The 56790-nt window shown below is 33.0% G+C and overlaps 3 protein-coding genes across 5 annotated transcripts; 2 read left to right on the forward strand and 1 right to left on the reverse strand.

The window, feature by feature from the left end:
• The first annotated feature begins 11012 nt into the window (after window positions 1-11012).
• LOC127700791 (ribonuclease P protein subunit p29-like) lies at window positions 11013-26037 on the forward strand. Its single transcript, XM_052204445.1, has 6 exons — window positions 11013-11118; window positions 17332-17404; window positions 18880-19106; window positions 21844-21912; window positions 24295-24470; window positions 25860-26037. The coding sequence occupies exons 2-6, from the start codon at window positions 17342-17344 to the stop codon at window positions 25994-25996; spliced, it is 672 nt and encodes a 223-aa protein (XP_052060405.1). The 5' UTR covers window positions 11013-11118; window positions 17332-17341; the 3' UTR covers window positions 25997-26037.
• Window positions 26038-36867: 10830 nt separating this feature from the next.
• Window positions 36868-41073, reverse strand: LOC127701015 (uncharacterized). 3 transcript variants are annotated; one of them, XM_052204775.1, is made up of 3 exons: window positions 40827-41066; window positions 37527-39724; window positions 36868-37090 (listed from the first exon to the last, which is right to left on the reverse strand). In XM_052204775.1, the coding sequence occupies exons 1-3, from the start codon at window positions 40888-40890 to the stop codon at window positions 37052-37054; spliced, it is 2301 nt and encodes a 766-aa protein (XP_052060735.1). In that variant the 5' UTR covers window positions 40891-41066; the 3' UTR covers window positions 36868-37051. The 3 variants fall into 3 exon arrangements, with proteins under 3 accessions (XP_052060735.1, XP_052060736.1, XP_052060734.1); XM_052204776.1 differs by lacking the exon at window positions 36868-37090 and having other exon boundaries at window positions 37393-37850; window positions 38115-39724; window positions 40827-41073; XM_052204774.1 differs by lacking the exon at window positions 36868-37090 and having other exon boundaries at window positions 37395-39724.
• A 5117-nt stretch (window positions 41074-46190) lies between these two features.
• On the forward strand, window positions 46191-50703 carry LOC127701886 (uncharacterized). The gene is made up of 4 exons (XM_052205859.1): window positions 46191-46370; window positions 47055-47132; window positions 47680-47815; window positions 49374-50703. The coding sequence occupies exons 1-4, from the start codon at window positions 46191-46193 to the stop codon at window positions 49598-49600; spliced, it is 621 nt and encodes a 206-aa protein (XP_052061819.1). The 3' UTR covers window positions 49601-50703.
• The last annotated feature ends 6087 nt before the right edge of the window (window positions 50704-56790 follow it).

Below are 56790 nucleotides of genomic sequence, written 5' to 3' on the forward strand. Positions count from 1 at the left end.
TCAAGTTTAAATATGAAAAATCTATCAAATATGCAATCAAACGTCAGTGTTAAGATGGTTTTTGACTAAAACGAAAGTGGCCGAAATGTTCAGTCTCAAAATTTATATATGTAATGCGTTTTCATCAAATACAATATTTTTATGCCCCATTTATGTGCATTATGTTTTCTGGTCTGTGCGTCTGTTCGTCTGTCAAAAGTTTTTGGTTAAAGTTTTTGGTCAAGGTAGTTTTTGATGAAGTTGATGTCTTATCAACTTGAAACTTACTACACTTGTTCCTTATGATATGATCTTTCTAATTTTTAGAGTTTTAACCACAAATTCACGGTCCACTGAACAGAGAACGTGATAGTGCGATTGGGGCATCAGTGTACTATGAACACATTCTTGTTTGATATTAAGACTGAACACTAGTGCCGTCACGTCCATTGAAGGCAACTAGAAACTCTAAAGAGCCTGTGTCGCTCACCTTGGTCTATGTTGATATTAAACAAAGGACACTCTCCAACATTGAATTTGTAGACGAGAATAGACTTCATGACAAAAATCTCTGTTTTGTTGATCATGTATTTCTAATCTTTAAGTCTGTTTGGTTTCTATCTATCTTCTTTAGTTTTTGCTCAAAACACAAAAGAAGATTACAGTAATCTTTATTTAAGGGCAATCACTCCTATCAGTTTTAGAGATATAAGCCAAAATCTGCATTTTAGCCCAATTTTCTTTTTTAGCCATGTCGGCCATGTTGGTTATTAGGCTGGGACATCAGACACATTTTTTTAAACTTAGTAGATACCCAAATGATGATTGTGGCCAAGTTTGCTTGAATTTGTCTTAGTACTTTCAGAGGTGAAGATTTTGTAAAAGATGACAAAAATTTACATAAAAATTGTTAAAAATTGACTTTAAAGGGCAATAAAACTCAATTTTTCCAATATAAATAAATGGTTGCTAGGCACTTTTTCACTTTAAATGAATGATTGTTTAAAACTTATGTGATGACAACTCCCCTAGCCGTTTTAGGTAAGGTCTATGTACTATTTTATATAGTCCTGAAACAAATCATGTATGGTTACTAGGTACTTTTTATATAAATAAGGGTGGTTGCTAAGCACTTTTGACATAACCTTGACTTTTTATTGTTTATATGTTAAAATAATAATGGCTATAAACGTCCTGACCATTTTCCACATGTAAGGTATGCTACTTTCTTTTATATTTCCTTTTAAATTCAATTTAATATATACACAAGGTCAAAGGCCAAGGTCATCAATGACCTTTGACCTTTGGTCAAATTCATGGTAATTTAATTGCCAATAGATTGCACATATAATCATTCAATAGTTATTACTTTTTGTGGATTATTTTAATAACATGGTCAAATTTCAGAAGTAAAAAGGCAAAAAAAAGACAGATTTTTGTTTCCATAGCAACCATCCTAGAACCCAATATCCCAAACATTTTGTTATAATTTTTTGACTATAAACATTGATACTTTTAATTTATAACCACAGCTTAAATGCATGTGGATGCAAAAAGGTATATTTTGTTCATGCAAAATGTGTATAATTTGTCTACTCAAATACTATGAAAAATGACCTCTGCTCATGTGGTTGTGACAATTTTCAGCAAAAATATTTTTTTATATATGACATTAGGCCATAAAAAAGAATATGTTTGTTTGCCCTAACCCTACCTACCCAGAAAATAGCTGCCTACTCAAAATCTTTTATTGTCCTGATGTGAAAAAGTTTTTTTTTTTTATCAGATAGGCATGATATAATAAACAATTGACACTTCAATTTCTCTTTGTCAAAAAAAAAAGAAAATGTCTGCCTACCAACCCACTGTCTCTTCCTTCGAGTAGGGTTTGGGCAAACCAAAATATTTTTAAAGTGTGGCCTTGCTGTTTTGTTTGTTAAGTTTCATGTATTTGAAAAATATTTACAAATATCACCAAATAAAACCTGGTTCTGATTTTGAATAACTTCAAAGTAGTTGTTTTGTCGATGCCAAATTCCTCAAAATATACGGGAAAACTCATTTACTTGGTACCCATGGCAACCGTCGCCTAGCAACAATTTGGTCAGCATTTAACTTACTTTTTTACATGATTACATGTTTTGGCTAAGTTTCATGAAAATCGGTGACTATGCGTGCCGACCTCCCTATATAAAATGGTTGGTGGTTACAGAGAATTGCTCTTAATTAGAGCTTTTTAAGGATTATGTACCCTTTTGTTGTTTCAATGCTAAACAGGGAAATTTTAAAGAAAATCCAGCCGTTCCCTTGTACTCTAATGTTTGACCATTCTATGCTTGATAGATAGAGCATTATTGCATGCAGTGCTAGCAATGATTTCCTTAGGACAAGTTTATAAATAAAAATATTGGTTAGGACAAATATAAATATGGACCAATTCAAGTACACCTTCTAGGGTGCACTCGACTTTAGTGACTCAGCACATGCAAGGTTTTTTTTAGAATGTAAAGGTTGTTTAGGCCTTTTTGTAAATAACAAACGCTAGCACATCATGGACAAACAAGTGAGTAATCTATCAGTTGCGCTTGATTATCCCTATTTTCTATTTAATGCAATGAAACAATAAATAAAATATAGCTTTGAAAGGAGTTTCCCCTTGGTACATGTATATGTGAAAAATGGCTAATCTCTAATATTCATTTTCTTTGCTGTTTTGATATTTTTGCACTTTGAAAATTTCAATTTTTTTTTTCACACCTTTAAATTTTGGTTGTTGCAGATGCTGTTCTGATTGCAGAGGTATGTGGAATGGAAAGAAAGAGATGCATGTACATACAGAGACTGTTTGAATTTAAGGTGTAAGTACATATACATGTATGATATAATTATTAGAAATGACGTATCAGCTTATCAGTGAATGTACAAACATTTATAAGAGTTCTATATTTCAGTTAAAAAAAAACATTTTTTTTTGTCATTTGAGTATATAAGCAAGGCAAATGGACTTGTTTGTTAATAGTACATTAGTCATCTAACATACTTCTAGAAAATATAATTTTGTTGGACTGTTTTCCTCTGTTGTATACACAATTGAATGAATCAGCAGTAACAATAAGACAATTTTATCTTCAGAGGTGGATTTAGAAAGGGCGCAGCGGGCTGCCAACCATTTTGTTGGAAAAATTTGGTTGATTATATAGAGAATCACTGAAACATGACTTGGTCCCCTCTTATGAAAATTTATGGATCTGCCACTGATCTTTATATAATTACATGCCAATTTTGTTTATTCTTTATTTATATTATCAAAATATCTATATGACTCTTCTCTTTTTCAGGTAAAAATGAGCTACATGTACCAGAAAAGATGTTGAAAATACCAGGTCTGGACCTTTGTGGCTGCTTGCAATTAATTCTGATATACCAGGAAACAAGATGTAGCTGCACAGCAGACATGGCAGATCTTTAAATTACTAATAGGCATCAACTCAACATTTTCAAGCTGCATATAAAAGGAAAAGCATTCCTTTTCATAGAATCCAAGAATTTTTTTAACCAAATCAAGTGGTTATTAGACCTGTTGTCATGAAAATACTAACATATATACTAGTATTTACAGTCACATGTAATATCCCAAATATAAGAACTCTTTGGTATGTGTGACTATCTTTCTTCCCATGTCATGTTACATGTATGCTCAGAATATTTTAATGTCACAAGGATATGAAATGGATAAATAATATATTGTCAACCATTTAAATAAAACAGACAGGCTCACATATAAATTAACTGTCTATGTGAAAGTTCAAGTTGACTAAAATTATCTAGAATTAAAAAAAAAACATATATCCAAAAGTACAGAATTGCCTTTATCAGAAATTTTGTATGTTTAATAGAATGATACTTGTAGCTTCTATTTTCTTGGATCTGTATCAATATAAAATAGGGAGATGTGTTATGATCGCCAATGCGACAACTTTCCACCAGAGACCAAAGTAAGTGTTAGAAAATACAGGTAACAGAAACTGTTATGTATGGCATTGTGTAGCAATCTATGAAAGAGACAAAGATTACAAAGTGTAAAATAATTCCGACAAGATTGTAGTAGTGTCATTTTTACGCCTATTAAATAACAGTAAAAATATCTTTATAACGTTCTTCAAATTAATTTATTATAAACGTTTTACTCTTGAATTTCGATAAAAGAATATTATAATTTAAATCCAAATCTACACTTTACTTTTTATATTTAGTTCATGAATATTCAAAAGGTTCTTAGTTAAAATTGCGTATCTGATTGGTCATTGTGATTTCGCGGTCAATTTATATTTTGTATTGACCAGGTAGATTTGAACGGGCACTTGAAATGACAGCCACATGATATTGTGTGTCCCGAGTTATATTAGCTGTATATTATTATTTTCATTCATTGTGGACACAACATATATCTGATTAATGTAAGTTATTTTCTTTATTATATAAGTTATATTTTCACATGTAAATGATAAAGTTAGCAAAGTTTCTATTGTATGACTTCGTTCTCCTCGTAAAGTTTGATTATTACATTAGTATGATAGATGTACCCGAGAATATTTTATTTAGCTTCGTGCTACATATATTTTATTATCTACCGTTAATTTGTCACGATAGAATATAGAACAAGATAATTTGCGCAGCTATTTGATTATTGACACAGATAATTGATATTTCATAAATGGCGGCATATTAAACAAAATAAGGAAAAGTGTTAATGTTGATATTTATTAGTACACTTATATTATACAATGTAATGATAGAAGTATAACTATGAAATGAACTTGAGTTATTTTGTCATATTGTATATTTTAATATTTTACGAGTCCGAATGTTTATGATTACATTTTGGTTTTAGGACTCCATTGATGTAGTTATATACAGAGTATTACTTGTGAACTGTGCCTACTCCTTACCAGTAAACTCACTCCACAAGTGGTAAGAGTCAATCTATTTTAATTATGTAATGTTGTAAACAGAACGTTATGGATTATTTCCCTTTAAATATGCGGTTTTAAGCATATTTAAGATATTGGCTTAATTAGTCTTTATAAAAATAGTATTTGCAACTTAATGATTGTTGTAATGTAATAGTATGTAAAGAACAAATAATATATTATGTTCCGATTAGTTTATTGTTATATGTGCAGTTTTAACTTTAGTTTTGTACCGTACACATAGTTTACCAGTAAACATTATATAGTACACTATTTATGATCAAGGGTTACATTCTTGTGTAGTATATCACAATGAGAAATAAAAGTACACGTGACATCAATTTACTGAATGTATTTATTATTGAATTAGTAGTATAGTACACAGTAATTAAGAGCATTGTATTTTACTATTACAATATCTGATAATGTGTAATTTAAGATACTTGTGTTTTATAAAATAGAACTGTTATTTATAATTGTGATATTGTTATTTTCAGAGTTTATTTTCTATTACTGGTATTAAATCATCCGAACCCTATAGAACAGAGTTTGTTATTTACTTAATCCAAGATACGACCCTGTTACAAAATAGACAGAAAGACAGAATGACATGGAAGTCATTTTCTTCAACAGAGGGGAGAATGTAGTAGTGTCATTTTTACGCCTATTAAATAACAGTAAAAATATCTTTATAACGTTCTTCAAATTAATTTATTATAAACGTTTTACTCTTGAATTTCGATAAAAAAATATTATAATTTAAATCCAAATCTACACTTTACTTTTTATATTTAGTTCATGAATATTCAAAAGGTTCTTAGTTAAAATTGCGTATCTGATTGGTCATTGTGATTTCGCGGTCAATTTATATTTTGTATTGACCAGGTAGATTTGAACGGGAACTTGAAATGACAGCCACATGATATTGTGTGTCCCGAGTTATATTAGCTGTATATTATTATTTTCATTCATTGTGGACACAACATATATCTGATTAATGTAAGTTATTTTCTTTATTATATAAGTTATATTTTCACATGTAAATGATAAAGTTAGCAAAGTTTCTATTGTATGACTTCGTTTTCCTCGTAAAGTTTGATTATTACATTAGTATGATAGATGTACCCGAGAATATTTTATTTAGCTTCGTGCTACATATATTTTATTATCTACCGTTAATTTGTCACGATAGAATATAGAACAAGATAATTTGCGCAGCTATTTGATTATTGACACAGATAATTGATATTTCATAAATGGCGGCATATTAAACAAAATAAGGAAAAGTGTTAATGTTGATATTTATTAGTACACTTATATTATACAATGTAATGATAGAAGTATAACTATGAAATGAACTTGAGTTATTTTGTCATATTGTATATTTTAATATTTTACGAGTCCGAATGTTTATGATTACATTTTGGTTTTAGGACTCCATTGATGTAGTTATATACAGAGTATTACTTGTGAACTGTGCCTACTCCTTACCAGTAAAACTCACTCCACAAGTGGTAAGAGTCAATCTATTTTAATTATGTAATGTTGTAAACAGAACGTTATGGATTATTTCCCTTTAAATATGCGGTTTTAAGCATATTTAAGATATTGGCTTAATTAGTCTTTATAAAAATAGTATTTGCAACTTAATGATTGTTGTAATGTAATAGTATGTAAAGAACAAATAATATATTATGTTCCGATTAGTTTATTGTTATATGTGCAGTTTTAACTTTAGTTTTGTACCGTACACATAGTTTACCAGTAAACATTATATAGTACACTATTTATGATCAAGGGTTACATTCTTGTGTAGTATATCACAATGAGAAATAAAAGTACACGTGACATCAATTTACTGAATGTATTTATTATTGAATTAGTAGTATAGTACACAGTAATTAAGAGCATTGTATTTTACTATTACAATATCTGATAATGTGTAATTTAAGATACTTGTGTTTTATAAAATAGAACTGTTATTTATAATTGTGATATTGTTATTTTCAGAGTTTATTTTCTATTACTGGTATTAAATCATCCGAACCCTATAGAACAGAGTTTGTTATTTACTTAATCCAAGATACGACCCTGTTACAAGATAACCAACCATCAAGGCTTCCTCTTAAACCAGCCAACTCACTGAAACTAAACATAACAGCCAATTACAGTTATATTCACAATAGGTACTATTTTGGGTCAACAGAGAATTCAAAATAGCCACCAAACGCAATGAAAATTAGAATGAGAACTCAATAGGATATTGACTTGGATTATTTTCAACTAGTTTTAATACAAATGGTCCCAGTTTTCAAGAACAAATAAAATGGAATCAAATAATCCAGGAATATTCAGTCTGTCCAACACTTTTGAAAATTTGTTTTCTGTGCTTTTAATCACAATATGTTATGTTCAAGCAGAGACATACTACATGAAAAAGTAGTTAGCTGGATGTTTTGAGGGATTGAATTCTGTTCTTGGAACAAAAACATAAAAAAAGAATGACACGAAATATAGTAAAGTGGGGAATCCAGTTTTTCAAACTATCATAAAGTACATACAGTTTGATTTTGAGTTTTTGACTTATTGTTTTAAGTGTTAATAGTGCTCCTTATGCCGCAGTCACACTAGGCCACGATCGCACTACGATCTCTGAAAAATGCAAATTTTGACGATCGTAGTGCGATCGTGAAGATCGCTGTAAGGTCGTGGTGAGGTCTTCATGATCGTGATGAGCGTGGCCAACTTTGAACATGTTCAAAACAATCGTGGTGCGGTCGTGCCGAAATCAGGTCGTAGTAGAAGCGTAGCGAGAGCGCAGTAAGTTCGTGGTAAGATCGCAAAGGTCGCTGTACCATCGTAGCGAGAGCGAAGCGTAAGCGCGAATCTAGTCCGAGAGATTGCGCTACGATCTCACAGCGACGTTATTACGACCTCACTACGACCATCACGTTCTCCCCGCGACCAAACAACGCTTCTACTACGACTATACCACGTTTATACTACGCTGATCAAAACCATAATACCATTGGCTGATCCAGACGTGGGTTCCGGGGGTTGGAATCCCCCTTTTTTTGGACGATCAATGCATTTGAATAGGGACATATGGTTGGAACCCCCCCCCTTTAAAATGGCTGGATCCGCCCCTGAGTACGATTCTAACACGCTCATCAGAGCCGGATTTAGAGGGTTTACCAGGGGGCCCGGCCCCCCTTTTGTGGGAAAAATTTGGTTTCCTGTTATATAGGCAATCACTGAAGCATGACTGGAGCGGGCCCCCTCTTAGGCAGTCAGTGGGCCCTCCTTATGAACATTTCTGGGTCCGCCACTGCTCATGCCGTCCTCATCACGACCGTCTAACGACCCGACTATGTTCATACTTCGACCATGATTTCGAGTTATAGCCATGCTCATTGTCATTGTCACATAAAATATATAAAAGCTCTCCATGTTTTGTTTGTCTGTATGTAATTTGGACCTCATGACCCTAATATCCAACAGCTCAACCATGCTTTACACATCTGTATCATTTCCCGTGGGTATCATTCCCACTTTTGTTCAATAAAATATCGTCAGTTGATCTGGATAGATCATCAATACGTTGTGATTCAGGTTGGATTGCTTGATCTGACATCTGTACTGGATCAGGATTCGTACCAGAGGCCCCTCTGACTACATTTCCCCCCACCACCACGCCCACGAGTTCTGGTAGATATGGATCATGATGTTGACGTTATTGCTGAGGGCGTAGTTAGATCGCGCCGATATGAACGTGGTAAGATCGTAGAATGATCGTGGTAAGAGCGTGCTATAATCGCAGAAGAAGCGTGGTAATATCGTGTTGCAATCGGATAAATCGTGATATGGTCGTTATGAGAACGTGATAAGCGTAGTAAGATCGAAATAATCGTAGTGAGTTCGTAGAATAAGCGTGGTGAGAACGTGGTATAATCGTAGCAAGATCGTTGTAGAAGCGTAACGAGGACGTAGTAGCATCGCGAAAACAACGAAAATCTACATTTCAAGCCGCTCTTATCGCGACCTCACCACGATCTGAATTTATTTTAGATCGCGGTGAGCGTGATGCGATCGTGGTCTAATGTGATTTCGGCATGGCATGCATCTGCCTGCTGAGATTACACAATTGAATTCCACGCTAAGAAAACCTACAAATAATTCTACTGCTTATTTCCTCAAATTGAAAAAAAAACACCTAAACACAATGAAACCCATGAAATCATCGGCAGATCCAGGGAGTATTCCTGAAGTCGGAATCCCCTTTCAAAATGACTGGATCCTCGCCTGGATTAAAATATCACAGGTTGTGGTCAAAGGGTGGATCTATCCTGTTTATTAAATAAATGAAAGGATAATAGATAGTACAGTCTGTTTTTTGTTAGATGTATTTCTATTTGATTCCATCTGATTTTTATGGTTTGTTCTTATATTGGAATATTCTACCAAAGCCCTGCTAACATGTTTAACCCCTCATTCTGTATGAGCCTGTCCCAAGTCAGGAGCCTGTAATTCAGTGGTTTTCTTTGGTTGCTGTGTTACATATTTGTTTTTCGTTCATTATTTTGTACATAAATTAGACCGTTAGTTTTCTCGTTTTGCATTTGTCATTTCGGGGCCTTTTATAGCTGACTATATATGTATTTACGGCTTTGCTCCTTGTTGAATGCCGTACGGTGACCTATAGTTCTTAATTTCTGTGTCATTTTGTCTCTTGTGGAGAGTTGTCTCATTGGCAATCATTCCACATCTTCTTTTTGTCAAGACTGCGACTTTTGTCGCAAAAGCGAGACATAGCGATCCTACATTGCGGCGTCCACAAATATTCACTCTGTGGTTACAGTTTTTAAAATTTTAATAACTTTCTAAAACTGTCATCGATTTTTACCAAACTTCGAAGGAAGCTTGTTTATGATCATAAGATAGTATCCAGAAGTAATTAAATTTTGTAAAAAAAATCCTGTTTATCCGTATTTACTTATTAATGGACTTAATTTTTCTGCCAGTTAACATTACATTCACTGTGTGTTAAAAGTTTTTAAAACTTGGATAGAAGCTTGTTTATAATCAAAAGCTAGTATCAAGAAGGAAATTTTATAAAAATTTATTTTCTGTTTTTCCGTATAATACTTATGTATACATGGACTTAGTTTTCTTCCAGTTAACTTTACATACAGTCTGCAGTTAAAGTTTTTAAAACATTTATTAGATTCAAACCATCCTGGATTTTAACCACACTTCAGTTGGACAGAATAAAAAGATAGTACCTAGAGGAAAAAAATCAATAATTTTCCCCATTTTTGTTGAGCCTGCTACTATAACACTATTACAACAAAAGTAGGCGAGACACTGGGTTCCGCGGAACCCTTAATGATTTTTTTCTATAAACTCTTTAATATATTTTAATGATATAAGTCACAATAATGTTTTTTTATGTACATATTATATGATTTCACATTGACAAATACAGAGTGGTCCTAAAAATAAAGAAAACTGGAATAAAATATTCTGTTGTCTAAGGTGCTGTCATAAGCACATACTATAACAAGCCGCTTTTGTTGTAAATAGATAAATAGTGCATCCTTTTATTAATAGAAGAAAAGTCAATAAAAGATGAACACGAAAAAAAATAAATAATCATCACTGACTCAAGAGTAACAGAAGTTAAGAACTATCGAACAGTTGAAATACAACGACCTGGTGACACGTTCAAAGGAGCATTGCAGTTAGAATGCAAATTACCTGTCATCAATTCGTTAATATTGTAGATCTACAAAAATATGTGCACAACAGAAACATATAAATTTAAGGTCTTTTTTTTTTAAATGTTGTCATTTTATAATCATATATGCCTATTATGATCCCTATTTAAACATGTGCATGGCTGTAATTAATACGCGTTAGTTAGTAAACAAAACTGTATTGACCTTTTAATTTTAGAATAATAGAGTTCAAATATATCAATATTCATGTTATAACTTATTGTCATTTTGACGTAAATGTTTTTAAACCAATGGCAAGATACGATTTATTTTTCAATAACCTCTGATATTTACTCAATTGATATGGTAAAGTTCCAACAGGTTCGAATAAGATCTTCCCAGCATATTATCATTGGTTTCCCTCCCCCTTACTTATATTCCCCTGCAAACAGGTACGGTATATTTTACTGTTTTACTATCATATGTTACCTTCACGTCCTTGGGCCGTAAAATTACGTATTTTTTTTTATAACTACAATGGTTCTCCGTATCAAATTAACCAAATAGGGTGAACGCCCCACTGATGTTTCTAATTTACACTAAGTTTTAGCTTTCTAAACACTTTGGAGTGCATCACTATAATAATTTTAAGTAAGATGTGGTTTATGTGGTCGCTTAGTATGGGAAAGTCGTTATTTGTCCCTTTTGTGCATAACTTAGATGTACTGTATTGTGGTATACTGTACAATGTTGTTTGTCCATGAATAATTCCTACAAAAACTCAAATTTGCCTTAACCAATTCCATACCTGCCAACTTTTGAAAATCAACACAATGGTTACATTTTTTGTGGTGTTTTTTTTGTGTGTGCTGTTTTTTTACTCTAGAAAAAGTGTTATATCTGTTTTTTTATGGAATACTGATGATAAGCTAATAAACCATTTCTTCTTTTATTTGCAAAATTCTTGTACTTAATAAAGAGAACATCTGTATAATCAGAGACATATAATACGTTATATGTCTCTGGTATAATTTATATTTTTTTAATATGTATCCTTTTCTTTTGTTCTTGAACATTAATAATGCGTTAACTTTCAATACTGTTCTAGATCCCAACCCTCCCCCTAACCTGGGACAGTGGTGTAACAGTACACCATAAGAACGAACTATAAAAATCAGTTGAAAGAGGCTTAACTCATCAGATAGATAAAAATACAAAAACTACAAATACAAGTGGACGTGGCCGGGTACTTGTACATCCAAACAACAAAAAGACACTAAGTACAGATCTGAGAGTACTCGCAGTTACTGACAGCTAGTTCAAAGCCACTAACAACTAATAAAAAAAAATCATGCATCTAAGACTAAATTATCAATCTGTAGTATTCTGTACACATCCAACATCCAATGGATTTAGTGTAAAGACGTCATAAACTGTCAGAGTAAAACATGACCTTGTGCAATGCCAAGATACAGGTATCGACAGACTAAATGTAGATCCATGAATGTGTATATGTATATAACAATAAAATTTAGTTTGCTTTTAATTTACTGATAACAAAATCAATATTAGTACCAATAAAAACAATATTTAATGATCTAACTACAGTGTTGAATTGGTAACCTTTTAGAATAAGTTTATTTAAAGGATCGATAAAGTTTACCAGGATCGTTTCTAAATTATTGGGCACAGTAAACAATATTGCCGTAAAAATGAGGATGTGCAATCCCATTTGAAATAAGTTTTCTACAGGTACAACCAAACTTCAAAACCAAATCTTTATATCTGTGGAAGAATTTAGTAAAGGTTTTAAGTAATTTGTGGTAACGAAATCCCTGGCTTAATAATTTACCAGTAATACATAGATTACGTTCGTTAAAATCAAAGACATCACAACAGACACTGGCATAGCGAACGAGTTGTGAAATATAAACACTGTAAGATGGTGCCAAAGGAACATCACCATCCAAAGAGGGAATATTAACAATAGGAAACGAAAAATCGTCCCTTTTGTTGTAAATTTTAGTGTGGAGTTTCCCGTGTAAAACTGAAATATCTAAATCTAGGAAAGGACAGTTGTTACTGTTTAAATTTGATTTATTTAAAGTCAGTTCCTTTGGATAAATTTCGGCAGTATATTGAGAAAATTCTTGATTATTTAAAGAAAAAATATCATCAAGATAACGGTAAGTGTTGTTGAATTTATCAATTAAATGCAATTTAGACGGGTCTTTACTGAGTTTGATCATAAACTTACTGTGATTCATAACAGTACAAAAACAAGTCTGCTATTAAAGGGTATCAATTAGTGCCCATAGGAATACCTACAACCTGTCGATAAACTTTGCTGCCGAAACGTACATAAATATTAACAAGGAGAAAATTAACAGCTTCAATCATCTCGCCACACGGTCACACCTCCAGTAAGTATATTTTTTTTTTTTTTTTTTCAGTAGTCAGTCTTCTACAATCCCTGTACATCACCACCTGACTATGGTGTTAAGGGTTTTGATATAGGAAACAAAAAAATTAATAATTGACTACATTTTTTTTTCTACTGTGAATATATATTATATGAATATCAACATTATAATAAAAAGGGGAAAAGAAACCAATCACACACACATACACCCACTCTTGCACTTGCATTAACATAACATATATCAACTTGTGTATTGCAAAGAAAAATGTTATCTTTGTAAAGTATATCTAGCATATTTACCTTTCTCATTAGAGAAGAAGGCTTTAAATGAGTTGCAGCAAATATATTTGTATTCAGATTTACCAAACGACCATTTAATTAAATAGTAAAATTTTTGTTTGATAAGATTGTGTGGAAGTGTAGTGTAAAGAGTAGAAAAGTCAAAACTGTCAACAGAATCAAAAGGACCATCAAAAGCATGTAATTTATCTAAAACATCCGAAGAATTTTTTACACTCCAAAAATAGTTATTTCCACTATTTTCATATATTTTATTACAAAATTTATGATAAGCTCTTTGATAGTAGTTAAGGAACTTGTTAAAAGCACTGAAAGATTAGTTGTAGAACACTTACTAGAGGCCGAGATGAAACGATATTTTACTGGTTTTATGTGTAGTTTAGGTAACCAATACATAGTAGGGACCTTCAAATGTTCAGAAGAAGCCTGTTTAATTTTGAAAATTTATGAATTGTCATTCCACAGTTTTGAGACTTATGGTAATATTCTACATGGCATAGTCTAGATCTAGATTGTTTGGATTAACTCCAAACTTTAAATTGTTGATGGCAAAAGCGAATTTAGATTTTCTTTGGATTTTGAAAAAATTATGGTTTGTTGTTCCATAAAGTTGTAGGACTTTTAACAGTAATCATGGTAATTTTTGACGTAATAGTTATTTACACATGGATATCCTCATACATGTTTTCTTACACAGCAATGCTATTAACTTGTTAGTAAATGCCTCATTTGCTCGTAAGCCATGGAAGACAATCGTCTATGGGAGGCAAAACCCAGACAGCAAAACTGGATCCTGCAGGTAGTAGGTTTCTCGCATGGCTTATCATCAGGCAGAGTAAAAAAAAGCTGATTAGGGAAACCCCTGGCCTTAAATGCCGACCGGCATGAAGAGGATAGGTGAGGTGAGGTGAGATGTTCCCAGTCTATATCTCTTTCTAGCCAATAGAATCATTTCCCTCATCAACAAGCAACCAATGAGACCGATATTTGTTATGTCATAATTTTAAGATGGTGTGAATATCTTATGAAACTAATAGCTTCACATCATGATGCAAAGCAACAAGATAATATGAGGCAGGTGTTACCAAAAACAATCTTTCCTTTGTGATGTCAATCTCCTCAAAGGGTCACTGGAAAATAGAAATGCTGTCACTTAGGTCTTCTTCCAACTGGCAGTAAAACCCTTGCTAAATAGCGTGTTCGTTTGGTGTGTAGGATGTACATGTCAAGGTCAGAATGGGGACATTGAATCTGATGCATGGTGTAAACAGTGTTCCACACTCTTTGCACAATTAGAACCCTTGCAACAAAACTCTGAGGTGGCCTGTTGCAAGGCAAAATTTTGGTCCCTATCCAATATACCCTTATTTTCCAGTGGCAGTTCAAATATCCTCAACTTTTATCCCAGACATCCTCTATTACAGGACCTAGTTATTGTATATATTTATTGGTACTTTTGTTCTTGTCCTGAACATGCATGAAATATTTGCCATTGGATGTTAAGTAACCAACAATCAAATTTTTTCTGGGAACAGGCAACAGTTGGAAGATCGTGTATGAAATAACAAGGTTATCAAATTCTTTGCATAATTTCTGTTGGAAGAGTAAGCTGAAATTAGGAATCCCCCCTCCCTCCCCAACACAACCACCACCACCACCACCAAAGATTTGTTTTCATTTAAACAAATATGATATTTGACCTCTTTCACAGGTAACACCTGCCTCATATTACATATTGGTAATCAGATATATGACATTGCAGCAAATTGTATGCTCATTTATGATGTAATCAGATAAAAAATTGTAGGAAATGATATTCCTCTTTATTTTGGTAAAGGGGGGCCTTGATGGCCAAAGGTCCAAGTAGTCGTACTACTGTATCACTAGCCTGTCAACACGGAGGTTGTGAGTTCGAATCCTGCAAGTGACTCCAATCTTAATTGACTTGGATTGTCAGTTTTCCTACCGAAGGTCGTGGTTCTCTCCAGGTGCTCCGGCTTCCTCCACCAATAAAAACTGAACGCCATGAAATAGCACAATAGTGTTGAAATTGGCGTTAAACTCCAGATAATCAATCAATCAATATTATGGTAAATGAAAAATTATATGAGAAAAACAAGAATAGCTTTCTGTGTGAATGTGAATGTCTGGACACTAAAATTGAAAGATTTTAGATTTATCAATAAGCGTATTGATTTTCATATTGATTAACATATTTTTCTTTTTTCTGATTGTCTTGCTGTTATTGAAGACTTTGTCCTCATATTATCATTGTAAATGCAAATGGATAGGTTTCAATAATTTAAGAGGGGACTTTTCAACAATTTGATCTGATTTCATGCATGGTAAAGATTGATAAATGAAGGAAATCCCATTACCAATGATTACATTTAACATGTTTAATTACTTTTTTGTGTATATACTTTAGACATTGTTAGAGGTCAGATATGATATTTATTTCCAATTTAAATTCATACATGTTTCCTCAACCAAATTTATTTGATAGGAAATGAAATTAGTTTTTAGGGAAAAGTTGTGATTTTTTAAACAAGAATGAGGATACGCTGATGTGTCAATCTTTGTTGTTTTCAAATATGGATCAATTATATTAAATTATGAATAACAATTGAATACAGGCATGACAGGGTTTCCAAAACAGTCATAACATCCAGAGATGACAGCATAAACAAATTATACAACTTTTATAACGAATAACGAGAATTTTATAAGACTGTCATACAAGTGAGAGGTTTAGCTAGCTATAAAACCAGGTTTAATCCACCATTTTCTTTATTAGGAAATGCCTGTTCCAAGTCAGGAATATAACAGTTGTTTTCCATTCGTTTGATGTGTTTGAGCTGTTGATTTTGCCATGTTTGCCATTTGATAAAGTACTTTCTGTTTTGAATTTTCCTTGGAGTTCAGTATTTTTATATGACCGCAAACAAATTTTGGGGTCATATATTGCTATCATGTCGTCGTCGTCGTCCGAAGACAATAACTTAAGTTTTAGTGTTTGGATCTCTTTGAAATTTTACCAAAAGGTTCAATACCACTAAACAAAGATTAGGATTGTTTTTGGGGTGATGGTCCCAACCATTTAGGAATTAGGGGCTAAAAAGGGGCCCAAAACAAGCATTTTTCTAGTTTCAGGACAATAACTTGTGTATAACTATATTGATTGCTCTGAAATTGTACCACAAGGTTCAATACCACAAGTCGAAGGTTGGGATTCATTTTTGGGGGTAATTGTCCAAACTGGTCAGGAATTAGGGGCCAAAAAGGGTCTAAAACAAGCATTTTTCTAGTTTTCAGACAATAACTTGTGTTTAAGTGTATTGATGTCTCTTAAAATGTACCACATTTTACAAAAAGAACATTTTTGGAAAGGGGAGGGGGGACATTTTTTTATCCTCAAGATTTAAGAAATTAACAAGATAATTTCTTCAAATATTTATTTTTGGAAAAAGGAGGGGTGGGGGGGGGGGGGATTTTTTTCTCCAAGATTTAAGAAATTGTCAATTTTCCAAAGAAAAATTGGGGGTAACAATTGCTAATTCTTTGTGTATAGTCTGAAAACAGATTTACTATGTATTGCGCAACAGCACAGTGTATTGCACATAAGCAAGAAATCTTCAATTGAATATAAATTCAAATCATATAACCAATTTTAATTTCTTTGACTACATTTATTCTGTGTCAGAAACCTATAATATGTCAAATATTTAATTACAATCCAAATTCACGCCTGCATCAAGCTTGAATATTGTGTCCATTTTTGCCCCAACTATTCAGGGTTGGACCTCTGCGGTCGTATCCAGCTGCGCTTGGCAAAGCAGTTTATTGTTTTTTATTTTTATTTTTTATAATATTTTTAGCATGAGTTTCACATTTTTGCCACAGAATTTTTCATATAGCTTACAATTTTGATTATTCTTTGCAGATGAGCATAGATGGCCCTCTACAGGGATCTACCAACACATGTCTTTGAGAATGCTGCAGCTATTGGATTAAAAGTATGGATAATGTACTTTTATGTTTTTGATTGTTGAGTGATTAATGAGATATGATATGATATAATACTGACATGACTGATAAATGACACAGGACAAATGAATATATTTTCTACAACACCACCCTGCTGATTATGATATTCATCCACTCACGATAGTTAAAAAATGATTTTTATTTACAATACATGTAGGTTATTAGGATAGATATTCTACTTTACTATTTTAATATTGGTAGATAATAGATATACCCCCTCACAAGCAAAGTTTGGAGGGAAATATAGGAATAACCATGTCTGTCAGTCTGTCCATCATCCTGCTTTGTGTCAGGTGCATAACTTTTGTTCCGTAAAACTTAGGTTGACTAAACTTGGTGTGCAGTTGCATAATGGGCTTGAGGTGTGTCATATACCAAAGTCTTGTCACTCTGAACTTTGACCCCTATGATAGTCAAACCTTGTCTGATTTGTGTCCTGCTTATAATTTTTGTACCATAGACCTTAGGTTGACCAAACTTAGCATGCTGATAAATCATTGGATGAAATGTGTCATATATCAAAGTCAGGTCATTCTGACCTTTGACCCCTATAATAGTTAACATTGTCTGATTAATGTTTGGTGCATAAATTTTGTACTGTAACACTGAGATGGACAAAACTTTGTTCCTGGGAAAGTATAATTCTTTTAGATTGACCAGTCAGTAACTATGTGTCAATCTAACGCAGAGGCAATGATTATATAAAATGAATAGCTGAAAACCCAAAAATTTAAACATCATTGCCTCAATACTAAATTTCACAGTATCAACTAAAATGCATGTACTTGGGGTATTAGTCCCGCTATGCAGACAGTTCTAGTTTGTTGAAAACAGACCAATTTCCATTTGTTTATAGAACTTGAAATATGAGGCCATGTGTTGACAAGAAAGGTCTTTAAATGTAATGTTTATTTTAACAAATTACTTCTCTTACTTGAATGTTTTAGTTTGTTAAAGCCTCCACTGAAATGCTTTATGAGAAAAAGGTAGACATAAAGAAAGGCTCTCTAAACTTGAAACATTTTTCATCTTTGAAATCAGAAATAATGCATGGTACATGTATATGAGGCCTAGTAGGGTCTTTACAGCATTTTTGTCTTTTACATGAAGGAATATTTTCACAAATTGATCTTAAATATACACCGAAAGAAGCGAAAAAATAAACCCAAATTCATTTATTGATGGGGTGTAAACCAGAGTGTTATAACTCCAAGTCACCAACTTGAATTTCAATTATTTAGTGTTTTCCAAGTTAATTACCCTGTGTGTAGTGCACATAGACAAATATTTTGTGTGTTATTAAAATTGCAAATACATGTAGCCAAACATTTAAAAGACATGTACATGGGAAAAAGTATATTGTATCTCTTGTAGCATATACCAAAACTATGGGTAGTAATAATGCTAAATAACTGTATTCTAATTTTTTTCTTCATATTTTTAGAGTAAAAGTGCAGTTGAAAATGATTTTGTTTCTGCATTTCTTCAAAGACATTTGCCAGCTAATCGCTTGCGGAAAGGGGAGGATAAAGAACTCAAATACAAAACTCAGAATTTGGACAAAGTAAAGAAAAAGAAACCAGAAGTTATAAACAAGAAAAGAAGAAAAGGATTAACTTCTAGAGAAAGAAAGAAATTAAAGCTCTTTGATATCAAGAAAGAACACCAAAGGTACAAGAACAACTTGCAACCAAGTTTTGAAAAACTGTTACTAAAAATAGAATTAAGATAAAATATGTTATAGGTCACCATCCACACTTTTATCAAACATGCCCCCCTTTGTTCTAAAAAAAAAATTTGATGGAAAGATAAAAATGGTACACTTATAAAACTCATTTTAGAACATGATGGTTAATAATTATAGACTGCTACAAACTGTATCAAGAACAACTCCAGCATTTGCAAAAAAAAAAAACTAAATACATTGTAACAAGAATTTCAACAAAGAAATTTTGAAAAATCAATTGAAAGACTGCATACAATCTTTAGAGAAATGAACCTTCAAATGACTCTGATATCAATTTATAAATTTTTAAATTTTATCTTGCTTACATTTACTTTTTGTATTGAAGGAAAACTAAAACTAAATGCCAAAAGCCTTGTTTGAGATGTGTTCATTGATTATAGATTTAGATAGGCAGCAGCCTTTATATCTAAAACACAAAATGCTACAAAATTGTCTGATACACATACAAAGATGTTGATGAGAGAAAAAATAAGTTATTTGGGCTTTTGTTTACATTTAATTCTACAAGAAACTACATTGTATGTTAAATTGCCAATTTTATGTCAAATACAGTTTAACCTGCCCTAATGGTCACCTTATAATTAAATCAGTGATCACCTTCAATTTAACACTCAAGATGAATGCTGTCCAATTTTCTCTTATTTTTTAAACACTTTAGATCTGTTTTTTAGCTTATATGGCCCTTTATTTTTTAACTGTCGTCATCTCATGGCGTCCTTTGTCATCCATAGTCAGTGTATCATATGTTTTTTTTTTTAAAGATCTTCTCTGAAATTACCCAACCAATTTACTGGTAAAACAAATTTCACATGATTCACCCCTAAAATGGGTAGACTATATTTTGAAAATGATATTTTGGTCCACCAACCAACATTGTTACAACAGCTAAAAGTAGAACAAAGAGAGTAAAGCGCAAGTACTTGTCTTATATCTTTAAAACCTTGAACAGGTAAAGATGTTTAGAATTTAGAATTTTGAGAATAATGTAAGCAAGCGTAGATGATTTATATGATAAGTTTCAAAGGGGCAGATAAGTTTTATCCTTATTTGAATCATTATCAGATTCTCAATTGTCAGACAGATGAAATGCTGAAAGTGTTGGTTAACTTTCAAAACCTATCAAATTTGCAAAATTAAGGATGTTTGCTACTGTCGTGACTGTTGTTTTTTACTTTTGTTAGATATTCAGAATACTCTTGTTTTATCCATGTACAGTCAGGGGCGTTACTTAAACAAGTTATTTTTTTAAGTTACTTATATAAGTAATTTTTGTTTTTAAAAATAATAAAATTACTTAATAGAGTTATTTTAAATTTCAATAGAAGCATAGACTAAATGTAGTTTTCATGAATTTTTACATCATTTTATATCATAAAATAAAGAATTTATTAGATTTGAGAGGAGTATAGAGATAAAGGGTTACTTTAAATATAATGACAAAAATATTACTTGAATAAGTTATTTTATACATTTTTGAAAAAAATAGTAATAACACTTATTGAAGGAACATATGTAATTGATTTTGGTTACAAGTTATAAATAACTTCAAGTCTTAATTAATTCACAAGTATCTATCTATTTATATCAGTCTACCTTCAAGATTTTGGAGGAAAATGATAATTTAATAGTCCCATGAGACCAATCTTTGACACAGAAGCGTCAGTATGAAAGATAAGTGCGTCAGAAAGTTAATTAGTGTTTCAGAAGGATTAGATTTTATATTTCATGGGAAAAATAACCAGATGACTGTGAAAATTTGTTAAAGCTACTAAAATCTGTATAATTGGACACCTATAAAAATAATATTCAGAAAAGTTACTTATATAAGTAATATTTAAAATAGCCTCGTTTTCAACATTACTTGTATAGGTAATTTTAATTGTTACTTATTTAAGTAATGCCCCTGACTGATGTAGTGCCAATAAAAATTTTGCCTGCTAACACCTACCTTTCTATTCATAATTTTATTACAAAACAAATTAAATTAGTAATTTTTTCATAGTTTTTGAAAGAAATAAAGTGCAACTTGTTCACTGTTAAATTCATGAAAAATCTAGAGAGAATAATTTCCCTCCAAATTTTCAATTGATTTTTATCTCAAAAACAAGAACAAGGACTGGTCATTTTTTTCTACTTTTTAATTTCAGTTATTTATAAACTATCAACTTATAACAGTCTTTTAAAAAGCTTGTTATTTTGAAACAGCAGAGCGAACATCCTTAAATGCTTAATTTATATAATTCAAGAAAACATTCCCTGTAGTTACTTTTTGTTTATAATATTTCTTTTTTACAAGTTATATAGTCCTGAAATTACAGTAAATACAATGAAATGACAGAATTATTGAAAATCTTCATCAACTCACACATGCTATAAAATGATAATGGACACAGCTCTAGCCTAAAAACATATCTTAGAGGAGGTATTGTAATATTTATTTAGGAAGGATCTTTTGAGAAATTCCTAAAATTATGCTAATATCGGCAAATCTCCACAAATCCTTCATATTATGCCCTGAACAGCTTACAATGTATGTTTATATGTTCTGGAAGTCTATGTTTAAATATTTAAAGCAATACCTCCTCCTTTTTGTACAATGTATTTTTATTGTACATATGTATATATATTTACCAGGTTTTATCTTTTATTTTATTTTTACAGTTATGAAAAATATATTCCAATGCACAAAATATGGAGAGATTACATACATGATGTCTTAAATATTAAAAGGTATGTAAAAATCCTGGAATAAAGTTGCAGATGAATAAAGTGGATCTCTACTCTAATAAGGTCTACTCCATTTGTTGTAAACTATTTAACTACAAGTTCTCTAAAAGTTAACTTTTTGATATACACTGTCCTATTGATTGTTATGAAACTGTGACTGGTAGTTTATTGACTTCAGCTATATGATGGCTGAATGGTAAACATAGTATACATGTACAGGTACTTCATCTAGTCTCTGCTGTGTTGGAGGTACCTTGTCTGGGTCACTTTCAAGAAAGACAAGATGCATTTGATGTACTGAGTGTGATATAGAGTGATAGTTATTTTTGATTAGTTTACTTTTAGAAATTCAGTTTTCTCCACAAGAAAGAAAGTAACTGCTGCTTTAGAGGCAGAAAATGTAAAATTTGAAATTAGGAGATGTATGATTGCCAATGAGACAACTATCCACCAAAGTTCAAACGAAGTGGATGTAAGCAATTATAGGCCACGTACAGCCTTCAACAATAAGAAAAAACCCATACTGTACAGTCGGCTATAAAAGGCCGAGAATGTAGAGAAAGTGACATTAAACCTCATACAACCAATTAAACAATAAGCACATTTCAGTAATTAGTCATCTTTTTGAAGTTTTTTCTGTGATTTGCCAAACAGTCAATTCAACAAAAGTGTTAAAAAGACAGGGGGCAATAGCGGCCATATTTAGAAGAACTTTTCATTAAAATTATTCCATTTGTATAAACAGAAATAGATGTTTGGTAAATATTATTAATATTACTAAAAATCAATAGATATCTAACGGTCAACATACACTCTTCATTATATAGTTGTCTTTACTGTATGCCAAGGTCAAAATGTTAGTGGGCCTATTTTAAAGTTAAGTTTATAAACCACTAAAACATGTAGCTTAGAATCCAATATGTTACAATAAAAGTAGTTATGAGGTCATAGAATGGCCGTTTATGGTCATTATAAATTCAAAGAACTTGCTCAATGTTTGTTTGTATAAATCACATTTCTTTTATAAATATTTACTTGTATGTACTTACATGACTTACATGCAAATGAAATTTTTCAATAACAAATATGTAACTGCATTTTAGACATTTCCAGAAAAAAATTGTACAATTTCTTCAATTCTTGGCACATATATTGATAATTCATGTACCATATTAAAGGACCATACAGTTTAAACATTTCATAAACTTATCATTTATAATATTTATTATAAATCACATTTTTTTTTATTCAAAAATATTTTATTCCAAGTGGCGTTCTTTAGGGCTATTCCATTAAAATGTATGTGGGAGAGTAGGAAGGGAAGTTTAATTATTGAATGTGGGTCATGGGTCTTTTAATATGCCCGTTTACTGGACGTATTATGGTATACCGTTGTCCGTCCATCTGTCCGACCTTCCGTCGTCAACATGTCGGACATTAACTCAAAAACGCTTTAACCAATTTGCATAAAACTTTGGTGAATTGTTTATATCTATTGACGTGAGCTCCCTTTAGTTTTTTATAAATTTTAGATTTTACAATTCCGAGTTATGGGGTTTTATTCATTAAAAAAAGGGGGATTTTCCAGTTTTCGGACAATAACTCAAGAATGCTTTCACCAACTTGCAAGAAATTGTGGTGAATTGTTTATATCTATTGACATGAGCTCCCTTTTGGATTTTTATATATTTTAGATTTTACGTTTCCAAGTTACAGGGTTTTATTCATAAAAAAAGGGGAATTTTCCAGTTTTCGGACAAAAAATTAAAAATGCTTTCAGCAGTTCTTATGAAACTTTGGTGAATTGTTTATATCTATTGATGTAAGCTCTGTTTAGATATTTATAAATTTTTAATTTATCATTTCTGAGTTATGGGGTTTTATTCATTAAAAAAGGGGGGATTTTCCAGTTTTCGGACAAAAACTTCAGCAGCTCTTGTATTGATATTTTGAAAGTCCCTTCCTACCCTCCCACATACATTTTAATGGAATAGCCCTTAGGGTGCATCCTCCTTAAAGTCCATTTTAAATTGGTGTTATTATTTTTATTTTTTTTTATAAAATTGCTTGGAATTGTAAAGAAATATTTGAAAAACGTTAACATACTATACATATAAATATATATAAAATTGAAAGAAAAAAAATCCAAGGATAGGAGGAGAAAAGAATCATAATATAGATTTATTTTGCCAAATAAATCATGAAAATAAGTATGTCCAGATAAAAATCAGTGCTTTGAAAATTAAAAATTGAACACTTGACTATTCTAGTTTAAAAAAAAGGGAAGTTAATAAAATGCTGACCTTTTATAAAAAGTGGATCATACTGAGGAAGTTGAACATTGATTTTGTTAGTCTTAATCATGATTCTTTACTTATATTTTAGTGTAAATAAGGATAATATACATGCTGCACAAGAAAGATTATTGAAGGCAGATTTCCATGGTAGCTGTTTGACAGTTCAAAGGTCGAAATGCCCTTCTTATGTGGGTGTTAATGGCATAGTGCTTCAGGAAACTAGAAACACATTTAAAATAATTACACAAGAGGATCAAGTTAAGTGTAAGTACTGTTAACAGTTGTGTATTCTTCCTTTATTTATTGTCCCGCATGTGGCAGGTGTGTTCAACTCCAATCTTAATTGACAAGGATTGCCAGTTTTATAGCCAAAGGTCGTTGGTTCTCTCCTGGCACTCTGGCTTACTCAACCAATGAAAACTGGCCACCACAAAATAGTCAACAGTGCTGAAAAAGAGGGGCGAAAGATACCAAAGGGATATTCAAACTCATAAGTTGAAAATAAACTGACAACGCCATGGCTAAAAAAGAAAAAGTCAAAAAGACGAACAATAGTACACAAAACACAACATAGAAAACTGAAGACTGAGCAACACCAACCCCACCAAAAATGGGGGGTGATTTCAGGTGCTCCGGAAGGGTAATCAGATCCTGCTTCACATGTGGCACCCATCGTGTTGCTCATGTTAGTACAAACCCAGTAATAAGTCTAATTCAGTAGGTCACATTTGGGAAATGGGGATGGGATTGTAGTTACGACATAAGGAACATATCCGCTATCATCTGTGAAACCTTTATTCCGTAACGGTCAACCAACTCATGATGGTGTCCATAAAATTTACGAAGGGATGATTTTAACTTCACCACTTGGAACTCTTGGTTTAATAGCTTCCTTGTGAGCAGCAACCCTCTATCAAGGAAAAGTGTCGTCAAATGCCACTAAATCAATCAATATGTTTATTGTCTATATCTTATTTATGTTTGGATAAGTTACCTAAACTTGAATATTTTATTGATTAATCTTTTTTTTTTGGGGGGGGGGGGGGGGGGGGGGGTCATTTCCAGTAAATATTTCATGCATTCTCAGGACAATGAATTTGATATAGTCATGCATGGCCAAAAAGATGAATAAAAGAAGATATGGAGTACATGTCAATGAGAAAACCTAATAACAAAACCAAACCGTAAAACCAAGAAAAGATATCTATAGGTCAAGATACAGTCAAAAATAACTGACAATATCCTATTTCAAGCTCTAAATCCACTTCAGTCAAGACAGCTGTAAACGATCTCAACACAGGCATCAAAAGGATTTGCCATTTACAACAAAAACCTTTATGGGCAAAACACATCATTGATGACACAAACATCTACATGAAACAGTATACAAATAGCATATAAAATACTAGCTTTCACTGAAAGCAGGCAAGCACCTTCTACAACATGTATTTCAAATTTTTCCTATATTGGTGGGATTGGACTGTTAAATGAGTCAGATATTTAGGATGTTACATGTGTAAGCTTAATCCTTCATTATTGGATACTGACCTTTATATCGTTGTAACCGTGCCATTGGTATAACCTTGATGTCATTTAGTGCTAATGTTTGACCAAACACATGCATAGTATAAAAAATCATGTTTTATATTTCAGGTATTCCAAAAATAAACTCTGTATTTGTATTTGAAATTGGTGGATACGTTTTCACCCTTCATGGAAATCAGTTTTGTGTGAGGTCAGCAGAGAGGTGTACAAGGAAATTTAAATTAAAAGGAACTATTGAGATTTAGTATTTTACTGGCATGAAATTAAAATAACATTTATAATTCTTCTATAGTCTTTCATTTCCTCTGCATCAAGCAATCCCAAAAGGAGACCGTGGTGAAGAGCAAATGTTACGCTCAGATTTGACCATCAATAATTTTGTTTTACAATTGCAGTCATAGTAGAATATCCAAATTTTAAATAAAGAAACCACAGAATTCTAAGGTGTATGAAAAACTATTAATTTTTAAAAATTCTTTATGAAAATTGCATTTATCATTATCAACATACCCTAATTTTTCAGTGGCAGTCCAAATTCCCAATCCCTAAAATTAATACATAAATTATGGCACAAAAGATTGAAATGTTTATTATGCATAACATTTTTTCAGTGTTTGTGGTTTTACCCTCATACTATAAAAGTTTAGTACAAGAAAGTTCAAGACAAGCAATTGCAGACTCATTTTTGCTTTTCAGAGACAAAATGTAGTTATATATCAGCTGTAACTTTGGTGCCCATCAAATATTTTATATGTTATTCTTTTGATAAGTAAAAATTACTTGCTGAAGATGTAACTAATTTGAATACATTAGCAAAGTTCTAACAAGCAATTTGCCTTAAACTCCATAAGCATTTTGAGAGGTTTTCCCTCTCAAGTCCATGAAAATATGTAAAATATCTGCTAGAATTTACCTGTGTTTAAAGCTGTTTTTGGCTTAGATTGAGAATTTTCATATTTTATGTGTGAATTCACTGTTCAACCAATGTTATTCTGCTATATGGACCTGATTGTAATTTTTGGCTCACCTGGCCCAAAGGGTCAAGAGAGCATTTCTCATCACTTGGCATCCTGCGTCCATTGTTCCTCATCTGGGGTCGTCATTGTTCGTTGACTTTTACAAAAGTCTTCCCCTTCGAAAGTACTGGGCCAAATTTAACAAAACTTAGCTACAATCATGATTAGGCAGTGGCGTAGCAACCTAAGGCTCGACTAGGCACGTGCCTATACATAAATTTGCCAATGAAAGGTTCCCGATCTAACACTTTAACATTCTACACAGAAGACAGGCAGTAGGTTTTAAATATGATGAGCATTTTTTTCTACACAATGTAAGTATTAATCATATTTCATTAAACTGGTCAAAGAATCTGACCTGCACACAGAATTTGAATATGCGTCGATTAATACACACATTTTTTTCTTAATTGATGTGCTGCTAAATTCTTGTTATTTTCTTTAGAAATCTGTCTAGTTGCACATCTTTCTCAAACAACCATTATCATGATAACAAAATAAAATTTGAAGAATGCCTAGGGCCTTTTACGTAAAAGTTTCTAGCGGTCACAGGTATAATATTTATATATACTAAAAGAGTGATCTACAAATTGTCGTGTGAATCCAATAATGATGTATTTCCCATTTGGTAATAGTGGTAAAAATTTAAGTTGAAGTTTAAAAGCTCAATATAATAAATATTTGACTGAGACATAAAAAGTTATATAGGAATCGAATTTATATACATGCAGAGTAACTCTTTGTTTGATTTTTTTTTTTTAATAGACAAGCAACTTAGATAAATAAAGCATCCCCTTTTTAGCTCACCTGGCCAAAAGGGCCAAGTGAGTTTTTCTCATCACTTGGCATCCGTCGTCCGTAAACTTTTACAAAAATCTTCTCCTCTGAAACTACTGGGCCAAATTTGACCAAACTTGGCCACAATCATCATTGGGGTATCTAGTTGACTCGGCCAACCAACCAAGATGGCCACCATGGCTAAAAATAGAACATAGGGGTAAAATGTAGATTTTGGCTTATATCTCTGAAACCAAAGCATTTAGAGCAAATCTGACAGGGGTAAAATTGTTTATCATGTCAAGATCTATCTGTCCTGAAATTTTCAGATGAATCTGACAACTCGTTGTTGGGTTGCTGCCCCTGAATTGGTAATTCTAAGGAAATTTTGCCGTTTTTGGTTATTATCTTGAATATTATTATAGATAGAGATAAACTGTAAACTGCAATAATGTTCAGCAAAGTAAGATCTACAAATAAGTCAACTTGACCAAAATGGTCAGTTGACCCCTTAAGGAGTTATTGCCCTTTATAGTAAATTTTTAACCATTTTTCGTAAATTTTTGTAATCTTTTACAAAAATCTTCTCCTCTAAAACTCCTAAGACAAATTTAACCAAACTTGTCCACAATCATCATTAGGGTATTTAGTTTAAAAAATGTGTCCGATGACCCCGCCCCCGAACCAAGATGGCCGACATGGCTAAAAAATAGTACATAGGGTAAAATGCAGTTTTTGGCTCATATCTCTGAAACCAAAGTATTTAGAGCAAATCTGACAGGATAAAATTGTTCATTAGGTCAAGATCTATCTACCCTGAAATTTTCAGACCAATCAGGCAACACGTTGTTGGGTTGCTGCCCCTGAATTGGTAATTTTAAGAAAATTTTGCAGCTTTTGGTTATTATCTTGAATATTATTATAGATAGAGATAAACTGTAAACAGCAATAATGTACAGCAAAGTAAGATCTACTAATAAGTCAACATGACCAAAATTGTCAATTGACCCCTTAAGGAGTTATTGCCCTTTATAGTCAATTTTTTACAATTTTCATAAATTTTGTAAATTTTTACAAAATATTTTCCACTGTAACTACTGGGCCAAGTTCATTATAGATAGAGATAAGTGTAAGCAGCAAGAATGTTCAGTAAAGTAAGATCTACAAACACATCACCATCACCAATACACAATTTTGTCATGAATCCATCTGTGTCCTTTGTTTAATATGCACATAGACCAAGGTGAGCGACACAGGCTCTTTAGAGCCTCTAGTTTGGAGATAGAACATTTCACTACAAAAAATGTAGTTTTAAAAATTTATCCCTATATTTCCATTTGAGATATAACATGGATTTTTTAACTTTGTGATATCCTGTGCTGCTGGATTTGCTAAGAATTGCTCATGGATTGATTTCAAATCATGCAAACCATTTATATTCATAGTACTACTAAGATAATTTTGATAACAATTATTTAACAGCAAAAATACATGAGAAATAGTGGAGGTATGCCTTCTGAGTGTCAAACTTTCAATTTGGGTATATATGTTTTTCCCAAGAAAATGGTAATTGCTCAGGGTAAATGCATTTTTTACAAAAGGTCATGTTGGAAACCCGTATGCAAAAACGTAGTTGCATACACATCGACAATTTTTTTCTGCATAAATGGTCCAAAATATTTTCGCCTCGCTCCGATCGGCGTAGACAATTGTGCCTTCACTGAAATACTAGTCTAGCTACGCCCCTGTTAGGGTATCTAGTTTAATAAATGTGTATGATGACCCTGCCTGCCAACCAAGAGGGCTGAAATGGCTAAAAATAGAACATAGGGGTAAAATGCAAGTTTTGTCTATTATTTTGAAAACCACTATGATTAAAGAAAACTGACAGAGATAAAAAAAAAAAAAAAGTTCAGAATGTTGAGCTCTATCTATTGTCCCTTGCCGTCAAAATTGTCAGACGGCTTCTTGCAGGAGTTATTGCCCTTAAATGAAGATTTGAATGGTTTTTTTTTTTAATTTTTAACCGGATTTACGAAGGAAAGATCAGTTATTGATTGGGGGATGTTTTAGGCTGGCGGGCGGGCATCCGGACGATAGGGCGGCTGCCAAACAGTGTCCGATCATGAACATGAAAACGCTTTGATGGCATATTTCAAATTTAGATATGTTGTTTCCTGTGACTAAACGAAGGTCAAGTTCGATTATCACGATTTTAGCTTTTCTCGTTGTTGAATTGTAGACCTTTCAGTTGGGAAAAGTGATACTTAGAGCGTTGTCTGTGCAATAACTTGATAACCCTTTGACAAAATCTTTTCAAATTTAGATATGTTGTTTACTGTGACTAAATGAAGGTCAAGGTCGATTTTCACGTTTTAGCTTTTATCGTTAATAGTTTGAAAACCTTTCAATAGCAAAAAGTGATACTTACACTGTGGTCTGTGCAATAACTTGATAACGCTTTGATGACATCTTTTCAAATTTAGATATGTTTTTTCCTGTGACTAAATGAAGGTCAAGTTCGATTTTCACGATTTTAGCTTTTTTCGTTGTTGAGTTGTAGACCTTTCAGTAGCGAAAAGTGATACTTAGAGCGTTGTCGAAATCTTTTCAAATATATAGATATGCTGTTTCCTGTGACTAAATGAAGGTCAAGTTCGATTTTCAAGATTTTATTTTTTATCGTTGTTGAGGTATAGACCTTAATGGAGCGAAAAGTCATACTTAATTTATACAACAGAAAATGATTTTTTCCAGTTTATATGATTTATTTTTATTTTAAGTTATTTCCCTTTGAACAGAAATGGTGTAATTAATAAGTATATGGATGGAAAGTCTATCATTGATTGTATCTGATCAATTGATTTTAGTCAGAAGTTGTCAACAAGTTCTTTATAACAATTTTTTTTAAGTCATGTGTGTTTTAAAGGTAGATGTCACAGTTGCTGTGTATTTTATTTGTGTTGTGTGTGTTAATGCCGTTTAATTTTTACTTGATATAGATTTGCAAATATCATTTTCATACAGGAAAATCCGGTTTGTTGTCACTCTGACAGCCTCTTGTTGCTTATTATCTTGAAAACTATAATAAGTAGAGAGAAACTTTGGATAGCAAAAATGATTAGCAAGATAAAGTTTTAATATTTCAACAAAGTCGAAATCTTCAGACCACTCCTTATTAGAAAAAAGTAAAATAACAAAAATACTGAACTTTGAGGAAAATTCAAATAGGAAAGTCCCTTATTAAATGGGAAAAACAAAATCTCAAACAACTCAAACGAATGGAAAACAACTGTCATATTCCTGTCTTTGTAATGCATTACCTTATGTAGAAAATGGTGGATTAAACCTGGTTTTATAGCTAGCTTAACCTCTCACTTGTATGATGATGATGTTGGATGGCTGCTTAACGTCCAGTGGCAAATTAATATTAATATTCAGGACGAGAACATGTTAATGTAATATGAATATTTACCCTGCTTTGTACTAGACCGACACGCTGTGCCGGATTTTTAACGTGCTAGCTCACAAGGTAACAGTCCACAGAAAGACATGTCACCTTACCCGGACACATTATTCTGTCTCCGAGCCGACCAGTCTTTGCTATTACTCCTTGATGCAGCGTGCTTGGCGGAGATGCAGCAAAATACCAATTTTAAAGTATTGGTTTGACCCGGCCGGGTTCGAACCCACGACCTCCCGCGCTCGAGGCGAACACGCTACCACGAGACCACCGAGGCGGTTCTCACCTGTATGACAGTCGCATAAAATTCCATTATATTGACAACAATGTGTGAACAAAACAAACATACTTACTTTAAATAAATCAAATTTAAACGGTAACAACTGTCCTTTCCTAGATTTAGATATTTCGGTTTTACACGGGAAACTCCACACTAAAATTTACGACAAAAGGGACGATTTTTCGTTCCCTATTGTTAATTTTCCCTTTTTGGATGGTGATGTTCCTTTGGCACCAGCTTACGGTGTTTATATTTCACAACTCGTTCGCTATGCCAGTGTCTGTTGTGACGTTTTTGATTTTAACAAACGTAATCTATGTATTACTTGTAAATTATTAATCCAGGGATTTCGTTACCACAAATTACTTAAAACCTTTACTAAATTCTTCCACAGATATAAAGATTTGGTTTTGAAGTTTGGTTGTACATGAAGAAAACTTATTTCAAACGGGATTGCAGATCCTCTTTTTTACGGAAATATTGTTTAACGTGCCCGGGAATTTAGAAAAGATCCTGGTAAACTTATCGATCCTTTAAATAAACTTATTCTAAAAGGTTACCAATTCAACACTGTAATTAGAATATTTAAATATTGTTTTTATTGGTACTAATATTGATTTTGTTATCAGTAAATTAAAAGCAAACTAAATATTATTGTTACATACATATACACATTCATGGATCTACAATACCTGTATCTTGGCATTGCACAAGGTCATGTTTTTCTCTGACTGTTTATGACGTCTAAATCCATTATATGTTGGATGTGTACGGATTGATTGCATGTCTTAGATGCATGATTTTTTTTATTAGTTGTTAGTGGCTTTGAACTAGCTGTCAGTAACTGCGAGTACTCTCAGATCTGTACTTAGTGTCTTTTTGTTGTTTGGATGTACAAGTACCCGGCCATGTCCACTTGTATTTATAGTATTTGTATTTTTATCCATCTGATGAGTTAAGCCTCTTTCAACTGATTTTTATAGTTCGTACTGTTACACCACTGTCCCAGGTTAGGGGGAGGGTTGGGATCCCGCTAACATGTTTAACCCCGCCACATTCTGTATGTATGTGCCTGTCCCAAGTCAGGAGACTGTAGTTAAGTGGTTGTCGTTTGTTTATGTGTTACATATTTGTTATTCGTTCATTTTTTGTACATAAATTAGGCCGTTAGTTTCTCGTTTGAATTGTTTTACATTGTCATTTCGGGGCATTTTATAGCTGACTGTGCGGTATGGGCTTTGCTCATTGTTGAAGGCCGTACGGTGACCTATAGTTGTTAATTTCTGTGTCATTTGGTCTCTAGTGGAGAGTTGTCTCATTGGCAATCATACCACATCTTCCTTTATTATATATACATGATAGGTAAAAATGTCAAAAATAGGGGTACAGCAGTCAACATTGTGTTATAATCTTCATCAATACAAAAACAAACAAATATGTCAACAACAAAAAAACCAAAATGGCATAAAGACGAAGCACATCAGCAAAAAATGAAGACAAGAATACAAAATTACCACAGCGCAACAACACATTGGCGGGATGCATAAGTACCGAGCCACGTCAAAAGGATATTGCCAAAAAAAGGACTAAACAGTAAAGGTTACAAAGACAAATAAAAGAACACTATAACATGTAATTAAGATGATAAACAACGAATCTATACGTCAAGACCATGATGTATTATTTGTGAAGTTGATACGGAATATTTATCGACAAGGTCTTGGTATCTTCCGATGAACTTTTTTAGAAAAAAGGAGACGTTCTTTGACATAACCGTGGTTCCTCGACTTTCTGTTCAGACACTGGTGACGTTTTATTAAGTCTGGGTAGTAGCTGCAAACTCTTCAATACCGAATGAGTTGGGAAATGTATATCCCATATGCAGGTGAAATTGGTATATTGCTACTAAGGTGGGGGAAATTGATAATTTCAAAATTGAAATCGTCTCGTTTGTCATATATATAGATTCGGGTACTGATGACCGCTTATGTCAAATTCGAGGTATAAGTCTAAAAATGAGGCAGAGGAAGCCGTGTCTGTTGTTTCTCTAATTTCTAGTTCTGGAGGATATATTACTGGAACCCAATCAGAAAAGTCTGGATTGTTAATGGAAAGAACATCATCAATATATCTGAATGTGAAATTAAATAATCTGGCTTCTTTGATCTTCTTGTTTTTGACAAGTGTCTGAAGGAATTCCGACTCACATGAAAATAAGAAGAGGAAGGCAAGGAGGGGCACACAGATCGTTCCCATAGGAATCATAAGAATGCCGACAATTTGTTAAAAAGGTCTACCTCCAAATTCAACAATATGTTGCCAATAAGAAACTCCAGCAAACTGATCACTTGTTCCTCTGCGTAGCATGTTTTACCTTTTTGTTCACTTTTAACAAAATATGCCGTATGGTATGCTACCATTTCATATTGAAAAGATTGTGGATTATTTCTCTTAGACGATTTTTCAATTTCACATGGGGAATGGTGGTATACCGGGTTGAAAAATCGAAAGTTTTGATAAAATTAATTTCAGTAAAAGATCGAGATTTAAAATTATCCAGAAGTTCTTTAGATTTTTTTAGAATCCACATATGGTTAATACCACTACGCTAGTAAACAGTTTCACAGTATTTTTGAAGTCCCTCTTTCACTGCGTACAGAATTTTAGTCAATCTGATGGACAATTCCTTTGTAGACCATGCAGATGAGCCGGCAATGTACCGTTGTTTGTATGGAATTTTGTGAAGCTTAGGTATCCAATACAAACAAGGTAAGTCCTCAGATTTGGTGATCGATGTAATGTTCATTGAAGCCACGAAGGACTTATGACTCGCAAAATCTCATCCGTGTCAATTGATATGTGTTTGTATGTGGGATTAACTGAGAGCTCATTTATTCCTAATTCTTTTACAAGACACTCGAAGTAGTACGATTTACGTACAAAGACAATATTATTTGAAGCCTTGTCCGCAGGAATAACAACATATTTATCGTGAAGAGATGATAGACATTTCACAGCTTCTTCGGTCTCTGAAAACGGACTTTAGTCAATCATTCACACAGTTTTTCAACTTATAAATTCTACCTTTTATCAGATACCTGATTGTTTTGACCCATTCTGACAAAGTGTCCAGTTCAACTTCTTCTCGTTTAGCCAATGCTCTGGCTTAGTCTTCAATGGAATCCATAATTATTTTTGAAGTTATGGTTCCAATTGATGTGTTGTGGTTCTCTGAACTTAGGACCATGAGATATTATCTTTCGGAGATGTTCATGTTTAGGTGCAATGGTTTTGGTGTAACTGTAGTATACAATAGGAACAAACTGATTTTGAAAATATAGTGGAGTTTTAGATGTAACCTTCTAGTGATGAAAAACGTTGCTGATGTTGATTGCATCAATTCCTTCATTTGAAAACTGAACTAGAAGGAATTTCCTCTTTTTTTTTGGAGGACGTGTTTTTTAACAGACTGTCGGAATTCCAATGGGAACCAATTGTGTCCCTCTTCTTGTCGACTTTTTTCTTTATTATTATGAGGCTGACTTCATACAGGAACTTCTTAGGAAAAAAGATAAGAAGTTATCAATATCCTTTAACTTTACGTTCCGCTATATAGATGATATTCTCTCACTAAATAATACAAAATTTGGTGACTATGTTGAACGAATCTATCCCATCCAACTAGAGATAAAAGATACTACAGATACAGTTAAGTCTGCCTCATATCTTGACTTACATCTAGAAATTGACAATGAGGGTCGGTTGAAAACAAAACTTTACGACAAAAGAGATGATTTCAGCTTCCCAATTGTGAACTTTCCATTTCTATGTAGCAACCTTCCAGTAGCGCCTACATACGGAGTATATATCTCCCAATTGATACGATATTCCCGGGCTTGTATTTCCTATCATGATTTCCTTGATAGAGGATTGCTGCTCACAAGGAAGCTATTAAACCAAGAGTTCCAAATTGTGAAGTTGAAAACATCCTTTCGTAAATTTTACGGACGCCATCACGAGTTGGTTGACCGTTATGGAATAACCGTTTCACAGATGATATCGGATATGTTCCTTATGTCGTAACTACAATACCCTTCCCTTTTCACGAATTTGACCTACCGAATTAAGACAATTTACCAGATTTGTAATAACATAAGCAACACGACGGGTGCCACATGTGGAGCAGGATCTGCTTACCCTTCCGGAGCACCTGAGATCACCCCCAGTTTTTTGTGGGGTTCGTGTTGCTTAGTCTTTAGTTTTCTATGTTGTTTCATCTGTACTATTATTTGTCTATTTGTCTTTTTATTTTTGACCATGGCTTTGTCAGTTTGTTTTCGATCTATGAGTTTGACTGTCCCTCTGGTATCTCTCGTTCCTCTTTTTTTTTCCCGATCTTACTTTTTACATCACAAATTATACTCACCAGTCTGTATACTGGAGAAAATGTATTTATACATCCCTTGTCAAGTGCATAATCTCTCACACATTTTAGAAAATTAACAGGCAGTGAAAAAAGAATAGTTCTAATGTACGTAACCCTAGCGGATGATGAAGATGTGAAAGAAGGTCATCAAAGCTCCAAGAGGGCGATCTAGATTTGGATGACATTTTTTTTACATTGGACCGATGGTAATGTTTTTGCCCATGACTACGCTGGTGTCTTAAAGTAGTATTAAATAGGCTCATTACGTTTCCTTCACTGCAGGCTAGACTTGACAAATTTCCTACTCCTTTGATGTTATCATTGCAACCATATGACATTGCAGAACCTAGTTCCCTTATCCAGAAATTTCTATATCTTTTCGGAAAGGATTACTTAGTAAAGGGCTTTTGGTGTGGTGATAAATTTTCTCGATGTTGCGTACTTTCATAGATAAAGAATGATCATGGTCCGGTTGATTAGATGAAAGATAGGTATATGACTGAATACAATTTCTGGAGAACATCTCTTGGAAAGTGGTGTTACATTTTCTTTTTTCCAGTCAAGTGCACAATTGTAATGACTTATTGAATAACAGAGATAAAGGATAGCTTAATTCGCGAGTCGCATATTTTAGAAGTCTTGGACTAATGATGTCGGGGTTTGTTGCCATAGATACGTCTAACAAAAAGAATTGATCCATAAACTTCCTCTTGCGTTACAAGTATGAACGACGTCACTTAAATTTACATCCGGAATATTTGTAGAGGAGTCGTCAACGCTCGATTTTTCACATAAAAACAACGAGTAAAGGCATTTGCCTTGTCTTTATTATCGTCTAAGTAGGTATCATTCAGTAGGATAAGGGGTAGTCCGTAGATTTAGAAGGTAGCCAAGCAAAGTTACGCATTTTTTCTACCAATTCTTGATGTAATTTATCTGAATTTATTGATTCAAAATGTTTTTCAGGATGTTTGCATGTTTAATCAAATTGACAAATTCATTTTAATTTTAATAAAGTTTACCCAAGTTTGTCATCCTCTTGATAGTCGGTTTGTATATTGCCACCCTATTTATCATTTTCTTCCAGTTCATGGTCATTATCGCCGGCCTGTATATTATCATCACTTACATGATCGTCGGTCTGTTAATTGCAATTCTTTTTTTTTTATCGTCGGCTTGTTTGTCATCATTTCCATGATCGTCGGCTTGTTTAATGCCATAATTTTTATCATCTTCATCCAGTTCATGGTCATTATCGCCGGCCTGTTTGTTGTCTTTATTTATTTTTATTTTTTTCTTGCCGGACTGTTTATTGTCATCATTTTCATGATTGCCGGCCTAATTACTAGTATTGTCATCATTTTCTTGGTCGTCGGCCTGTTTATTGTCTTCATTTTCTTGGTCGTCGGCCTGTTTATTGTCATCATGAGCTTTCAATCAAAGAGTTTTGAATGCCTTATAAAATTCCGACAAGAATTTATAAATTGTAAAACAAACAAATAATTTGTCTCTGCCCATTATTGTAATAGAAGTTTTCAATGAACACTTTAACCTAGAATGACCAAGTGAGGATTTTTACAATTCAAAACTTTTTCAATGATTCCTATCTTTTTATTGATCAAACCAAGGAGGTTATATGATTTTCTAAATCAAAAAGAAATCCAAGAATTACGTATCTGATTTTTATTTTTGTAATCAGCGATCCACGAATTTACGTATACCACGAAACGTCTTTTTTTCTCTATCCACGAAAATTGATATCCACGAAAATAAATGAATCCACAGTATTGTCATCATTTTCTTGGTCGTCGGCCTGTTTATTGTCTTCATTTTCTTGGTCGTCGGCCTGTTTATTGTCATCATTTTCTTGATCGTCGGCTTGTTTGTCATCATTTTCTTGATTGCCGGCCTGTTTTTTGTCATCATTTTCTTGATTGCCGGCCTGTTTATTGTCATCATTTTCATGATTGCCGGCCTGTTTATTGTCATCATTTTCATGATTGCCGGCCTGTTTTTTGTCATCATTTTCTTGATTGCCGGCCTGTTTATTGTCATCATTTTCATGATTGCCGGCCTGTTTATTGTCATCATTTTCTTGATCGTCGGCTTTATTGTCATCATTTTCTTGATTGCCGGCCTGTTTATTGTCATCATTTTCATGATTGCCGGCCTGTTTTTTGTCATCATTTTCTTGATTGCCGGCCTGTTTATTGTCATCATTTTCATGATTGCCGGCCTGTTTATTGTCATCATTTTCTTGGTCGTCGGCCTGTTTATTGTCATCATTTTCTTGATTGCCGGCCTGTTTATTGTCATCATTTTCATGATTGCCGGCCTGTTTATTGTCATCATTTTCATGATTGCCGGCCTGTTTATTGTCATCATTTTCTTGGTCGTCGGCCTGTTTATTGTCATCATTTTCTCGATAGTCGGCCTGTTTATGGTCATTTTTTTGATAATCGTCGGTCTGTTTATTGCCTTTCTTTTTTTTATCGTCGGCTTGTTTGTCATCATTTCCATGGTCGTCGGCTTGTTTATTGCCATCATTTTTATCATCTTCATTCTGCTTATTTTCATCATTTTCAGCTTCAAGTGCTGTATTGTCTGAATTGTCTTCATCTTCATTCTTCTTATTTTCATCATTTTCAGCTTCAAGTGCTGTATTGTCTGAATTGTCTTCATCTACAGTTTGTTCAATTTGCCATAAAACTTGTTCATATTCACTTTTGATGAACTTTTGAACACATATTCTGCCTGTGAAACCAGCAAATAAGAACATGTTTGTGAATCCCTGCGGGGCAATCAAATAATATTTTGACTTTCCCCCACTATCTATCGGAATAATTTTCCATGTGCCATACACCGCACTAGGATCACCACTTAATCCATCCACCCACATTCCATTGATCACCGCCCTAACATGATACTCGGTGTGTCTGTGGGAATTAATATGAAAATAATTTCCACCAATACTTGCACGCTGGAATGTAAAACGGTTTTTTTTCTGAGCGACAGATTTGGTATATGTCCATCTAACAAACTTGAGTCCTGGGAATTTATTTTTTGCCATATACATCTTTGAGTCTTTATACATGACTGGTTTTATATGATATACGCCTTCGCACAGAAAATTCAAATCATCCATTTTCATTTCATGCGCTTCTAGGAATTGTTGTATTATCTTGTGTTCGAACAAGTTTCCAGAATAATGGATGATTGCAGTTTCTCTCGATGGCTGGACTAAGAATTTTAACAATTCCCTATTTTCATCTTGTTGTTCCTCGATAACAGCTTTCACTCCTTTAATAAGACTTGGTGAATTATTTGAAAATTTCAGTAATGCATATATATGCCATAATATTCCTCTCTTCATCGTATCAAGACAACAGTAAACGTGAATATAACGAACAATTTTTTCAAATTCCGAGGTTCTATAACTACAATATTTTTCATATTCCTCGTCTCTGAGCTCCTTGATACGCTTTGCTAATTTTCCCATCGTTGCAAAGCCGTCACCGATTGGAACCATTGCGCAGACAGCACTTACTTCATGGGTTTCAAGTTTTTTGTCGCCCATAGCACATACTAATTTGGCATATTTTGTCAATGTACATTTTATTCCTTCACATTCGTTCAGCATATCGCTATCGGATTGTTCTTTTAGCATCTCCTTCAGAGTAGTTTCTAGATTAGGACTATTCGTCTGTCTGTTGAATAATGCCATGCCAGCAACAATAACAAAATACAAGACGGAAAATACCGGATGAACAGTGGACAACTGTTTGAAAATGGAAGAAGCATTTTGAAATAATTGCACACCTACAACAACATTTAAATCATTTTTCTTCAAACTGGGCAGTAATGAAACAAATGAAACAATGCTTGACCGCAGTTCCTCTGAATCGGCATCGCTCAGTTTGTCTAATTCATCGAAAACAGACTGAAGAGCTTTCTGTAATTCGTTGTCAATTGGTAGTATTTCAAGAATAATTTTCAGTTCCTGATATAGTCCTAAAATTAAAAAAAGTTAACTCTATATTTACGTATAATCCTTTTAATCAAAGTAAATATATAATGAAAAGATCGTAGTAGAAAATTGTCTTAAATATGTGTTGGTAATTAATAATGCACGTCCTGTCTTCTGGATAAATCATATGGTCAGATCATATGTTTTCGTACGTCATATGAATTCGTATTATGCATGCTTTTTCAATGGAAATTGTGACGTCACAATGCATTCTTAATAGCACGAAAACGATGAGACGAGGATATATGCACTTAATTTATAATTACACGTAGAATTCAATTGAGCTACCAGTAAAATAAATAAGAACTGTGTCGTGAGAAATGGCGTTTTGAGAGCACGGACATGTATATACTTGTTGGCAGATATAAAATAACGTATCCCTGGTTGCTGAGACTACTATAACAGTAGTAGTCTCAGCTGGTTGATATAAACTAAAATAAGGTCCCAAATACGTGTGCATGACTGAGATTTTTTCCTTCATTTTACAGAATTACTTAAAATGTCAAAATTACAAGAGGACAGATAGAATGCGTTATTTCCGTTTCTATAGAAAAGATAGAAGAAACACCTGAGAATAAATCTGAATGATATATAAATTGGTAACAACGCATATGGAATAGGATCCCAGTTACAGGATACCAGTCCAGTACCCACGAATGACGTCCAATCTATTTTTAAATGGGATATTGTACCGAGATGAAAATTATGTTAAGATGCTTAAATTTGTAGTATATTCAAAGGGTATTCATTAAACTTTCAACTTTTGTTAAATTTTAGGTGGTTCTGAAATGTATAGGGTAGATGATTGTCTGAGTAAATGGTCCAAATTTTATTTTCGATTTTAACCAGGAAGTTTATAAATTTAACCTAATTATACTCAAAATAGTATTGCTCTCTTAAATGCCGGTCCATAATAATGACTCTTTAAGAATTCTCCAAGAAACCATGGGATACAAAGTTATTGAAATTTTGCAGTCTAATATAGGGAATAAAAAATCTGCCCATCAATTATGATAAAATTGAATATTGAAGTAATGGGGGAAATAATTGAGTCCCCGTTCCACATTTGTTGATGTAACATTTTACCTGCTTGTGTAGTTGATTTCGTTGCATTACTTTCTTCGCCAGCGAGATCTGAATTTGATGCCATATTGTCATTCCATTCGTATAGATATGGCTTTAACTAGAAGAATTTAGCATTTTTTCTAGACCTGCATGATTTGGTAAACATCGCAGTATATCCGAGTTATATAGTAGCATTAACACCAGACTGGTACCCGGCCGTTATTTGACAAGCTTGAAGGCATACTGAATATTTTACGGAGGGAACCAACCTACATTAACACTAATGTCTTATTCCAAAGTTGAAACGCTTTTTAACTACGCTTAGCAATTTTTAACATAAAACGACACAGTTCATTGTTTTTATTGTTCATGGACAATACATGTGAAAAGTTAGATCACTATTTGACATAGTGTGTCAATTGTTTTTCTTCTTGGGAACCGATATTATTTATTTGTTATTTAATATAAAGGGTAAAATAAGTACATTTTATGGGACATAAAAATTGAATGTGCCATACGGTGACATATTATCATTGATATTGTCAAATTGATAAATTAACTGTTTTCAAAATCTTCAATTGTGCGAAATAATAAGGATTTTCTATACCCAGGAATAGATTACCTTAGCTGTATTTCGCAAAATTTTTCGGATTTTCTGGCCTTCAATTCTCTCCACTTAGTACTTGATTTGGTCTTTTATATTTTTATTCGAACGTTACTGATGAGTCTTTTGTAGACGAAACACCCGTCTGACGTACAAAATTATGAGCCTGGTATCTTAAATACGCGTCATTTAGACTTAAATGGATAGTTGTTTTATTGGCAACCACACCACATCTCCTTATCTTACTAGTATATTTTTGAGTGCATCTCTCTATTGATTGTGATCATGTTTACTGATTTTCCATAGCCCCTCTTTTGATTTTTCTGCCTGAAGAAGTAGTTGCTCACTTTGACCGTTCTCATTAATCTTCTGGTTTAGTTTTATGATTTCAAGGTTCCTCTTCTTGGATCTGTCTTGTATAAAGTTTCCGCCTTTATGATGTAGGATTTTTATATCCTTTGTACTTTTTATACTTTTACAGTATGGGTCAATCTATAAACTTTATTTCGGCACCTGGATGTTGATAAAAAAAAATTTTATAGCTCTATTATATTCGTGTATGATGTTTACAAGTTCATTATGTTGATGTTTTAGTATAATAAATTTGTTTATGGTAACTAAGATCCCAGGTTCCTAACGTAATGTAAATAATGATGTTGTAATGCCTTTCGATTGCTTAGGTAATTCCTTAATCAATTAAGTCACCAGGTTGAGATTTGTTCAAGACACACACCTTGATTTGCCGAGTGGGAACTGGCTGTCTTGACAGGCGTTTTGTGTGGTGTAGCTCTTGCTTTCAGAAAAAAGTATCGGTGTATTTTTTAAATCTGAAACCGTTTTGTTAGGTGTAGCCCTTGATACCAGAAACAAGAATCGGTGTATAAATCTGAAACCGTATAATATGATGTAGTCCTTGATACCAGAAACAAGAATCGGTGTATAAATCTGAAACCGTTTTGTTTGATGTAGTCCTTGCTACTAGAAACAAGAATCGGTGTATAAATCTAAAACCGCATAGAATGATGTAGTCCTTGCTACCAGAAACAAGAATCGGTGTATAAATCTAAAACCATATAGTATGGTGTAGTCCTTGCTACCAGAAACAAGAATCGGTGTACAAATCTGAAACCGTTTTGTATGATGTAGTCCTTGATACCAGAAACAAGAATCGGTGTATAAATCTGAAACCGTTTTGTATGATGTAGTCCTTGCTACTAGAAACAAGAATCGGTGTATAAATCTGAAACCGTATAGTATGATGTAGTCCTTGCTACCAGCAACAAGAATCGGTGTATAAATCTGAAACCGTTTTGTATGATGTAGTCCTTGATACCAGAAACAAGAATCGGTGTATAAATCTGAAACCGTATAGTAACTAACAAACTAACTAACTAATTCTATTCAGTATAAAATCCAGTACAAAAGGATCATCGCTGAAATACATGAAAACATAGAAAAACAAAGTATGATGTAGTCCTTGCTACCAGAAACAAGAATCGGTGTATAAATCTGAAACCGTATAGTATGATGTAGTTCTTGGTACCAGAAACAAGAATCGGTGTATAAATCTGAAACCGTATAGTATGATGTAGTCCTTAGTACCAGAAACAAGAATCGGTGTATAAATCTGAAACCGTATAGTATGATGTAGTTCTTGGTACCAGAAACAAGAATCGGTGTATAAATCTGAAACCGTATAGTATGATGTAGTCCTTAGTACCAGAAACAAGAATCGGTGTATAAATCTGAAACCGTATAGTATGATGTAGTCCTTGGTACCAGAAACAAGAATCGGTGTATAAATCTGAAACCGTATAGTATGATGTAGTCCTTGCTACCAGAAACAAGAATCGGTGTATAAATCTGAAACCGTATAGTATGATGTAGTCCTTGCTACCAGAAACAAGAATCGGTGTATAAATCTGAAACCGTATAGTATGATGTAGTCCTTAGTACCAGAAACAAGAATCGGTGTATAAATCTGAAACCGTATAGTATGATGTAGTTCTTGGTACCAGAAACAAGAATCGGTGTATAAATCTGAAACCGTATAGTATGATGTAGTCCTTAGTACCAGAAACAAGAATCGGTGTATAAATCTGAAACCGTATAGTATGATGTAGTCCTTGGTACCAGAAACAAGAATCGGTGTATAAATCTGAAACCGTATAGTACGATGTAGTTCTTGGTACCAGAAACAAGAATCGGTGTACAAATCTGAAACTGTTTTGTATGGTGTAGTCCTTGATACCTGAAACAAGTATCGGTGTATTAAATCTGAAACCGTTGTGTATGGTGTACTCCTTGATATCAAAACAAGTATCGGTGTATTAAATCTGAAACCATTTAGTATGGTGTAGCCCTTGCTACCAGAAACAAGAATCGGTGTATAAATCTGAAACCGTTTTGTATGATGTAGACAAAGTCCTTGATACCAGAAACAAGAATCGGTGTATAAATCTGAAACCGTATAGTATGATGTAGTCCTTGCTACCAGAAACAAGAATCGGTGTACAAATCTTAAACCGTTTTGTATGATGTAGTCCTTGCTACTAGAAACAAGAATCGGTGTATAAATCTAAAACCGCATAGTATGATGTAGTTCTTGCTACCAGAAACAAGAATCGGTGTATAAATCTGAAACCGTATAGTACGATGTAGTACTTGGTACCAGAAACAAGAATCGGTGTATAAATCTGAAACTGTTTTGTATGGTGTAGTCCTTGATACCAGAAACAAGTATCGGTGTATTAAATCTGAAACCGGTGTGTATGGTGTACTCCTTGATATCAGAAACAAGTATTGGTGTATTAAATGTGAAACCGTTTTGTATGGTGTAGCCCTTGCTATCAGAAACAAGAATCGGTGTATAAATCTGAAACCGTTTAGTATGGTTTAGCCCTTGTTATCAGAAACAAGTATCGGTATATTAAATCTGAAATCGCTTGGTATTTTTTTTTGTTATATATTTCTTTAATTATAAGTTCATTGGTAAATAAACTTCAGTTTTAAATCTTCTTTCAAACCGAAAATATCATTATTTCTTTGTTTTCTTCAATTTTCCTCAATTATTTCGTAAAATGTGTTTTTAACTAATTTTGTAACTTTAATGCTGTGTTTAAATCAAGCAAATTCAGGATTAAAATCAAAGGACATATATATATAGTTTTCTTTGTATTTTTTTTTTTCGCGAGCTCTACTTGAAAATGTCCATTCAGTTTTCGCACATGCTCAATCTTCTAGCATAACCAAAAAAAAAAAAAAACAAAAAAAAATTCACCTTGCAACCCATGTACTATTAGTTTGTAACTCTCCTATAAACATGATTTGGAAATATATATATTTCCTTGAACCTTATTGCCCAGGAAGAAAATGAGTACAATGCATTCGAAATTCTTTCAAAAGCATTGCAATTCAATTTTTAATAAGCACAAGTTTTAAACAGTAAAAAAAAAGACAAGATATGTGACCCATCTGTCAGTTTTACTGAGCCGTGGCAGTGTTTTAAAATATAAATATTCTTTTCCACGTAAAGTATGAAGATCGCTTATATTTCCATGTAAATATTATAAGCTATCCCAAAGATATCACACCAACAAATGCATATCTGTGAAAACATATTATAGACTTTATATTAATTTACGATGACCTACGTTAATGTAGAGTATATATCTGTATCTTTATTATATGTCTTTACTTGCTTGTCTTACATTTTCTATCTTCAAATATAAAATGTCAATGTCCCCATTAAAATGTCACATGTCCGTCTAAAAGTCGTAAAAATATGTCTGAAAGTGTCCACTAGATTTTGTTTTAAAGAAAAATTATGCATTCTTTTAACATTTTATATGGATAATATCTAAAAAGGTTGGTTAATATTTCGAAGACTTCATTATCAATTGTATGTATTAATTCAAATCAAACTTCAACACCATCTCCAACCATTTACCGTTTACAAAAAAATAATTATTATTTACTAAATTAACGTTTTCTGGAAAATACGATGGTATCCAACTGACTTGTCTGATTACACCATAGTTAATAGATATAAGAAGATGTGGTATGAGGTTTACTTGACTGATTACACCATAGTTAATAGATATAAGAAGATGTGGTATGAGGTTTACTTTTGATTTGACTTTACTTCTTCAGATATTACATTTACTTTACTTTTGAAATTAACTGATGTTTTAAAATTAAATCTTAATATAATTCATTGAATTATTACTTTTTTTAACATGTATAATGTACTATGGTTTTAGGATTTTAGGATTGGTCTTTCTTTATTCGCAATAAACCATATATAAACATAGGTATAGACATTTATCATGTACAATATTTACAATAAAACAGAACACACAAATTGTTTAGATATTAATTTAATATATGAAGTACATTTTACTGAACCAGGAGCACTTATACAGTCATGTACCTGTGTTGATAATCTTTATAAATTTACAAATGTAATCGATTATGATATGTTTTTTTAAGACATAATCTGTTTGTATTTAATAAGATTCGCATTTTTAAAATAACACAATTGGTCAAACAATTTATCTAGTGTTAAATTGTCTGTTAAATTACTAATACCACAAGCGAACAACAACTATTCAAAATGCTGAATGACAAACAGCTTGACTAAAAAAGTACAATAATTTCGAAATATCTGAAGAAATACGGATTTTATGATGGAATTTTATCCATATGCAAAACTCTTTACTAATCACTTCTTTCAGTTTGACGAGCACATAGCTACAGAATTACAACCGACATCGAAGATAATGGAGAGAAAAATTAAAAAGTCTGCAATCCGTCGCAGTTATAAAAATCTAGCATCAGTTTGTGTCGGATGGTTTCTGTTGGTCGTATCATTCGGATCACTTCAGGGTATTGTCAGTAGTATTAACCATGAAGATGGTCTTGGATTCTTTTCTATGGCATGTTTTTACGCGGGTGCTATCGTTTGTCCATTTGCCGCAACAATATTTAGAAGATGGAATACGAAACCAGTTTTGTGTGTTTTAACCCTTGCTCAGATACCATTAGTATTATCATATGCGATTCCTAGACTTTATACAGTTTTACCAATGGCATTTATTGGTGGTATGGCACAATCGGTTGCATTTTCTTTGACAGGAGCATACCTGGTTTGGGTATCTGGTATTCTTAGTAATGCCAAAGGTAACACAACCAGTCGGTATCTCAGTATGGCTTTTGGTATTTACTACATGTCTGTTAGTTTCGCACCTGCGATCGGAGGAATATGTTCAACGTTTATATTATCTATGAAATTTGAACAAAAATACCATAAATACTTAAACTGTACGAAATCTCTTAAATCCGTAATTGCCGAAAACATAACCCTACCTAACATATCAATAGGATGTGGACCCGACTTCTGTCCGTTTGAACAAGCAGATGTTTCACAATTTGAGATAAGTGATATTGTAAGATACTGTTTACTTGGATTCTATTCTTTGTGTATGGTAGCTGCTACGGTAGTGTTTTCGTTCGGAATGGAAGATAAGCCTTCGGCATATCAGGAGAAAACCCAAATCAAACATCAGCTGAAATTACAAGTTAAGCCAAATGAAAAGTATAGAATTACTGCAGTGTTAAGATCAACAATATATGTAATGAAGCAGAGAAGATTCCTAATTGTAGCTCCTCTTGTATTTTACAATGGACTTCAGTGGGCTTTTGCTGTAGGTGATATAATGAAGGTACGTGATTAAGTTTACTTCTCCACTTTGCTGTATTCAATGATATAGCATATTCTATATTTTAAAACGTACAAAGAAATATTTAGCCAAAAAGTTAGGCTGGTTAGGACTCATTAATTTTTAGGGGGTTATTAATAAAACCATCATCACAGTTGGCTTTAAAGGTGATTGAAATTTGGTGTTGTTGCTTGAACGTATGGGTTTTTTTTTATTTATTTTACCGTTAGTATATATTTAAGTGTCTTTTCTACAACGAATTATATTACTTGGTCTTTTATAAGCCTTTTGTTATTCGCCTGGTAGAGTTTTAAAAAAGAGTGTTGAGATATAAAGAAAAATAATGAATAAACCGCCAAAATTATCCTGCATGTCCCCAAGTCAGGGATCCCTGTCGTTTGTTATATCTTGGTATTGTTGGTTTTGGGGGTTCTTTCTCTGTGGGGAAGGTTTTCCCCTTTTTTTATGATTTGGAGAATTTGTTGTTGAAGGCAGATCTGTGTACTGTACCATTTAAAAATTCAATTAGTACTTTTTGTTTGATAAATAGGCATTTGGTGGATGTGTTTTTGGTGCAGAAAAGGTTGGGACATTTATAGCAACATACCATTTTGCAACATGCCTGTCTTCAGTATTTTCAGGATTAGCTGAACCAAGAACTGGTAGAAAAATATTGTTCATGTTCGGTATGTATAACTCTTGACATAACACATAAGGTTTACAGAATAGAGAATAATGGACAAAAAATTGAATAAAGGGCCATATAAATATAGATTTAGAGAATCATGAATAGGGTGTTAAAATATAAAGAATACAGATTAACGGGCAAAAAATTAAAGGAAAGAAAAAAATGGTCTTATGAATTAAAGAAGAGATAAAAGTACAAAATTATTTTGATTTACCTGTGTTTAAAGTAATTGCAAATGGCTGATATTTTTGTTCAAGCATATTGTTTTTTTAAATTGTTTAACATTTCACAGCGGTATAACATGTTACTTTAATTAATCTTCCCTTACTTTATTTATTTTGTATTTGCATTGTATCATGATAGATCAAATTTATTTGTTCAGTGTATGTTCACTGGTGTTAATATGTCTTTTGATTGAGTTAAGCCATTTCAATTGATATTTTATAGTGTGTCTTTCTATGTTGTGATGTTACACTATTGTTTCAGATAAGGGTGAAGGTTTGGTACCATTAAAACGTTTAAACCCGCTGCAATTGTTTGCATCTGTCCTAAGTCAGGAATCTGATGTTCAGTAGTTGTCGTTTGTTGATGTGGTTCATAAGTGTTTCACGTTTCTCGTTTTTTTATATAGATTAGACCGTTGGTTTTCTCGTTTGAATGGTTTTACACTAGTAATTTTTGGGGTCCTTTATAGCTTGCTGTTCGGTGTGAGCCAAGACTCCGTGTTGAAGACCGTACTTTGACCTACATTGGTTTACTTTTATAAATTTTGACTTGGATGGAGAGTTGTCTCATTGGCACTCATACCACATCTTCTTATATCTATAAAAGTGGTCTTATAAATTAAAGAATACAAAAATGAATGAACCCCATCCAGACCCGTATATAATATTTTGTTACACACTTGAAGAAAAATACATTTCAATTCAACTTGTATGACAAGCATACAGAATTTAAAATTCACAAATAATCAGATATAGAACATATAGAACATTCCATCTGACTTATGTCGGTTTCAAATCTATAACTCACCAACATATTCCGTTCTTTTACAGCCTGCGTCATACACACGGCAGCGTGTATTATGATGAAGTTTTGGTCGTCGTTTCCAACCTGTCTAGCATATGCATTGTGTGCTATGTGGGGGTTGGGAAGTGGTACATTTTTAGCACAAAGCCATGGTATGTATTTGTAATCGTGTTATATATTGTTTTCAATTATATGAACTTGTAATTTTGATACTTGTTTAAAACTGTTTATGTTACGTATAGTTATATTTTTCCGATATCTATTCTAATTAAAGTATAGTTTGTAAAGTGTGTATGCGATAGTTCTTACAAAAAGAATTAAGAATTTAAAGCGACGCAAAAAATGTAGAGAAAAAAGCGTTTTATTGAGAAAAACAAAAATAGTAAATCCATAAAATTATCAACTATGATTGAAAAGATGTAAACTGGTGTGACCAAAGCATGCTAAGTATTAAAAAGAAGGACCTGTGCAGTCAACACGTCTGTTTAATTTGGAATACTAAATCAATTACTTTTTTTCTTTTTCAGCTTTAATGGGTGAATTATTTCCTTCGGAGGTGGAATCTGCAATGGCAGTTTATTTAATGTTCCGGTCATTTGGTCATATCACAGGATTTGGATACGCCCACTTTTTGTGCATGAACACAAAGATTTATGCTACTGGTGGTATTTGTTTGGTAGCATCTGGATTTGTTGCTGTATTTCACCAAAAGCCCCATCTACAGAAAGAAAATCTTAACACTGTAAAAGCTTGATTCGTGTATAGATTTGATCGAAAAGTTACTAACCATTTCGATAATAAGACGGATGTTTCTGTCAAAGCTGGATATGTACACCTTCCCGGGGCACCATTCCTTGTTTATAATTTTCACTTAATTGTCTTATTACTTCGGATTGTTTTCGTTTCTACATATCCAATCATTCTAATCATTTTCTGTGCTTTATTGTGTAATAATTCATTTGATTTTATTGCTCAAATTTCGGGTACCATGATTAGTTCATAAAAAATATCTTATCTATCCATCTGAATCACAATTTATCTCATCTTTAGTTCATTTGGTGTCTTCCATCTATTACAATAATTATGATCTATTTCTTTCAATTACATGTAGTTGAATTTAGGCACAAAAATAATAATAATTGATAATTGTTTTCAGTAGAAGTAGAATGAAATCCATTCAGATTCAATGCGAGAAATAGTATTAGAGCGTAAAATGGTACGATTTCTTGAGACTAAAAATACTTGTACTAAATCATGGAATAACGCGCTTTTGTAAATTTATATTTGAGCATTTTGACTGTTAATTATCGAATGTTGTGCCAATGTCAGATATATGATGATTGGTTGTGATCGATATATATTCCAACTTGTCAATACTAGAGACGAATTAAATCTAGTCTTGTTTTATTTTTTGTAAACATGTCTCTTTGAATTGCTGTTTAGAACAATTTTTTCTTTTTATTCATATAAGGGGTGTGTCGCCGTCAGGAATCTCATCAGTGGTTGTATTATATATTATCTAAGTATATTGGTTATTTGGGGAATTTGTGAAAGAAATAATTGTTTTGTGTTAACCTGTGCATTTATTATTAGCATAATTGAATCATTGATTTTGGGATCTTATATGTTCATCAAAATTGTATAATGCTTTCATTCTCACTTTATTTCCGGAGAGGACTGGGGCGTGTTTTTTTGTTCTTCAGTAGTGAACCAGAAGAGGTTCATTTCTGTTTTTTTTGCATTGGGGAGATCTTCTGGCTCTCTTCTATCTCTTTTTTTTTTTAAAGGTAGTTAAGACGGCAGAGGCACATAACAAACATGGCGTCGCTTAGTTTAAATGACATTAATAAATTTATAAATGCAGATATAATAGAATGTGAGTTGTGTGATAAATGTTTTTATGGTATTGCAACCTTAGGACATTCCTATAGGGACAATAAGCTGGATAAATATAAAAAAACTACACGGACAGTAACAGTAAGGGGACGACTCTTTAATATTCTGGAAAGTGGAATGGGACAGGAGGCTGTTTTGCGGATTTTTTTATTCATTTTAAATTTTTAATCTGTCGCTAAGCATGCCTATTTTTTCCAGCTCTTACCAGGCCACCATATTCATATTGAAAATCCTCCTGTCCCCCCTCCCCAAAAAATCAAATGGTTTTCCCCTTATTTAACACGAGTTTAAATTGATTGATTGTTGGTTACTTATTTTTAACGTTCAGAAAAAAACACGAATTTAAAAGTCAGGTATAGAATATCAAAACTAGTAAGGAAATGTGGCATGATTGCCAATTAGGCAACTATCAACCGGAGTTCAAATGAAGTAGTGTCAGCAATTATAACCAACCGTACGGCCTTCAACAATGACAAAAACCCATACCGTATAGTCAGCTATAAAAGGCCCCGACATGAAAAATATGAAACAAATAAAACGAAAAAAAATAACGGTCTAACTATATATATCAAAACCCTTTTAAAAAAAAAAACAAATATGAGTTGACAGATATGAACCAACAATAACCTCTGAAATACAGGCTCCTGACTTTGGAGAATGTGGCAGGGTTCAACATGTTTATGAGCGCTCAACCCTCCCCTAAACTGGGACAGTGGTGTAACAGTAAGAACAAACTGTAAAAATCAGTTGCAATTGGATTAACTCAAAAAATCGGTACGAGACACAAAAACAACTAACATTAAGAGGATAAACGTAAAGCACCGAAATAAAGAGTTTTTGCAGTAACTGAACGGCTTGTAATCATGCTCTCCCAGACTAAAGTATCAATCAGTACACAACCAACGGATTTAGTCATCCTTGTATACTACTACCTTAAAAACATATACAATTAAGGTTCTCAAAAAGTTGTGGTCCGAAGGTTTTAACCATCGAAATATTGCAAGGATCGGCACAATTTTGGTATTTCGAAATAGAAGTAATAGTTAGGACCAGTATATTTTTCTTCAAGGACCAACAGGGAATAAAGATTTTGAGAACTCTGCGATATCTTTTATATTCAATGCTTATAGACATGATGTCCTTTTCGATCATATACCAGACAAACATTGACAAATTCTTGTATAGTTTAAGATTATTCCAAAAAATTTAATGGTCTGAGCTTTAAGCCGGATTTGTTTGTTAAAATTAAGTTAGAAAAGCATAAAGAAAAAAATTCACGTAAACAGCGATTTTTTCCAACAATTTTCTTTGTCTTTTCACTTATCATATTATTACATCAATGCCAAAACAGAGAACACTTTTAAAGTCATGTCTACCGAATGAACTGACGTTACTAAATTTTCTAATAAATCATCGTAAACTTCGTTTATGTTATCCAACATTAAAATAAAATGCTCCGCAGGGCGCAGCTTGATACGACCGCAGAGGTCGAACCCTGAACAGTTGGGGCAAGTATGGACACAACATTCAAGCTTGATACAGCTCTGAATTTGGATTGTGATTAAATATTTGACACAGCATAGGTTTCTGAGACAGAATGAATGTGGTCTAAGAACTTAAAAATTTTAAATTTGACATTCACCTATTATGGTCCAATATCCAAAATCTAAATACATGGTTAGATTCAGCATATCAAAGAACCCCAAGAATTCAATTTTTGATGAAATCAAACAAAGTTTAATTTTGGACCCTTTTGACCTCAATGTGGACAAAGTTGATAACGGGGCCCAAAAATCAAAAATCTAAATACATGGTTAGATTCAGCATATCAAAGAACCCCATATATTCAATTTTTGTTGAAATCAAACAAACTTAATTTTGGACCCCGATTTGGACCAACTTGAAAACTGGGCCCATAATCAAAAATCTAAATACATGTTTAGATTCAGCATATCAAAGAACCATAAAAATTCAATTTTTGTTAAAATCAAACTAAGTTTAATTTTGGACCCTTTGGACCTTAATGTAGACCAATTTGAAAACGGAACCAAAAATTAAGAATCTAAATACACGGTTAGATTCGGCATATCAAAGAACCCCAATAATTCAATTTTTGATGAAATCAAACAAAGTTAAATTTTGGACCCTTTGGACCTCAATGTGGACCAATTTAAAAATGGGGCCCAAAATCCAAAAACTTAATACACGGTTAGATTCAGCATATTAAAGAACCCCAAGAATTCAAGAATAAAACCCCATTGAAATTGATCAAGAAATAAGCAATTTATACGAAGTATCTTCTTTTGCACAATACTGTGCAATTGAATATTTCTTGCTATTGCGCAATACTGTACAATTGACAATTTCTTGCTATTGCGCAATATTGTGCTATTGGATATTTCTTGCTATTGCGCAATACTGTGCAATTGAAGATTTCTTGCTATTGCGCAATACTGTGCAATTGAAGATTTCTTGCTATTGTGCAATACTGTGCAATTGAAAATTTCTTGCTATTGCACAATACTTATTATATAATAATTTACACATCCTGTTTGGTGTGTATCTCCTACCATATCATTATTATTTGCTTTTAAATATTAATCAGAAATAACCAACTTAAAATGGAAAATTTTAAAAGAAAAAAAAAAGGAAAAAAAAAAAAAAAAAAAGAAAAACAAAAAATCCCCCCTCCCAAATTTTTTGAACCCCCTTATGATTCATCACCCCAAACTCAATACCAGCCTTCCCTTTGTGGTATGGTACCTTGCAGTACAATTTCAGAGAGATCCATACACTTGAACACAAGTTATTGTCTGGAAACTAGAAAAATGCTTATTTTTGGCCCCTTTTTGGCCCCCAATTCCTAAACGTTTCGGGGATTACCCCCAAACTCAATTCCAGCTTTCCCTTTGTGATATGGAACCTTGTAGTACAATTTCAGAAATATCCAAACACTTACACACAAGTTATTGGCATGAAACTAGAAAAATGCTTGTTTTTTGCCCCTTTTTTGGCCCCTAATTCCTAAAATTTTGAGGCAATTACCCCTAAAATCAATTACAGCCTTCCCTTTGTGATATGGAACCTTGTGGTACAATGTCAGAGAGATCCATACACTTACACACAAGTTATTGTCTGGAAGTTACAAAAATGCTTATTTTTGGCCCCTTTTTGGCCCCTAATTCCTTAACTGTTGGTACCATAACCCCCAAAATCAATCCCAACCATCCTTTCGTGGTATTGAACCTTATGGTAAATTTTCATGGAGATCCATTCACTTAAACTAAAGTTAGAGTGCGAAAACCAATGTGTCTTCGGACGACGCCGGACGACGCCAGACGACGACGACGACGACGACGACGCCAACGTCATACCAATATACGACCAAAAGATTTTTAATTTTTGCGGTCGTATAAAAATCTTCTATATTCGACGGCAAATTGATTTTTTGTTGTATTGCTTCTTCTACAGAATATCTCCAGAAGAGGTCCAGATTCATTTTTTTTGGACTCTTCACCAGAAGACATTCTGGAGATGTACTGAAAAGAGACCAATAAAACACGCCCCTGTACTGTAAATATATATATGTATAAAAAGAGAAGATGTACACAAAAACCAAAAGACAACTTGAGGGCAATAATCAGTCTAAACAATAATAATACGGTATCAACAAATGCTCACAGTTCAGAACTGAAAGCAAACTCCAAGAACTTTAAAGGGGCTAATGCAATTTGCCCCTCTCTAGCTTTGGTCGTTACATTTTTTCTGTATTTTGTCCGCTAACCCCTTTTGAGGTAAAAAATTTTGTTGGGCCTCTCTCCTTCTTTGTGAAATAGAGCAAAACGAACCCATGCACCAAAAGCTGAGATGAACGCAGTTGCTCCAGAATGGTAAGCAGTTCCTAATCCAATATTAAGAGGCGGATTTAGTGGGGGCCGGGGGCCCGCCTCCTCCCTTTAATGAACTTCATTTAAGGTTAATCCAGACTTTTTACCTGTTCCACTCCAAACTTTGTCTAGTTTGAGGGCACCCCTTTCAAAATCCTGGATCCGCATCTGCTAGTGGCACCAGTCTATGCATATTTCAAGTTAAAACCTAACGACAAGTCACTTTCGGTGATGTCATAAATGAGGGAAAGAAAACGTGATTATGGCTACAATAAGTGATCCATGTTAATCTTAGACATTAATAGGCAAACACGCAAAAAATTGGTAAAACATGTCATTTTAGTACACTAACTCCCATAAAAAGATGACCAACGATTTCAGAAATATCAACTTATTTGTAGATCTTGCCTTGTGGAACATTTTTTATTTAAAGTTTCTCTCTATGCATTATAGTTTCAAAATAATAGGCAACAACACAACTAATTAGTAAAAATTGTCATATAAGGACAATAACTCCTCTAAAGAGTCAACTGACGACTTCTAACATGTTGACTTATATCTCTGTTCTTTACCTGTTAATAAATTACACAAAATTTTAGAGGATTGCAACACAATTCCATATTGCAGTCCTAAGTTTGAAATAGTCCAAATTATAATTGCATATTGTTATTCTAAAGTGTTTAATTATAGCGAAGTGTTTAAAGATGTAAATATCAGAGACAATACACCTACGTCATGAAATTGCAGTAATTCCGAATACATTTATGGCCCAAGTTCCCATGTTATAACAGGAGACCTTAACATCGTTCGTGACCGAGAGTTGAAATCATTCCTCAAGTAAAGGACCTAAATATCGTCCCCCGTCAATTATTAATTGGAATGAGTGTCGTAACATCATCCACGACTCACTCCGTACTTACTGCTCGAAATGGATAAAACGAGAAAAAGCTGATAAGAAATCCTTAGATTCTTTTTTTAATTCAGTAATAAACATAGTTGATATACGTATACAACATTTTAAAGAACATTTTACTCCTAAAAACAACCATAATAGTCCTATTTCTCGTATCAAAAATAAGCTAAAAGAATTCGCCAAGGAATTTGTGTTTGTCCCGGCTGATAAAGCTGCTAATAATATCATTATTGTTTGACGTAAATTGTACATGGAGGTTCTACAAATGGAAATCACGAATTCACCAACATTTCAACTGACTCCATTTTCGGAAAATGACATCTGTAACAAACATAAACTTTTAGCTACCTCTTTACAAGCAGAACCAAATACAATGACAGTTTCAACTATGTACTGGCTTCCAAATCTGCACAAAACACCTTACAAATATAGATTTATTTCGTCTTCAAGCAATTGTTCCACTACAAAACTGTCTATTCTACTTACTAGTACACTTGGTACAAGCAAAAATCTGGTAATAAATTTGTCAAATAAGGCCTTTGAAAAAAGTGGAATAAATTATTTTTGAAGTGTCAAAAATTCGTTGGAAGTACTTGATAAATTGCATGCTTATATTGGTGATATCGAATTTGTTCAAAGTTTTGACTTTTCTACTAAAAACTACATCTAATTAAATGGGCATTTAAAAAGTCAGAATGCAAATATATATGTTCAAACTCCTTTAGGTCATTTTTTAGTAACAACAAACAAAAAAAACTATGTCAATTGGACCTGCTTTGATACTATAACTGTGACAGAATATAAGTTCCCCCATAATATTTGTTCCAAGGAACCTTTGGCATATAAAATTATATAATATTTTATCCAATGCTATAAGAAAATTTCCTCCTTAAAGGATAAAATATTACATAAGGAAAACTCCAAACGGAACTTTTGTAATATGCTAAAAGTTCTTAAAGGATAAAATATTACATAAGGAAAGTTCCAAATGGAACTTTTGTAATATGCTAAAAGTTCTGTGGATTAAAATTGCGGACAATGTTTTGACATTTTACACCAATATGAAACTTCAGATTGGAACTTTTACTATGTAACAAATGTTCTTTTTAACGATCTTTATTGCACATTGTATAACCAAGAGTTCAAGGGTAGTTTTTTATGTTATAAAAGTTCCACTAATATTTGTTTAATATTTATAAGTTGATTTAATACTTGTTATATTATAAAATTTCCAGGAATATTTGTTAT

Source organism: Mytilus californianus, unplaced genomic scaffold (assembly GCF_021869535.1).
Source record: "Mytilus californianus isolate M0D057914Y unplaced genomic scaffold, xbMytCali1.0.p SCAF_5, whole genome shotgun sequence".
In the NCBI taxonomy this organism is placed as follows: domain Eukaryota; kingdom Metazoa; phylum Mollusca; class Bivalvia; order Mytilida; family Mytilidae; genus Mytilus; species Mytilus californianus.

Excerpts from the sequence above, each read along its gene's own strand:
- LOC127700791 (XM_052204445.1), top strand. The coding sequence starts at position 17,342 with ATGGCCCTCTACAGGGATCTACCAACACATGTCTTTGAGAATGCTGCA. Across the intron at positions 19,107-21,843 it reads ATCAAGAAAGAACACCAAAG|TTATGAAAAATATATTCCAA; the intron begins GTACAAGAACAA and ends TTATTTTTACAG. Across the intron at positions 21,913-24,294 it reads GATGTCTTAAATATTAAAAG|TGTAAATAAGGATAATATAC; the intron begins GTATGTAAAAAT and ends CTTATATTTTAG.
- LOC127701015 (XM_052204774.1), bottom strand. The coding sequence starts at position 40,890 with ATGGCATCAAATTCAGATCTCGCTGGCGAAGAAAGTAATGCAACGAAA. Across the intron at positions 39,725-40,826 it reads GAAATCAACTACACAAGCAG|GACTATATCAGGAACTGAAA; the intron begins GTAAAATGTTAC and ends TTTTAATTTTAG.
- LOC127701886 (XM_052205859.1), top strand. The coding sequence starts at position 46,191 with ATGGAGAGAAAAATTAAAAAGTCTGCAATCCGTCGCAGTTATAAAAAT. Across the intron at positions 46,371-47,054 it reads GTTTTTACGCGGGTGCTATC|AGAAGATTCCTAATTGTAGC; the intron begins GTTTGTCCATTT and ends GTAATGAAGCAG. Across the intron at positions 47,816-49,373 it reads AAAAATATTGTTCATGTTCG|CTTTAATGGGTGAATTATTT; the intron begins GTATGTATAACT and ends TTTCTTTTTCAG.